At 43.5% G+C, this 72,089-nt stretch overlaps 1 protein-coding gene across 1 annotated transcript; it reads right to left on the bottom strand.

Moving 5' to 3' along the window:
* Positions 1 to 1,202: 1,202 nt before the first annotated feature.
* Positions 1,203 to 42,326, bottom strand: RNF32 (ring finger protein 32). Its single transcript, XM_040984236.1, has 9 exons — positions 42,181 to 42,326; positions 39,592 to 39,674; positions 38,762 to 39,026; positions 33,435 to 33,577; positions 22,340 to 22,372; positions 21,655 to 21,779; positions 21,348 to 21,456; positions 2,090 to 2,257; positions 1,203 to 1,516 (listed from the first exon to the last, which is right to left on the bottom strand). Exons 2-9 carry the CDS (start codon positions 39,604 to 39,606, stop codon positions 1,295 to 1,297), a joined length of 1,080 nt encoding a protein of 359 aa, XP_040840170.1. The 5' UTR covers positions 39,607 to 39,674; positions 42,181 to 42,326; the 3' UTR covers positions 1,203 to 1,294.
* Between the last annotated feature and the right edge of the window lie 29,763 nt (positions 42,327 to 72,089).

Raw genomic sequence — 72,089 nt, forward strand, 5'->3', positions numbered from 1 at the left:
ATTATTCATGCTTTTTATATAAACATAGGGTAAGTCATGAAACATGCACAAGTTGTAAAGAATGAGATAAGGAAATACAAGCAAGCATTTGGATCCTTCCTGAGACCTGCCACAGTGGGTTATTCTGAACCCTCTTCCTCTGGCACCCAGGTGTGCTGCTGCCCCCAATCGTGCCACTTCCTGGGCAGGGCTCCAGCCATCGCTGTGCTTCTGCAGACAGAAGAGCACGCTGAGTAGGGAGCTCTGGGCACAAGGGAGAGCCTCGAGAGTCGGGGAGCTTGAAGGGCCTTGCAGGGCACACCCCTCGTTCCGCTCAGCTGCTGACAGGGATTGGCAGCCTAGAAACAACGTTTTTCTCTGGCGAGCCACTGGTATTGCAGCAGCCAGGGTGACCCATCCCACACATCTCTGGCAGTTATTATGAATGCCCTAGTGCCCGGTGCCGTTGGCGCTGTGTATCTGTGGGGTCACTCCTGCATTAGTTCACCCACCCATAAATCAGAAATAATTTGGTAAAACTTGAATGAATATTAATATGTGTATTGAATATGTACAGACATTTTCTTCTCTAAGCAATAGTGATAGGAAGTATTTGTAGGGCATTGATAGTGTGTGAAGATGGTAAGTAAGCAGTGATGACTTAGAGTAAGAGCTTGTACTTTGTACTATGCCATTTCGCACGAGGGATTGGTGGATTCAGATTTGGGGACCTGCAGGGGTTGGGGTGGTTCCTGGCCCCCAAGTTCCTGGGATACTCGGACAGCATTTCTCATCAAAGAATACTCATGGTTTCTCTGCATGGGTTTTGTATTTCAGGAAATCATTAAAATCCATTTTATGATATTGATTATCACTGAATATTTCATATCTTACGTCCACACATTCAAAAGACACAACTTCAACAGCATCACGCAGAAATTAACTGATTATTTGTATTTGGAATAACAGGATTTAAGATATATTATTTGATTTAAGATATATATTTGAGACTTATTTAGTGTTTCTTAGCTTGCTGGTCAGACACTAGCCTTACTGAGAATTCTAAGTCCCATTATCATTACTTTTGCTATCATTTATTTCAAGTGACTACATTCAACACTTTAACATTTGTGTGCTGTAAAGACAAAAGCTATACAGGCTACCAGTTTTTAAAATACAATTTGATTTCCCATATAGAACTACACAGAGTTTAGTTCATCAGGGAATAAATTACGTTGTAATTTTTCACAGAATTTGCCAAGATAAAGATAAGCTTCCCCCGACTCCCGCCCCTCGGTATTTCCGGGATGAGCAATCAGCATTCTAGTATTTTCTTTTGATAGCAGGAGCGGCAGAGTGGACAGACATGCAAAGGAAAACTGTCTCCCAGGGAGAACTCCTCCAGGGCGAGGAGACACGCGTGGTGGAACAGGTGCGAGCAGGACAGGAGCACCGTCTCCCGGCGGGGCTCGCGGTGGCCGCTGAGTGACAGTGGGGAGAGGCAAATGGAACATTCGAGGCTCTCCCGGCCAAGGGCCTGCATGTAGGACAAAAATTGCCATGGGTTAGGGGAGGTCATTCGTTTCACCAGAAGAGAAAGATCGAAATTGAGACTCCGGTCTTCTACAAAATGGAGTGGTTTTGTTTTGTGTTAAGATACTACGACACCCAGACTCCACGACTCTTATAAGGCATGGGGAATAACGGTAGGCCACCAGTGGTCAGTCAATTTAAAAAAAAAAAATGCTTTCTCAAACAACTCTGAGGATTATCATATACATTTGATGTTATATGTATTCTGCTTTTTAAAATACTCTATTGAACTGATTTTGGCAATTTCCTAACTTGAAGCTTTGAATGTCCAAGCAGGATGGCGAGCCGAGAGCATTTCAATAAGAAGGGACCTTGGCACAGTCACCGCTGAACTACTGAGGAAAGCCCAACTCCCTGACTGGTGTGGAGCCACCAGGGCACCAGCCACCTGCTTCCCCTCGCCTGAACGGATTCTGCAAAACTCACCCTTTGTCTCGCCACCTGCCCTCCGCATCACTCCCTGGGGGCTGAGACGGGCTCCACGATTTGAGCCCATGGAGCCAGGTGCCAAGCCTACCTGCATTTGGATTTTCTCCCAGGCCTCTCCTGTGATCTCCTGGCCGCACTTTTCATCCAGCTGTTGAAGAATGCTTCGGTTCACGGCCAAGCAGTGGTCGACTTCCGAGAAGAGCTCCTCTATGTTGGTGCTGTAGGAGCACAGGACACGGTGGCTGATTTCTGCGAACTGACAACAGAGCCGGCGGGAGGGCGGGGTGAGGCAGCGTTTCGGAATTCTTGGTGGAGGCTCAAGCGAGTCCTGGGTATCCATCTACCCAGTTACTTTCCTCAGGCCCTTATCTTTGAATAATACTTTTTAGAGGAACAGACAAATAGCAACAAATAGAAGCGATCCATTTTAACATTACTGAAAATGTTCGGCACGACTCAGAACCAACTAAAAAGGGTATTTGGTCCAGTGGTTCGGCAGCCACGTGGGCTGTCTACTGACCCCTAAGCAGAGTGCATTCAGATCCTGGCTCTGCCTGGCCGTGCTCCTGATGGTGCCTGCCTTCCTACAAACGCGCCCTGGGCAGGGGTGCCAGTTCAAGCAGTTAGATCCCTGCCAACTGCTCACACGGGAGACCCAGAGTGAGCGTCCAGCCCAGCCCTGGCTGTGGGAGCATTTGGAGGACGAACCAACAGAGAAGAAAGCCCTCCTTCTCTCTCTTTCATATATATAAAACTTTAACGTCATATATACAGATTTTATATAGGGATTCATATATTATAAAATTTAAATTTCATATCTATAAAATTTAAAAACAATATGCAGTCTCATTATGTGATGTCACATTCTAAGGAAGGAATATTTCTTCCTGAAGGAATGACAGGTGATGGAGATTCTGATCTCCTCCTTCTCCTTGAAGACAGGTCGTGAGGCCCTCCTGTGGGGAGGTGGCTTCCTGTGCCCCAAGGGGAGAAGCGTCCTGAGCTCCGAAGACAAGGGATGCTCCAAGGAGCCGCCATGCACAAGGCTGGCAGGGCATCCCATGCCCCACGTGCATTGGTCCCTTGGTCTCCTGGTGTCCCAGTTCTCAGCCTTCATCAGACAGCACGCAAATGCTCCAGCTGAACTGGCCGTCGGGGCCCCATTTCCCCCCGAAGCCTCTCATGTCACAGGACACCTGCGTTAAACGAACGTGTGTGTTTTTCTCTTTTGTAGATCTTTCTTTTGTTCATCTAGTGGACAGGACTCCAGTTGAAGAACTTGAGTAGGGGAAAAGATGCTTTCCTTCGCAACAGTTGACTTGGTTTGGGGGTTTCCCTGTGCACAAAGAATGTATTTGAAACTAAAAGGAGAGAGAAGACAGGAATTGGGACTTTTTTTTTTTTTCACAGCTAACAAATTTTTAATTTTTTTCTCTATTTTTTGTTAAAAAACAGATATGACTGGTTATAATAATATATTAATATCAGCTATGTGGCATTTTTATGTACATGTCACTTTTTTGTGTGTGTTTTTCTTTTCTTTTTTTTTTTTTTTAATTGTTGCTTACATTGTATTATGTAGTACAGTTTTATAGGCGCTGGGGATTCCCTCAGGAATTGGGACTTAACCCAAGTGGCTACATTACACCCTGGCATCGTCTGTCCTAATCTGAGAGGGAGCCTCACTGCACAGGGCCACACTTTTCTGGCTGTGGCCTGACATTTGGAAACTAACGCTGGATCCTACATCTTTGCTTGCCAGCATTCTTTCATTTTGATTGGATTGTTCTTTGTATAAAGTAATGTGTTTTTAATACATACAGGTGAGAAAAATACAACGATTCTCGTAACCAATGATCGAGCTTTCTTGGTTGGCAGGGGATGCTGTCACCTCCTGACGGCGAGGAACGGCGCCTGCTGAGACGGAGCGAAGGGACGGGTTTTCTGCTATAGTGCATGTACCTGTAGTGTGAATTCTGTGTTTAGTCACATGGATCATGACTGTGCAATGTGAACCCACTGTGAGGACACACGGGATTGGTTTTATGCAAGGATTTTTTAGGGAGGGCAGTGATGTGGTGCTGAGGTCTAAGCCACTACTTGAGACACTGGCACCCAGTTTCAGAGCACCCACTTGGGTCTCAGCTGGTCTGCTTCCAACCCAGCTTCCTGTTTCATGTGTCCCCTGGCTGGCCCAGATGGAGCCCCCGGCTCCTGGCTTTCGCCTGACCCAGCCAGCCATTGTGGTATTTTGGGTAGATGACTCAACACATGGAAGACCTCTCTCCCTATCTCTTCCAAAAAAGTAAATAAATCTTAAAATGGGGAAAGTAATGTGCTTCATTTTATTTTTTTCTCCCTAATCTTCCCAAAGTGGTGTATAATTATTTTTGAAGTATTATTTATGCTTTTAGAGACTTACTTATTTAAAAATCAGTGTCTGAGAGAAAAGGGCAGAGAAATAAATGTCCTGTTATTGATCCATTCCCCAAATGAGTACGACAAACCAGGGCTGTGCCTGGCCCAAACCAGGTCTCCCCCATGGCTGCAGGGCCAAATACCCAGCTCATCTGCTGCCCTCCCAGCTGTGCTCATGGGGGACGCCAGCACTGCACTTGTCAGCTTGACCTGCTGATCCCAGTGCTAGCTTTATTTAAAAATGTTTAACAATCCAATTATTTTTGAAGACTTTCCAAGTTGGTAAAACTTAGGAGGTGTTGTGGATCTACACAGTCCACCAGAAATAGAATGGGAACCACTGATTACAAAATTTAAATTTTTTAGTGCTCACATTTATTAAGATACTTTACAGTTCTTTTGCTTTTTGGAAGATTTGTGTAACTTATTTCAAAGCAGAATTACAGACAGTGTGGGAAAGATTGAGATATTTCATTTGCTGGTTCACTCCCCAATGGCCACAGCTGCTGGAGCTGGGCCAGGCTGAAGCCAGGAGCCAGGAACTTCCTCCAGGTCTCCTACCTGGGTGTGCCACCTTTGGCTGCTTTCCCAGGCGCATGAGCAGGGAGTTGGATCACAAGTGGAGTAGCTAGGACTTGAACCGTGCCTTTATGGGATGGCAGCACTGCAGCCACTGCTTACAAAGCACACCACAGCGCCAGCACCCCCTGGACATGCTCCATGTGCCTGGGTACTTCCTCTCACTGCCACCTGTCTCATTTCTGGGTCTCAGAAGCCACGTGGCTCCACACCACTTAAACTGGACCACAGGGCTCTGATAGTGTCTCCTAAGACTTATATTTTAATTTACTTGATCTCTAAGGAGACAACTGAAAGGAGAAGCACTCCCTATAGTTTATAAAAAGAAAAAGACTTCCTGAAAATACATATAGTTACTTTCCAAGGAATACTTTGAAATGTGGGTCTTCTATAAACTGGGTTCTTTTGACACGTGAGAGACTAGTCCGTAAATGCTAACAGCCAAGAGCTTTTTATTCCTCCAAAACTAAGAAAAATATCACACGCTATTTCAGAGCTCCCCAAGAATTTCAAATTATGAGGCAGGTTCTCAAGACAGTTGTAGATAGCCAAGTGCTATCTGCCCTAGGAGATGCACTCGTGGGGACAGATGGCTGCTCTGGACAGGATGCGAGTGCTCCCCTCCAGGTCGGCCCACACCAGTGGCATTCGAGCTATTGAGAACGCAGGCAGTTGGGGACCAGCAGCCTGTGTGGTCCCCAATGAGTCCTGCAGCTCATTGGGAGGTGCATTCAGATTACAGAATTTTTGTGATGAAATTACTTAATCAAACTTTGTTTTAAAAGATTTATTTATTTGGGCCTGGTGTGGCTGAAGTCCTTGGCTTGCATGTGCTAGGATCCTCTATGGATGCTGGTTTGTATCCCGGCTGCTCCACTTCCCTTCTAGATTTCTGCTTGTGGCCTGGGAAGGCAGTCAAGGACCCTATATCACCATGCGAGACCCGGAAAAAGCTCCTGGCTCCTGGCTTTGGATCAGCTCAGCTCGGGCCATTGCAGCTACATGAATATTTATTTATTTTGCTTGGAAATTAGAGTTAGAGAGAGAGGAGGAGACAGAAGGAAGATCTTCAATCTACTGCTTTACTTCTCAAATGGCTGCAATGACTGGAGCTGGGCCAGTCCATAGCTGGAAGCCAGCAGCTTCTTTTGGGTTTCCCATAGAACATAGAGATCCAGCCCCAGTGCAATAGTGTAGCAGCTAAAGTCCTCACCTTGAACGCGCCAAGATCCCATAAGGGTGCCGGTTCTAATCCTGGCAGCCCCGCTTCCCTTCCAGCTCCCTGCCTGTGGCCTGGGAAAGCAGTCAAGGATGGCCCAATGCTTTGGGACCCTGCACCGCATGGGAGACCTGGAGGAGGCGCCCAGCTCCAGCCATTGCAGCTGCTTGGGGAGTGAAACAGCGGAAGAAGATCTTCCTCTCTGTCTCTCCTCCTCTCTGTATATCTGCCTTTCCGATAAAAATAAGTAAACCTAAAAAAAAAAAAAAAAAAAGCACATGGAGACCCAAGGACTTGAGTCTTCCTCCACTGCTTTCCTAGGTAGGGAGCTGGATAGTAAGTGGAGCAGCCAGGACAAGAACTAGTGCTCACAGGAGATGCTAATGCTGCAGGTGGAAGATTAGCATGCTATGCCATTGAGCCATCCTACCTCCTGCCCCCATCAAACTTGCTCAGAGGTAGTTACTTGACACTGCTTTAGGCATTACTCCTGGGGGACAACCTCTCCTCTCCAAGAGGAAGAGGTCTATGTGAGGAAGCTTTCCAAAGTCACTTCAGAGAGAAACAGACCATATTTAAAGTCTCAGCTGTGTTCCATGTTACGTCACTCAGTAGGCTAACTCAAAGAATCCTAACCTTTCCGATGTTATGTGAATAACTGCAACTTGAAGTTAAACTGCTAAAGACGGCATCACACAGGATTTTCCAAGGTCTGTTTCCTTCAGACTGCTTGCACAGGAAGAGTGTATTCGGTTGGAACAACTGGGTTAGGTGACTCCTAAGTGCAACCACTAACGCAAAGTTCCCAAGGTCCCCTGCTAGATGTCACCTGAGTGATGTGTGCCTCCTGTCCACGGCAGTCTCTGTGCAATTCATGTCGTCTTTTTTTAAAATTTCATTACAAAGCAGTTCCTGAAGGTCAGGAGCTGTGTTTTTATTTTACTAAAACCATGTGGTGTTTTCAAATAGTTTTCACCTAGTTTTCATGCTTCTCTTCTAAGTAATGGATATATATATATTTTTAAATCCAGGGCATTTAGTCCAATTTTTATAATTGCTGGCACTCTGTTAAGGATGTACCCACACTGCCCTGTGTTTCCCATTTGTCTTGTTAGGGATAGTCTTTCTGTATTTTATTTCTCCTTTTCACTTAAAATTTTCTATTTCCGTTTTTCCTCTTTCCTACTTTGAAGATAAAAACCAACTTCTATCCTCTTAGGTGTCACCCTAGCAATGTACAAAATCTAAAATTAATTAATACTTTTGTCCTTAGAAACTGTGCAAGAATCTTAGAACATTCTAACTTGATTTGATGTGATTTTGTCACCTATTTTAGCTCTTCTCCTTATAGCCATGAGCATTACTGTTCTTTGGCAATCAGTGTCTCTGAGACTTCCTACATTTTCCCACTCACATGTCTAACAGCCCATCTGGGGCCATTCTCCATCTTCACGTATGGTGTTCTATAGAATTTCCTTTGACAAAGTCATTTTAGGGGCAGCCCCATTGTGACTACCTCAAATTGTGTGTACTTTGCCACTGCTGTTGAATCTAGCTTCATTTAGTCCCTATATTTGCCTTTCAAATATAAATATTTTTTAAAAATTTTAAGATTTATTTATTTTTATTGGAAAAACAGATTTACAGAGAGAAGGAGAGACAGAAAGATCTCCCATCTGCTGGTTCACTCCCCAGTGGCCACAATGGATGGAACTAAGCAATCTGAAGCCAGGAGCCAGGTGCTTCTTCTGAGTCTCCCACGTGGGTGCAGGGTCCCAAGGCTTTGGGCTGTCCTAAATTGCTTTCCCAGGCCATACACAGCCAAGCAGCACTTCCCTCAAATGGACTCCTGTGAGCTGCATGGTGGCTCTTCCCTGGGAATGGGCCTTGCTGGTCAACATCCTCTTTTGATCCCTATTGTGAAAAGGGTTCCCCTGCATGCCTGGCTGCCACTCCCAGCCTGCACACCCTAAAGCCAGGCTCCTGCTGCCTGCACAGCCATTCCAGGGTTCTGGGGCATGCTCTCTCTATGTGGGTCCCTGGTAAGGTTTCCTTCCTTAGCAATCCCTACCTCGTCGCCCCCCTCCCTCATTATTCACCGTCTCCTTTCTCTCCTTGTATTTTTGTTCATGACACATATTATTGCTTGAAACTTCTAATATTTTTCCCAAGGTATTTTATTGTCTCCTTCCTCCACTCCATGAAGGTAGGGTGCCCTCGCAGCCAACAGCAGTCACCGTGGAGTGGCACTCAGCACACATGTACAGAGAAAGAGTGGAGCACTGAGCAAATGCTGGCAGCTCTGGCTGCGGAGTAGAGTTTGTAAGTAGCATCTCCTATCCTTCTGTTACAGTTTTACAAATTGTAAAATTTACAAGTCTCAGCCCAGGGGAGAAGTTTGGATGTACTTTGGTTGTTGCTATTCACAGTTAAATTTATATTTTAATATTCATTTAGTCTGCCTAACAAAATAATATTCCTTTCACACTTAACAACCAGTACTTTCGTCTTTAAAAGAAATTAGAAACACTATTAAATGAGAAAAAAACAACCTTCTTTATAGGTAATGGTGGTTAACGTACTATGCAAATACATTTTATTCTATTTAAATTTTTTTTAAAATTTAATCTACCACTTACAGGTTTTATGTAGTGAAGGCCAAAAAATGTTCAATAGATTCTACAAAGGCTGGTGTTAAAACAGCCTTGAAATTGTTGAGCTGCTATGTGCTGGTCACTCTACCAGCCCAGGCTGGGTGGCAGGGGGTACAGATGAGACACTGTGATCCTTTAACAAGGAAGAAGTAACTGGTGACTCAGCAGAATGTGCTGGAGCAAAAGTTGGAAGACATGTTGGGAGCAAAACAAAGAGGCAGAAGTGGGAGGGCCTCCCTGAAGGTGGTGTGAAGAGGGACTTTGGAGAGCTGAAGGAGAGAGACAGGGCTTTGGGAGGTGTCCCCGGAGCGGCCATGATTAAAACTGCAAAGCACTGGAGCCCATTGCCACTGGCCTTTCCCTTCGGACAACCTGCTACCCCTCTTCTGTGTTATGTCCTAAGAAAACTTTTCACCCAAGACATGCTTGGTCAGTAACTTCCAAGGACGGAGGGCAGGGAGGGCATGAGTGTTATGGCCTAGCCAGTTAGGATGCCAGTTAAGATACCAGTTAGGATGGCTGTACCCGGTAACAGCGAGCCTCCAGTGCCTCCACTCCAGCTTGCTGCAATTGTGAACCCCGCCAGGCAGCAGGGATGACTCCAGTTCATTGGGTTCCTGTCACCCACACATCTGGAAATCTTTCCTGGCTCCCAGATGTGGGCCCCTGGCTCTGGTGAGCACTTAGGCAATGAACCGCTCCATCTCTCAAAAACAAAACCAAACTTCGAATGGAGTTTCATTATGTGTAAGCTACCAAACCTTCCTCTCACTGTTCTTCTCTATGAATCCCTTGGTCTCATCAAATTAGCTTATTCAGTTTTGTGAATAATCGTTCTTTCCGCTTCCTTGCCTTCATTCAGATGAATGACTACTGGAAGTTCTCCCCACGCATCCCTGTATCCCTGCATCTCTGTTCTTCGAGCTCTCACAGTATTCCTCTGGCCTCTCAGTTAGACGTGTATCATTGTGTTATTTCGTCTGTGTGTGTTCCTCATTTCCCGATGGAGTACCTTCGACAGAAAGCCTTTGACTCATTTTTGTTAGGCCCTTCCTTAGTATTCAATAACAATAATGAAAAAAAATTCAACTTTAGCTTTGTAATAGATTAGAAATGAGGACAGATACTCTAAATGTGCATATTCCAAGGAAGTACAGGAGAGATTTCTTTTTCGGGGGGGGGGAGTAAAAAAAAAAAGAAGAATGCTTGTTTAGAATTATTTTGGAGTTATTTCCAGTGTGAAGTTCACTAAGACATAAGCATCAACCTTCAGTCACAAAACTGACATTAGCTTGTTACTAACTATACTGAATGCCTTCAGTGTATATTTATGGCAAATGTGGAAACATGAACTGGCATGACTGTTCTTATTCTTACAGCATCAAGTGTTTGAAAGGATACATTTGTTTGAAAGGCAAGTCAGTGTATATATATTTACCATCTGTTGCAGTTCATTCAACATGAGTGTCCCATGAGTAACAATGACTGAACATTCCCGATATGTCAATTTATTATGAGGTTAGTGTCTCTTTTTCCATGAAAAACTGTCTCACTTTTTAGGTGAGGGATATAATACAACCTGAGTAGTTAAGGGGCCAGTGCCCGCGCCCAGGTAAAAACTATTGTCAACCTAGTTCTAGTTTTTAAAACTAATGATTAATGCTATACAGTCTGCAGAAACAGACAGAAACTTTCCACTTTTAAAAAGAAGGAATATGTTTCTTGAGTCTGCTATTTCAGACACTTGATAAACTAAGTAACTTTAAGAGTTTGGGCTATTGATATGTAAAGCAATTACTGGTCATTTACAAGTAACATACTGGCTAACCATTAAAAAAAAATACTAACAAAAGTACCCAGGTGAACTTTGCCTACCCAAGATGCCTTTGTAAGTGATCCATTTGGATGTCAGCAAATTGCTTACTAATGTGTTGACTTATGGCCACCCTCAAAAGCAAAATGAAAAGCCTGGAATTTACAGCGTATCAATGAATCAGTTGATAAGCTTTTACTGGTTTAATATCCTTCCAGTCCTGCTGCTTGGAGCCACTTCAAGTTAGCAACAGAATGTTTGCCATCTCCGTGTGATAAAGGGAGTCAGAGGACTAAACAAACTTGCAGACCATTATGCTGTTTGGTGAGATGTAAATGAAAAAAAAGGAAGAGAAATCTCGGGGCTGGAGGGTGTGGGAGCGGGCAGCCCCTAAAGTCAACTGCGGCATCTGACAAATCGCTAACCTCACTTTTTAAACAATGGTCGGGACTTTTAGCTGGGGTGGAGATAATATAATGCATTTGAAAAGTTTTAATTGCAGCAATAAAAGACCATACCTCAATTATATGACATATGCTAGCAGAAATTCTAGATAAGGATCAAAGGCATTTAAGGACCAGCCAGCGCATTCTGGACGACACCCTGGCTTTCTGTACACACTGGTGCTTGGGTATTAGCACAACAGCTCTGCTGACCTTTCTGCGCCTCTTTGATCTGAACTGGCCAAAGCGGGAGTGAATGTGCACCAGGACCACTGTATCATCCCCCGATAACTCCAATGCCTTCCCTGACAAAGGCCTCTGGGGCTGGATTTGAGTTTTCGGACACTTACTTATGGGTACAAAACTCAACATTTGACCTTTTTCGTTCTTCCCACAAGGCTGCGGTGTATGGAAAAACAAAAGCCTGTGTTGTTAGCTTGACATCATTTTTCTGTGGTTCAGTTTCGGTAGGAACATGCCAGGGCTTCGCAGTAAGGCATTTATTTGCGAACACACACCTTCTGTGCGGGAAGTAGTCCTACTGTAGAAAGAAACCCCCTGAACTTTACTAACGACTTCGCACTCACCGAATAGATGCCTGAGAAACAAAGACTTCATTAACTCACAAGCAAAAAAGATGAATTCAGAAAAATAAAATGGTTGGAGCTAATCTAATCTAGAAAATTAAACTCATATCCATCTTTGTAAGATCTTGAAACAATGAAACACTTCCTAATTTATTGTGTCTAAAAATATCGAATCGACTATTATAGCACTTTGCTTTTTCTCTTTTATTGACTGGGCCTGTTTTTCCCTGAAGGTAATCCATCTTCCGTCTAAGCCAGTGGTTCCCATGTATGGCAAAGTTTTCACCTATCAGCCAACAAAGGGGGGGAAAAAAAAAGGAAATTCAATGAAGTGAAATGTTTATACAGCTAAATGTCTGCAGTGAAAAGGAATATCCTTTAGGGTGTGGCCAGGGACTTTGTACTTTGCTGGTGTTAAAGCAGGCTTTCTTGTGTGAAGTGATTCAGAAGGCATATGTGTGTTTTGTTGCTTTTGAAAACTCTTACTTTGGGAAAATAAAAAGGCTTTACAAGTCAGCAATGACTATGAAAGTCTTAAACTTCCTCCACAGCTGTGTCACTTTCCAAGCGCCTGAGAGCCACCGGGCCACAGAGCTGGAATGGTTGTTTAGGGAGAAAGGAGAACGGGTTACAATTTCTTCCTTTGGTTTTATTGGATTCTTTTTCTGTTATTTGCAAGGCAGAGAGATTGAAAACAGAGAGACAGAGAGACACAGCTCTTGCGTCAGAGCTGGTCCTCTTCCCAGGGCTGGACTAGGTCAAAACCAGGAAGCTGGGACTCAGTCTGGGTCTCCCATTTGGAAGGCAATAACTAATCACTTGGACTGTCACTGCTGTCCCTCATGGTGCCCGTCGCTAGGAAGCTGGAATGCGGAGTCGAGCCAGGACTTGAACCCAGGGTCTCTGCTATGGCAACGTGAGTGTTGCCAGCAGCATCTTCACTGCCATTCCGAACACCCGCCTTCTTGATATCAGGCAGTGATGTTAACAGTGATTCAGAATTTTAATATTAAAAACAAAAATTAATTTGCACTGATTTGAAACTTACCAATGGTCAGAATGAAGATATGACTTAGAAATGCAACTGCTAGGGTGAGCCTTGGGGCCCAGGTGAAGCTGCCAGGAGGAGCCCTGGAGCCCAGGTGAAGCTGCCAGGAGGAGCCTTGGGGCCCAGGCGAAGCTGCCAGGAGGAGCCTTGGGGCCCAGGTGAAGCTGCCAGGAGGAGCCCTGGAGCCCAGGCGAAGCTGCCAGGGTGAGTTTGGGGCCCACGTGAAGCTGCCAGGAGGAGCCTTGGGGCCCAGGTGAAGCTGCCAGGAGGAGCCCTGGAGCCCAGGTGAAGCTGCCAGGAGGAGCCTTGGGGCCCAGGTGAAGCTGCCAGGAGGAGCCTTGGGGCCCAGGTGAAGCTGCTGCCAGCGTTGCTGGCATGTCACATCAGTCCTGAGTCCAGGACTGCTTCCAATCCAGCTGCCTGCCAGTGCTCGTGGGAAAGCCGTGGAAGACGTCCCAGTGCTGGGCTGCCTGCCGATGGGAGACTCGCAGGGTGCCCTCAGTTTGGCTCTGGCACCGCCCTGCTCCTCAGGGCAGTCTGAGTCAGTGGATGGAAGAGCTCTCCATCCCCAAGTCTCCCCCTCTCCATCATTCTACCTTTCAAATCAATAAATCTTAGTGGCCAGGTGCAATAGCATAGTAGCTAAAGTCCTTGCCATTAATGTGCCGGGATCCCATATGGGCACTAGTTCTAATCCCGGCAGGCCGCTTCCCATCCAGCTCCCTGCTTGTGGCCTGGGAAACCAGTTGAAGATGGGCCAAGGCCTTGGGACCCTGGACCTTACACCCGTGTGGGAGACCTGGAAGAAGCTCCTGGCTCCTGGCTTCGGATTGGCTCAGCTCTGGCTGTTGTGGCACCTTGGGGAGTAAATCAGCAGATGGAAGATCTTCCTTTCTGTAGCTCATCTTCTCTCTTTTCCAATAAAAGTAAATAAACCTCCAAAAAAATATATAAACATAGCTGATGGTTTCACACTGCTGTCAGATTTAAAAACTACTGCTTCACAGATAATTCAGAACTTAAATCCTAAATGGGCACTGTACAGTTTTCTCTGTGAAATGTCTAATATGTGCTAAATTTCTAGCAATTGTGACGCCTGCATTGGAGTACTTGGGCTTGAGTGCCAAGCCTGGTTCCAAGTTCCAGGTTAACGCTAACGCAGAACCCGGGGGCGGGGGGTGCCAGCAGCGATGGTTCGAATGATTGATTCCTGCCCCCAGTGAGGGAGGTGTGGGCCCAATTCCTGGCTCCACGCTTTGGCCCTCAGCCCAGCCCCACCTGTTACAGGTATCTGGGGAATGAGTCAGCTGCGGTTAGAACTATCTGTATGTCAACTAATAAATAATGAAACATTGAAATAGTTCTTTGATTTAAAGTTGCAAACATATTTAAGTTGTGGGGAGGGTGGCGTGTATGGCCACTCACCACACTCTTCATGGACTTTGTGTCGCACCCTTGTCACACAGATGTGTTTTATTTATGTGCATTATTGCATTAGCAAAGACTGACAAAAACATGACAGTTTCAGATCTTCAGGGTTTTGGTTTTTGAAAACAATGCGCTTCTAGTTTCTGATGCATAGTTTTTGTTTTAAAAAGGAAATTTCATTCTACTTCTGCTTTGCTGACTCTAATGATGGGGAATTAAAATGAAGTATTATTTAATGTCTCTTCAGTAAAAACAGATATGGAAATAATTTTCCTGTCACTACTTAAATTTTTTATGTTTGCTACTTTTGTAGAAAGCAATTTTTCATTTTCAGATTTAATGCCACAAGTGGCATGCTTTTAAAAGAATTTCTACATATGCACTCATGCCGCCTTTCAGATATCCTGCTTAATTTATTTTAACCGTGGTGAGATTTCATCTTGCTGTCTTTCTTGATTTTAATTTTTATGTTTTAAAAAAGAAGTATTTATCTGAAAGGTAGAGCAGCAGAGAGAAGGACATTCCATTTGCTGGTTTGCTGGCTTACTGCCCCAGTGGCTGCATCAAGCTGAAGCCAGGAGCAGCCAGAACTTCCGCTGTCACACAGCAGTGACCGGGGGCCGCCTCTTCCAGGCACATGAGCAGGGACGTGGGTCAGAAGCAGAGCAGTCAGAACTGGAAATAGCACTACAACAGAGGTGATGCCAGGCCGCAAATCAGCCCCTCTTACGGGTATTTTAAGAAGAAAACCTAAGGGCCCAGTGGTGTGGCCTAGAGGCTAAAGTCCTTGCCTTGAACATGTTGGGATCCCATAGGGGTGCTGGTTCTAATCCCGGCAGCTCCACTTCCCATCCAGCTCCCTGCTTGTGGCCTGGGAAAACAGTCAAGGATGGCCCAATGCTTTGGGACCCTGCCCCCGCGTGAGAGACCCGGAAGAGGCTCCTGGATCCTGGCTTCGGATCGTCATAGCATCGGCCATTGTGTTCACTTGGGGAGTGAATCATCGTACGGAAGATCTTCCTCTCTGTCTCTCCTCCTCTCTGTATATCTGCCTTTCCAATAAATAAATAAATCGTAAAAAAAAAAAAAGAAGAAAATCTAGTGAGAAATCGGTTGTCTTTAACCAGCTATTGGCTGTAGTGTTGCTTTGCTAAATTGCTGATTTTAGTGGTTGGTTCCACACCTTGAATCTTTCTTGGCATCAGCAAGCGTGCTGTACTAATTTTCCTCTACACGAAACTTTAGTTACTTATCACAAACCACTCGTTTTCTTGTTGTTAACATCAGGGAATGAGGTCGATTCTAAATTTCCAATCTCACTTTAGATGCTAAATTTGCAATGTCACTTAAATGGATTTTGTTGTGATTTTCATTTTGCTCAGTCCATTTCTGTTGCTATCATTCTCCCTATTTTCCACTTTTCCATTTTTCCCCATTCCTACCCATGCTCAATTCTCTAGGGATTAGAAACTACACTCTGTTTCTCTTCTGTCAGAACTTATCTTTATATTTTAAAACTACAGATCGTGTTTTATTGGTGTAGTTTGCTTATATGATTGAAATTAAGAAACACACACACAGGGCCCTGCACGGTGGCGCAGTGGTTAAGGTCCTCGCCTTGCACGCCCGGGATCCCATATGGGTGCTGGTTCTAATCCCGGCAGCCCCGCTTCCCTTCCAGCTCCCTGCCTGTGGCCTGGGAAAGCAGTTGAGGATGGCCCAAGGCTTTGGGACCCTGCACCCGCGTGGGAGACCCGGAAGAGGCTCCTGGCTTCGGATTGGCATAGCATCGGCCCGTTGCGCTCACTTGGGGAGTGAATCAGTAGTCGGAAGATCTTCCTCTCTGTCTCTCCTCTCTGCCATCCGGGTTTCCTACCAGAGCAGCAAGACTCCCAAGCACATAGGCCACAATGTGCTGCCTTGCAGGTGCACTGACAGAAGGCTGGATGGGAGGCAGTCACAAGACTCCAAGATGGGCGCTGGGCTCAGCATCCCAGTTCAAGTGGCCAGAAAGTGCCAGGGTTTTCCCCTTCCTTAGCTTGTCCTTCAAGGGCTTGGGGACTGCCCACCCATGTGGAGGAAAGAGATTTATTTTGCTGAGTCCACTACTTCAAATGCCCATCTTTTTTTTTTTCCCCAGAAATGTGGAATTCAACAGTCCACTCCAACAGATTCCAGTGAGCAGGTTATCATTTGTAATTTACAGATTGAACTTTTTCACGAATATCTCTCAGAGGATAAAGTTGGCTAGGTAGAAAAAAAAATCATCAAGGTGCCAAGTGCCATAATGGTCAATGACTAAGAAGCAGACTTCATCATAGAGGACGACCCTGGAATTGCACCGGGGTAGGCAGCCAGAAGCTGTGACAATAACATATGCCTACTGCTGATATACTGTGTTATATTAGATTCATTCCTTATGAATTTAACAGGAGGGGTGCATATTTCACACAGGATAAGTGAGCAAAAGCATGGTATAAGGAAACTTCAGGGATGAATCGGGGACCTAGCAGAGAGACCTGAAAATTCTTGAATTCTACAGACGATTAAAACTTGAAAGCAAAAACAATCATTCAGTTTAATTATACAGCAAGTGTGAAGTACAACCTTAATGCGATCTCAATTTGTTTATCTATCTTGCCTCTCCCCACTCTGTATGTGACCAGTGAACAAGGCAAGGCTGTCTCTAGAGGATGAGAACATTACTTCTACTTAAGGTGTATTTATTTATATGCAAAGGGGACACTGACAAATACTGTCCAAGAGTGACTTACATTAATGCGGTAAGTCCTGTATTTTGGAAATGGAATAGAGTAAAACAATTGATTGATGTCGTAAGGGTAGGTGTTGTTTCGTGCAGAATTTATTTCTGATAGGAGCATGCATCCCCTGGGTTATTGTACAGAGTGTATTTCTTCTTGGGAATTGAGGAAGACTGAAAGTCACTGTCCTGAAGAAGTTGCAGAGTTTAGTTTCAATATTTCTCTCCCCTGCCCTGCCTGCCTTCCCCTCCCAAAATCTGGTTTGCTTATCAGTTTATCCTTGGATAGTCAGCATAAGTGATTAGCTAACCAAAATGTTGGGGGCCCACCTTTAAAAGCTCCAGAGGAAAAACCAGATGTGTGTAATACATGCTCAAACGTAATTTATTCTTTTCCCTTTTCTACCTTTTGGATGGTATTCAATATACAACAGAGGTTTAGAGAAGACCAAACAAGCTGGACAAATACTTGGAAACTAGACCTTGAAAATAGTTATATTTTTACTTTAGACAAGGGCACAGATAATATTAATGAGCAACAAGAAGGGTGCGTTAGAGTGCTTGGAACAGGTACAGGGCAGGTAAGAGATGAAAATGTAAAGCAATGGAGTATCCTGAACAGCAATACAGCAGAATGGGTGGACTGGGCAGAGAAGAAATAATAAAAGACTTGTGGGAACTCAGAAATAAGGGACAGGAAGAGCTATCAATGTGACAACCCTTCTCATAAAAGAGCTTGTGGGAGATACTGGCTTCACAAATAAGGACTGAGGCCTCACGCATCCTTTTGGGGCCACCGGGCTTGCCATCTCAGGGAGCCCGTGCAAGCAGGAGGCCATCCCTTGAAGTGGTGCTGGGTGAGGATGAGGAGAAAACGCTCCATTCACCTGCCAGCTGGGTTTGGTTTTCCTTATCTCTCCTTAAGAAACTGAAAATATGTTTACTTAGTAGGGAGGACTTATTTGCAAAGGTTAAAAAGCACTAAGAAGAATGATTCTAGGGTTAAACGTTGGCGGGTAAATATACAGTCAATATTCTTTCCCTGAAAAACACTGAGCAGTGAGGCCGACCTGTTGGTGGCCACCCCGGCACAGGTTGGCCCCGCAGCACCACAGAGCCATCTTCGCTTCAGGTCAGGGACTTCAAAGATGCTTACTCTGAAAGACATTCTGTCTTCTGAAAATAACCCTATCCACAGCCGGTCTTCGATATTTTATAGACTAGCAAATGGAAACTCATCTCGTTGTGTATCACCAAATCACGCACAGTGGTGCAGCCAGCACAATCAATCGAGTCATGTGACTGCCTCAGTGAAGGCCATGTTAGTTACGTATTCAAAGTTATCATAAGATAATAAAACTGTAACAAACATCTTAAGTATATAAGGCAAAAATCATTGTCAAATTTATTTAAATTTTGTGGAAAAGCAACGAATGATTTTTACTGAAGAGCCATTATATTATTACATGTGAGCAATTACTTAGAATGATTTTGAGACTGACTGTGAGACTCCTGAATTTGATACAAAGCATGAAAAGAATATAAAAGGCTGAAAGACTATTCTGGAAGACAGTCATTTATAGAATTTAAAATGAACAACGCTGGAGACTGATGGAAGGTCAGAGACAGTATTCAGAACATGAAGAACTGGCCAGAGACACATGCCTCCTGCGGGGAGTGGGCAGCAGGACTGCACGTGAAGTTGGGCCTGTTGTTTTGACTGCTGGACCAGGATCATCAGAGCCCACTGGGGTAAGTCTGCATATTGCTTTACTTCTGTTCTTTCTTTCTTTCTTTCTTTCTTTCTTTCTTTCTTTCTTTCTTTCTTTCTTTCTTTCTTTCTTTCTTTCTTTCTTTCTTTCTTTCTTTCTTTCTTCCTTCCTTTCTTCCTTTCTTCCTTTCTTCCTTTCTTCCTTCCTTCCTTCCTTCCTTCCTTCCTTCCTTTCTTTCTTTCTTTCTTTCTTTCTTTTTTTTTTTAACTGAGAGATCAAGGAAAGAGAGAAAGAGAATCTTATATCTTCTGATTCACTCCCCAGATGGCTGGTGGCCAGGTTGAAGCCAGAAACCAGGAGCTTCATACACGTCTGTCATGTGGGAGCAGGGGCCCAAGGGCCTTGGCCATCTTCTGCTGTTTTCTCAGGTGTCTTAGCAGGGGCTGGATGGGAAGTGGAGCAACTGGGATTCAAACCAGAACCCATTTGGGATGCCAGTGCTGCGGGTGGCAGCTTAACTTGCTATGCCACAGCACCAGCCCCAACATACTGCTTTTTAAACAGCAAGAAGAATGGTAACATGTCAAGAAGAGGGAAGATGGCACATTCTTTATATGCAGTAAATGACTGAGACTTTGCTACTTCCCCTGTCAACTGTCGATGTGTGGCATGGACTCAGGCAGGACTGAAAGGTGGCAGACTGTTGACAGGACTCTCATAAACAAATGGGAGGAGGGGGTCATTAACTAGCACCCTTAGCACTTTCCCTAACTCCTTTGCTACCGAGTCATGTTATGGGGTAACACCAATGATGTGGATACTGTAATTTTTCACATATAAAAATGTAGCATTGGGCCTGGCGGCTTGGCCTAGCAGCTAAAGTCCTCGCCTTGAATGCTCTGGGATCCCATATGGGCACCGGTTCTAATCCCGGAAGCCCAGCTTCCCATCCAGCTCCCTGCTTGTGGCCTGAGAAAGCAGTCAATGACGATGGCCCGAGGCCTTGGGACCCTACACCTGCGTGGGAGACCCGGAAGAAGTTCCTGGATCCTGGCTTTGGATTGGCATAGCATCGGCCGTTGCGCTCACTTGGGGAGTGAATCATTGGATGGAAGATCTTCCTCTCTGTCTCTCCTCATCTCTGTATATCTGCCTTTCCAATAAATAAATAAATCTTTAAAAAAATGTAGCATTGTTTACTTTCTTCATGGTTTCATTCTTCCAAGGTTGAAGCATCTCATTGCTCCACACTGGCCTTGGCATCTCAAGTCACAGTACTGAATATTTGCCAGCCACGGGTTCAATTTCCCTCTCTTCAAGATATACAGTATTTTAAGATCATTTGCTCACATACTGATATTGCATTTAAGGTTTTCCTACTCTGGAGGGCAAATTAAATACATTTTACTTGATTAAACCTGTGACAGTGACACCACGTAAGCCAATGTCTTGGTTTTCTTTTGTTGATACTTATCTACACAAAGAAATCATACTGCCTGATAGTTGAGTCTAAAGCCATTTACTTTTAGGATTCCTAAATGTCATTCTGGGACATTTGAAAGAAGCTTCCTTGTCCCAGGTCAGTAGAAGGATCATGAAATTAAGCTAAGTGCATGAGGGCACCCAGAAAGAATAGCACTTTTAGTTTGGCAAGGTCGGACTGGGAGCCTCGGATAAACTCCTGAAGCGCATTGCTGTGGTAAAAATGGAATGACGCCACCCAAAGGACAGGACTGTGGCCAGTTAGCTTCGCAAGCTGACGGCAGTAACAATCGGGGAGCAAGACGGGGATGACCTCACTTGGGGAAGAGCACGTTTCTATGACTCAGTATTCCAAAGGGGAGTACCAGTTAGACAAATGAAGTTGAGAAAAAGATCTACACGGATGTGTACATGCGACTCCCCTCCCCGCCCCCCCATTACTATAGAGCAGCGCGTTGACCAGGAGTTTTGTCTTTGCGATCTGAAGCTAAGGCGTGTCAGGACATGACAGTGCTTCCTCACGGGTGCAGCCATTCCTTTGGGGAACGCCGCAAGGTAGAAATGGTTCGTTTCTTAATGTTGCTGTGATTTGCCCAAAGCTACAAAGCTGCAGCGCGGAGGTATCGGCTGCTCGCACATCTGGCTGGCTCCTTCCACTCTGCCATGCTTTCCCTTTTTGTATGGATTACAAGGAATAGAAAATGGCTAAGATCCCAAAGTAAGCAGGTAAAAAGTGGTTTAGAAGAGGGTAGAAAAGAGAGTTCTCTGCTGTTATAATGTGGCACTGGGGAAGCTTAATTGTAACGTCTCCTTCCATTTTCATTAAAGCCGGAAGAAAGGAAAGCTGGCATCTTCACTTACTCTCAGTTCAGAGGACATGAAAACTTACCTCATTTAACTGAAAAGATTAAACAAGCATCACTAAAAGGCCAAGGAAAAGGTGCTTTGAGTATTGCCTATTGTACTTTTTCAAATGTTAAGATTCAACTAGAAAAACTAGATTCAACTACTTAAAGGTATTTACCATCTATGTTGCAGCCAATTAGAGAGGAATAGGACTATTCAGGGATTGTTCCAAGGACTTCACAAAGCCCCCAAATTGAGGTAAGAATCAGTGTTTTACTACCTGTGACACTTAATGGCTCCAAATGACTCATCTGCACATAGAGACCACACCTGGACAATGGATGAGTTACGCCTACCTTTTCTTCAAAGAATTTTTTCCTCAACTTGGCATCCGTGGGAGGTACCGTTTTCCTTAGATTTCTGTACCATTTTCGTACAACGTATCCCCTCCAGTAGGCTTGGACCCTAAAACACAGATGTTTGAAGATAGCTATAATTCCTCAGAAGTGACCATCAGTCATGGGCCCTGGGAGATGATGGTGACGAAGGAATACAGATCTCTCCCTCTTGTAAATCTGAGTTACTGCAGTCTGATCTTGAAGCATCGGCCTTCACACCCCTTGGGCGCTGGGGCTCCAGTGACTGGGTGGAGCGCCCTCTTACCTCGTGGCACACTTGACTTTGAAGAGCCGGGCTCCGTCGTGTATCACTCTCGTTTGATATTGATTCTTTCTACAGAGAGGACACATTTTCTTATTTGTGAACTTTTCGAAAGCCTGAAGGCATGCCTGAGGAATAAAACATTTCACTTCAAAAATTCTAAGCCATTATTTATAAACAACATTTCTACCTCTGATGTAAACACAGTGTTCTTTTTATTCTCTTGCAATTACGAGACTCGGTCCAATTTAGAGCATGAGGCAAAGACGTCTCATCAGATATTAACACCTTCCTCATGAGACCTGTTCCAAAAATGACTTTTTACAAGAATCTACCTGCAGAAAGATCAAAAACTTCTGAAACAAAACTAACGTATAAGTAACTCATGCCGGTGTAGCACACTCCCAGGCAGATACATCACATGAATTCGCCTCTCACTCACTGGGAGGCGCGTTAGCAACAACTGTCTGTTCTACAAACAGTTGTGGTTCTTTTGTCACGTCAAATTCATGATTTTCCAAATAGGATGAATTGTGTCGTAGCCTAAAGTCATGTTTTCAGCCCTGAATGGTGATTATGGACAAAATAAATGGCTCTTTTGGGGAAGGCTTTACAATGAGTGAGGCTTCTCCGGGCTACGAAAATGATGCAGGGCCCACAGGGCTGTGGGGGTGGAGCCGTGACTTACCCTGTGAAACACATGGGAACATGAAAGCAGCACCTGTCCACGAGACAAAAAAGACGTTTGAAGTTCAATAAAAGAGAAGGGGCATCAACGCATTAATTCAAAAGGAAAAGGTCTGAATGCTCAAAAGGCAGGCTGGATTACTTCTTTGAAAAAAAATTTTAAAAACAGATCAGTAACTTTGATATTTACATTTGGTGTTCAGGTCTAGCATAGCACAAGTCCCTCGTCCAAACAAGAACACTAGAATGAAGAGCAATCTGTAACATCAAATAAGCACATGACGTTTGACATTAGCTATTAAAATGAGTGTATGCTGAAAAGTAACCCAAGTACAGGGGCAGACACGTAACCCAGAGGTTAACTCATCAGTTAAGATTTCCGTATGCCATATCTGAGAACCTGGTCTTGATACCCAGCTGCAGCTTCTGACCCAGGGGCCTGATGGTACAGACCTCGGGACGTGACAGCTCACGTCACTGGGTCCCTGTCCCCCAGATGGGAAACCTGGGTTGAGTTCCTGGCTTCATGTTGGCAGTAACAGGCATTGGGGGAGTGTACTAGTGGCCTGCCTGCCCCTCCCTCAAATGAATAAATAAAAAATACAATTAAATAAAACCAATTGCAAAATAGATCTGTTTTTCCAGGAGAACCTAAAAGTGAACGCAAACTGGATCAGGTTGAATTGAGAAGGAACTAATATATGCTAAGTAAAAATCTTTGGAGACTATGCTCGACTGATTTATTCCTCCTTTTTTTCTTGTATTAGTGATTCAATTTTGAACTGTATGGAACTTTTTTCTTTTCATCATGGCCTTTCTGAGATGCAATTCTGGTAGTCCTGATGGTCAAGAAGTCGTAGAAGGGCTGGTGTAGGGCAGGGAGTTGAGCTGCTGCTTGCAATGCTGGCATCCCGCCTGGGTGTGGTCTGAGACCTGGCCATTTCCCTTCCAATCCAGCTGCCTGCTAACACACTTGGGAAAGCAGTGGAAATGGCCCAAACACTTGGGCCCCTGCCACCCACAAGGGGAACCCAGATGGAACTCCAGACTCATGACTTTGGCCTGGCTCATCCCTGGCTCTTGTAGCCATCAGGAGAAGAGAACCGCTGGATGGAGATCTGTGTCTGTCTGCAACTCTGCATTTCGAAGAAACCCTGAAAAAAATTTAGGGAGCTTTTTGCCTTTTCCATGCAAGGAAAGTGTTCTCACAAGAAAGTCTCACCTAAATTCCCAGCGGCTTTTCTGGGGAAGGCCGAGTGACGTGAACCACCGCCATAGGTGTGGTTATGACAAGGCAGCCCTCGCAGACCCCCCTCCCCTAGGGGAGAGGAAAGGAAGCTTGGGCAATTGAGGACACGGGATGGTCAAACATTGGCGAGGGCAGTTTTGTTGCGTAATTATTGAGTAAGAGTTCGATGTCAGCCAGACCAATTGATCTGGGAATAAGCCTCTTCTTTGGTTTTGTGTGTTTTCCTGAACAGGCAGGGGGATGGAGATTCTGAGCTGCCATCTGTTTGTGTATTCCTCAGATGCCTGCAGTGGCCGTGACTGTGGACAAGCTGAGGCCCGGAGCCAGGGACTGAACCCGGGTCTTCCATGTGTACAGCAGTGACTTGACTGCCTAACTCCTCACTTCCATGTGTGTAGTGGTGTCTTTACCACAACTGATGCCTCCCCCCTACCAAACCCCCTCATGGCATCTGAATCAGTAGGAGGCTGGAGTCAGGATGTGGGGCCAGGAATTGAACCTACACACTTGGATGTATGATGTACATGCCAAACAGCCATCCTAAACTTTCTAGTTTTTAAAACGATCATGCTGCCTGCCTTCACTTAGTCTATACCTTTCTTCTTAAATGAAAATAGAGGAAGAAATATTGGGATAGATACAACTCAGAAAATTGAACAACTTGTGCTGGAAATTTCTACCATCAGTAAGTCTACATGGATAAGCTCAGTCATTTGAATTTTCCTTTTTATTCTTTCCACTTATTTTTTTCTTAAACCTATTTGTTCGTGTCTGGGACCTCCACATGGCTTCAGTGGAGGCCCGGCTCTCTCCTGGCGACCGCCGCACCCCCTGTATTTTGTTGGAGAATGTTTGGCTGAGCTGCGTAGGTGGTCAGTGGATGGCGTCACGATAACAATGTCAAGGTCAGGTTGTTCTGTGTGCTGAGGCAGCGGAGGAAGTGCAGTGGGCTCCAGTAAACATGTAGTGTGCCTACCTAATGTTAGTTGGTAACACAGCACCCCTCTCAAGATCTCCCAACATTGGGACTGTCCCCTTCGTTACTGATTTCTCAGTAACCCATTACATACGTGTTCAAAATATGTTCCTGTAAACACTGAAACTCCTCAGCTGTTCCCTGTCTCAGCAGGTTTAATACTTCCTCGTCACAAGATCCTGTTTTGTTTTCATAAAAGTACACATTCCTGATGTCTGATCGCTCACATCACTGCTGGGAATTAAAACCTGGATGAGAACCAGACCATGGGGTCTCCTGTCTGGACAGCAGCATGCCCCCTGGTTTCCCCACACTGAAAGCTCCGAGCTTGCTTTTTCTTCTTTTTCTTTTTCAAGATTTATTTTATTTTTAGGGGAAAGGCAGATATACAGAGAAAGGAGAGACAGAGATAAAGAACTTCTATCTGCTGGTTCACTCCTCAGGTGGCCATAACGGCCGGAGCTGAGAAAATCTTCAGCCAGGAGCCAGGGGGTTCTTCCAGGTCTCCCCTGCAGGTGGAAGACTTTGGGTCTTCCTGTACTGTTTTCTCAGGCCACAAGCAAGGAGTTAAATGGAAAGTGGAGCAGCTGGGATGCAAACCGGCGCCCGTATGTGATCCTGGCATTTGCAAGGTGAGGCATTTAGCCACTAGACTACTGCACCGGGAACCTTGAGTGTGCTTCTTTATTTCATGTGTCACCGTTTCTCTTGTGGGTCTACCTCACAGCCTGCCAAGTTGGATACAGCCTATTTGAATGGCAGAGTGACAGAAGTAGAGGTTCTTCCGTCTGCTGGATCATTCCTCAAATGTCCATGTTCGCAAGGGCTTGGCCCTAGTTGCTTTTACTAACACTTGCAATACTACATTGAGTAAGAGTGGTGAAGGTATGTCCTGGCTGGATTTAAGATCTCACAGAAAATTGCTTCAGCTTTTTCCCACTCCGGACAATACTGGCTGTTTGTGGGTCACATCCAGCTCTTACAGTTTTAAGCTATGTTCCTTTTAGAACTTATTTGTTTAAGGATTATTAGCATGAAGAGATGTTGACATTTTCAAAAGCCTTCTTTTTTCTTTTTCATGATCCAATTCCATAGGTTCAGGGATTCTCTTTTCTACCTTCCCCGACCTCTTCTCCCCACTGTTTCCCCTAGATTGTAATAATTTTGCAGTCCTTCAACAAAAGTCCCAGGTTCATCGTTATTCTATTTCAGCGTATCATGACGCTGTAGGTATGAACAATGGCAGAGAGTCCAGCATCCTACTGTCAAGATGTGGTTAATGCTTCCATTGGGAGTCCATCTTTTATTCAGGAATACATTCTGAGATTTTTTTCTTTGCTTCGCTCATTCCGTTATTGAGGCTTCCCGTTGATTTTCCAATTTGCTGCACGGTGTTTTTCATTTCTAACAATGTGGCTTGATTTTGTTGCAATGTTGCTGTTTCCTGTGTAACATATTCCTTAAACTCCTTGAGCTTCTGTAGATGTTTTGCACTGTTTTTCATGAGCTTTATAGCAATTTAAAAAACATCCTTTCTCTCCCAGTTCCCCAGTGTCTTCCTCAGTTAACTCTTTTTCTCCTTGGCAGGCGAGACATCCGCAACTTTATTGTTTGTGCCTCTGTCTCTGCTTTTGCTCTTGCTCACTGCAGCTCTGAATAGGGGACTCTTCTCCTTGGGACTGGTTTTCAAATGCTTTCGTTTCACCTGTTCTTGTGAGCGTATGTTTTTTGTTCTTCATCCTGTTGGTGTGATATATATTTAATTTTCAAATGTTGAGTCCCTTCTACACGCCTGGTGTAAATCCTACTTACTCAGGATGTATGGCTTTCTCATGTGGACCTATGTTCATCAAGGATATTTGTAAGTCATTTTCTTTTAGTGTGTTGTATCTTTGGTTTTGGTATTAGAATGACGACAGTTTTGTAAAGAGCTTGGCAGAGTTCCATCCTTTTCAATATTTTAGAATAGTTTGAAAAAGATCTATTTCCAATTTATATTTTTTCCCAGCATTAGTAGTAAGTCATCATGTCCCAAACCTTTCTTTGATGACTTTGAATTGCTGCTTTAATCCCATTGCTTGTTACAGGCCTGTTTTGATTTCCTATAGCTTCTTGATTTAATTTTGGCAGGGTATATGCATCCAGGAATTTATTCATTTCTCTGTGGCTTTCCAATTTGTTAGCATACAGTCATGCATTTCTGTAGTATTGGTTGTGATGTCTCTCTCTTCACTTCTTATTTACCTTTTTGCCCCCCCCTTTTTATTTTTAAAATTTATTTATTTATTGGAAAGGCAGACATACAGAGAGGAGGAGGAGAGACAGAGGCAAAGATCTTCCGTACGATGATTCACTCCTCAAGTGAGCACAATGGCCGATGCTATGCCAATCCGAAGCCAGGATCCAGGAACTTCTTCCAGGTCTCCCACATGGGTGCAGGGTCCCAAAGCATTGGGCCATCCTGGACTGCTCTCCCCGGCCACAAGCAGGGAGCTGGATGGGAAGTGGAGCTGCTGGGATTAGAACCGGTGCCCATATGGGATCCCAGGTGTTTAAGGCGAGGACTTTAGCCTCTAGGCCACGCCGCTGGGCCTTTGCCCCCTTTTCTGTGTTATTCTGGCTATAGGTTCGTCTTTTGTTTCTGTTTTCAAAAAAGCATGTTTTCAATTTGTTGATCTTGTCTAAGGCCTTGAAGTGCATCATTGGATTGTGTTTTTTATGATACATTTTTTTGAAAAAATAACTCCTTGCTTTGAAATTACCTCCTTATACTGCTTTTGCACAGGTCTTGATGTGTTTTCATTTTTATATGTTTCAAGGAAGAGGCCTGTTCTGTGGTGCAGTGGGTTAAGCCACCATCTGCAATGCGGACACCGCATGAGTTCTAGTTTGAGTCTCGGACTCTCCACTTCAGTCAGACTCCCAGCAGCAGAAGATGGCCCATGTACTTGGGCGCTTGTCACCTGCAGGAGAGATCCAGATGGAGATGCAGGCTCATGGTTTCAGTCTGGTCCGGTCCTAGCCACGGTGGCTGAATTGTTAGGTCCAGATGCTCAATAGCACAGGTCAATTCTTATGCCTCTTTGTTGATCATTCTAAAAGTATGTGTCTTGCTTTCATTTATTTACATAACGTGAACAAATTTCACATATTTCACAATATTTTTAGTAGCACAGTAATAATCCCCCTTCTCTCGTCCTCCACCAACTCTATTCCTTCCTTTTGTTTTTTTTCACCCCTGTAAATCTTGACCATGGCATACTCTGAGTTCACTTCTCAATTCCATCCGTAACACTTCTGAATTCAGCATCTAGAGGAGCAAGACTGACACTTGAAGAACTGGCTGTCGTGCACAGCTTTTGTCTGTTCGCCTGAGGAGCAGAAGGAAGTTTTCGTCCAGCTTCTAGTAGTTGAAATCAGTTAATGTTGTCCTGACGATGTGTCCACTGATGACAGTGGGGTCCTGCAGTGCCCCCCACCCCCAATGATTTTGGTTTGCCTCTATCTCTCCCTTTAGGTGTAATAACACTTGCTGTGTATAGCTCAATATTCTTTTGCTGATTCATTGTCCAGATGAGCCAGGCTGCAGTCTGGAGGGATCCATCTCGGTCTTTCACATCGATGGCAGGAGCCCAAACACTTGGGTCGTCTTCCACTGTGTTTCCTGTACCAGTAGCATGGAGATGGCTTGGAGGCAGAGCACTCAGGACATGAGGCAGTGGCCACGTGGGATACCAGCATTGACTTTACTTGTGATGCCACAACATTTGATCCTCCTCTGTAGTTTTTGACTTAAAGTGCGTTTTTATTTGAAATGAGTATAGCTACTCTTACTCATTTTTTGTTTCCATTGACATGGTATATCTTTTTCCGACCACCACTCTCAGTGTATGTACCTCTTTACCTGTGAAATTACTTTTTTGTAGGAAACATATAGCTGCTCCCTTGTCCCTTTAAATTCATTCAGCTAACCTGTAGGCTTTTGACCAGGGAATAATTCATTACACCCTATGTTAATACTGATAGATAAGAACTAAATTCTGTCATCTTTTTTGATTGGTTACTGATTTTATCTGCCCTGTTACTCAATGTATTGCTTCTAATGCTGGACTCCTTTCAGGATTTCTTGAAAGGTTGGCCTTGGTGGTGAACTACATTTTTATTTCTCTGGGAAATAATTTATTTCCCCATCACTTCTAAGGGACAGCCTCAATGGACACATTATTAGGGCTATTGCTGAAATGTCTGTTGTTAGTCTAGTTGGTTCTCCTTTATTTATAACTTGGCATTTTCCTCTTTCTTTAGGATCCTTTGTCTTTAACTTTTTTTTTAAAGATTTATTTTTATTATTTATTTATTGGAAAGGCAGTTATACAGAGAGGAGAGACAGAGAGGAAGATCTTCCGTCCGATGATTCACTCCCCAAGTGAGCGCAACGGCCGATGCTGTGCCCATCCGAAGCCAGGAGCCTCTTCCGGGTCTCCCATGTGGGTGCAGGGTCCCAAAGTCTTTAACTTTTAACAATTTGACTATAATATGTCTTGGAGATCTTTCTTTTGTTGAGTCTTTGGACTTTCAGCTTCCTATATCTGCATGTTTATTATTCCTTTCAAGATTTGGGGGGTTTTCAACTATTATTTCACTCAATAGGGTCTCAGTGTCTTTTGCTTTATGTTTTCCTTCAGGTATCCTTATACTATCAATATTTATTTGTTTATTGATCTCACATATATTGAGTAGGCCTTCTTTAGTCTTTTAAATTCTTTTCTATTTCTTCTTGCCTAACTTATTTCAAAGGTTTTTCCTCCAGATCACAAGTCCTTTCTCTTCCTTGGATAATTCTGCTATTGAAATTCTCAGTTGTGCTTTTATTTGATCAACTGAATCCCTGAGCTCCAAAATTTTTCTTTTTAAAAATGATTTCTCCGGCCCGGTGCGGTGGCCTAGCAGCTCAAGTCCTTGCCTTGAACGTGCTGAGATCCCATATGGGCATCGGTTCTAATCCCGGCAGCTCCACTTCCCATCCAGCTCCCTGCTTGTGGCCTGGGAAAACAGTCGAGGAAGGGCCAAAACCTTGGGACCCTGCACCTGCGTGGGAGACCCAGAGGAAGTTCCTGGTTCCTGGTTTTGGATTGGCACAGTACTGGCCGTTGCGGCCACTTGGGGAGTGAATCACTGCAAGGAAGATCTTCCTCTCTGCCTCTCCTCCTCTCTGTATATATTAGATTTTGCAATAAAACTAAATAAATATTTTTTTATTAAAGATTTATTTTTATTATTTTTTTATTGGAAAGGTGGATATACAGAGAGGAGAGACAGAGAGGAAGATCTTCCGTCCAATGATTCACTCCCCAAGTGAGCGCAACGGCCGATGCTATGCCCATCCGAAGCCAGGAGCCTCCTCTGGGTCTCCCACATAGGCGCAGGGTCCCAAAGCCTTGGGCCATCCTCAACTGCTTTCCTGGGCCACAGGCAGGGAGCTGGAAGGGAAGCGGGGCTGCCGGGATAGAACCAGCGCCCATATGGGATCCCGGGCGTGCAAGGCGAGGACCTTAATCACTTGCGCCACCGCGCAGGGCCCGATATATATTTTTTTTTTAAAATGATTTCTCTCTGTATTGGGTGTCTCATTCATGTTATCTATTACTTTCTTATCTGTATTCACTTACATTTCATTGCATTTTTAGGATCACTATTTTGAAGTGTTTTTTTTTTTTAATCATTTCATGGATTTCCTTAAAACTGGGATTTATTTGTGGAGAAGTACTGTGTTCTTTTGGAGGTGTCATCACATCTTTTTGCATCTTCGTGACTGCTGTTTCCTTGCTGATGTCTCAAATCCTTTAGCAGGAGACAGCGTTCCCACCATTTATTCTCATAGTGATTTTTCATATATCAAATTATTCACTGTTTCTTATGGTGAAAAATATATGCTTGGAATCAGCCATCTATCCTCAATTTAGATAATCCCAGATTTGCTGGCAACATCCCCTCAGCTACGAGCTGAATGCAGGTCTTCTTTTCTCAGTAGGGCTTGACTTTTGCACATTAATGTCACAGAGCTTCTTCCCAATTTGATTCTGTGCTTGGTCACATTCACAATAAGACATAAGTTTGTTTTTTCCTTTATTTTTTTCATGGCAGTCTCAGTGGTCAGGGAGACTTTGATGATAACAGGGAAGTCAAGTTTGTATCTCCAGGGTATGTTTTTCAAGGAGATTTTGGCCACTGCCAGAGGCATATGGCCTACCACAGCATGGGGAAAAGGTGGACCTGTGTATGTGTCTGACATTTTTTAGCACCACATTCTTGGCCTTCAAGCTTCTGCTTTTGTTTTGGAGAAGCAGGACCTTTCTAACTCAGCTTCAGTGCTGTCATTATTAAAAAAATTATTCATGCTTCAGCCTGGCATGATAGCCTAGTGGCTAAAGTCCTCACCTTATATGTGCCAGGATCCCACAGGGGCGCTGGTTCTATTCTTGTTGGCCCCGTTTCCCATCCAGCTCCTTGCTTGCAGCCTGGGAACGCAGGCGAGGGCGGCCCAAAGCCTGGGACCCGGCACCTGATGGGAGACCCAGGAGAGGCTCTGGGATCCTAGCTTCAGATCGGCTCAACTCCGGCCATTGTGGCTGCTTGGGGAGTGAATCAGTGGGTTTAAGATCTTCTCTCTGGGCCTGGCAGCTTGGCCTAGCGGCTAAAGTCCTTGCCTTGAACGCCCCACTTCCCATCCAGCTCCCTGTTTGTGGCCTGGGAAAGCAGTCGAGGGCGGCCAAAGGCCTTGGACCCTGCACCTGTGTGGGAGGCCTGGAAGAAGCTCCCGGCTCCTGGCTTTGGATTGGCATTGCATTGGCCATTGCACTCACTTGGGGAGTGAGTCGTCGGAAGGAAGATCTTTTTCTCTGTCTCTCCTCCTCTCTGTATATCTGACTTTACGATAAATAAATAAATCTTAAAAAAAAAAGATCTTCTTCTCTCTTTCCTCCTCTCTGTATATCTGACTTTCCAATAAAAGTAAAAATAAACCTTTAAAAAATTGTTCATTCTCTATCATCTTTTGAATTATTTTAGTAACAGATATTTGATATTCTATATTAACAAATATTATGCCTATGTATATTTAAAATATACTTTCAACTGTTGCTAAACATTTGTTACTGGCAAGCATTCTGTGATACAACAAAATGAAGTGATTTGGTGGTGGTATTTACACGAAAAATAGTCTAGAAATTAAAAATAAACTCCAGTTCAATTATACCATACATTCTGAGCAAGCTGATCATGGAACATTTGAACTGTTAATTTCCTCATGCATTAACTAGAGGAAGGCCTAGCTCCGAGACCACTGAGAGAACCTGAAGACCCTCCCCAAATCATGAAGTCTTGGGAAAAGGTGACTGTTTTTGTCTAGGGAAAAACCCAAACACAGAAACAAAACAACAGAAATATAAAATGAATAGAATTATGTCTGTTTTCATAGGCAAGTAAAAATAATAAAATTTGGCAAGCAATTTATTAAAAAAAAAAACAAAATGGGAGAAATGTTGAGATGGATTTACTTTGACAACCTACTACTGAAAATATCAATTCTAAGTTTTCAGTCTTCATATAAAATACTCACATATTAATATTATAATTGAGAAAAATGTGGCTGATGCCAGCAAGTTTCCTTATGGCTTCATCGACTCTTGCTAAAGCACTGAACTGTACTAGCTGGTTGGTTTTGTGAAGTAAGGGCCAAAACCTTTCCCAAATACCCACGTTCACATGCCTGAGTTTACGTCTTGATAATCTGGCTCAATTCAAATTAGTAAAGACTAAGTCATCAATGATGGTGAGCCTCAAGATGATGACACCTGCTGAAACAAATGAAGTGTGCAAGTCCATGCGCCGGCGCAGCGAGTGAAGGCTGTGCCTCCACAGTTGGTTTGAAGGGCATTTGCCTTGTTGCTCAGCAAGCCTCCAAGTGCCCATCAGCTAGGAAGCACAATGCCACACAGTGTGGGAAATCAATGGAGAGTCACTTCTAGCATGAAAACATCTCTGAAAATCTAAGTGCTCATAATCACCAAAGATGATGACTTAGGAGCAGTTGATCTATGATTGGAAGCAAAGCTGTTCTAGGTTATGATTCAGTATTACACCATCGTGACCCTGTCTGTAAAGGTTCATGAATAGGGTCCGGCGTGATGGCGCAGTGGTTAAGGTCCCGGCAGCCCCATTTCCCAACCAGCTCCCTGCCTGTGGCCTGGGAAAGCAGCTGAGGACGGCCCAAAGCTTTGGGAACCTGCACCTGCTTCGCAGGCCCAGAAGAGGGTCCTGGCTTCAGACTGGCGCAGCACCAGCCGTTGTGGAGGCCGTAGCGGCCGCCTGGGGAGTGAATCATTGGACGGAAGATCTTCCTCTCTGTCTCTCCTCTCTGTATATCTGCCTTTCCAATAAAAATAAAATAAATCTTTAAAAAAAAAGTTCATGAATAAAGATGAGAAGATCTTACTTTTGTGAAGATTCTCCCACAAATTCTTCAAAGATGCTCAACATCGCTTTTTCTTTTTACGACTCAGATAACAAAACAACTTCAACAATCCTTGGCTTTCACCTTCCTGCTTCTCCGTATCCTCCGTCAGTTGTTCCTGCTCGCTGTTTAGCTAGGCAGGACCAGTCCTCAAGTACTTGACAATGAGTATCACTCCACAGACAAACAGAAGTGTCTGCGAGAGTGTTCCACTTTTCCCATGCACACGGGCAAGGAAACCCGAGCAGAGGGTCACACTGGGGGATGAAACTGGCCAGAGGGAAGCCTGGAATCTCAAGCTCTCATCACCCCATCCCAGCCCTGCCCCCAAGGGTCTTAAACATCCTTCACTCTCACACCTGAGGATGAAGTTCAAATTCTTCTTTACATATAGGACACGGCTGCACGGAATCCCCCTGTAGGATGGATCGCTGTTTCACTTTGTCCCATTCCTCTGATGAGAGTGGCAATGGGGGAGGCTCCACGAGGCCCAGCTTCTGTGCTACGAGTAAGATAGGACAGAAAATGACTCAGAATTGTAAACTCTGGCTCTCATCTACATTTTTGATAGATTTATTTGCAAACAAATAAATCAGCAATACACTGATAACACAGGCTAATTTCACAATACTTAGACGCTGTTGTCTTGTGGAGACATAGATGTCACTAATGATAATATCTTGTATTTTGAATAGTGGTTTATGTTTTGATTTTTAAGGAATTTCTGTACCTTATTTCATTTTCGCAATAATTCCAGAAGGCAAGCAGGACTGACACCCAAGTTTACAGAAGAAAAATAAGAATGTTAATTTTTCTCCTGTATTATCCAAGTTCTCATTTTTCTCACCTACTTTGACTCTCCCCCTTCAGTTCTTCCTTCTTCCAACATATCCCACTTTTGCTACTCCTGGTCTTTTAAAAAATGCATATAAGCCATAGGCTTCCCATGCTTAAACATTCTTAGAATATAAAATAAGTAACAATAAATTTCTCAAGCAGGCATCTCTGCTAGGTTCTGAAAAGTAACTGCAATGCATTGGGCAAAATGTTGATATAAATGTTATTGGCTTGTACCACAGCCCTAAACTCATACAGTAGTTGCAAACACATAAGGATAAAATGCTCCAAGAAATATCAGAAAATCGAAATGGAATATTACATGTAGTGAAGAGTAAACAGCGTTTGGTTCAATCTCATTAGTAACTATTTGCATTATAAAGCTTTTTTGCATTAAGAGCTTGTAAAAAGACTCATGTATCCTCTTTACAACATTATTTTCAAAACTGAGTTCTTCCTACTGTTTAATTTAAATTGTACTTGATAAAGTTTTAAGATTGACTATGATAAAGCTGTTCGGCAATGCGTCATAGAGTCTGACACAATCAAGCTAAGATCTTCACTATAAATTATTGCATGTCATCATTCCAAACCTCAGCATGACTTGTGTCAGGCTACAAAGATAGCTAGCACTGTTGGGAGAACTCTAGAGAAAAAGCGTATTTAAGGTACCCAGGGGCAACACTGTGAGTTTTTCCATCTTTTATATCATCCCACTTACACTGGGCACACAATGTCCCCAACCAAACCTATTTTCCCCACCCATCATCATTGAAACAAGTCTTTATTTCTTTAGGTTTGAAATGACCTCAGACTTACAACGGGTTGTAAAAACAGCATAATGAATCCTCATGCCCTGGGCATCAAATTCTAACATTTTACATAATCTCACTACATTTTTCAAAACCAGAAAATTAACATTGACACATCCGCTGCCCGTTTTCCCCATTTGTGGTTTTGCTTTCTGTGGATTCAGTCACATGTGCTCCACCATTGCCTAAAAATGTTAAGAAGGAAATTTTAGGAATAAGCGATTCACAGTTTTAAAGTGAAGACGTGCTGAGCAGGGTGATGAAATTTTGCCCCATTCCACTCCAGCCTGCCGTGGGCATGAACTGCCTTTGTCCACTAGATCATCACTACAGAGACTACCAGCCCCCCTTTAGTAAGGAAGCAGCCATGTCATGGCTATCAGATCACATGTCACAGGATTACACTGCTGGTGTTTAGGTAACCTGTTTTTTTAACTAACAGTGCCTGCAAAGCATAAGAATAGTTACGCTGGCAATCTTGATTTTATCAGGCAAAAAAAAAAAAATTATGTTGAATGTGTGAACATCTATAAAATCTACCTTATGAAGTAGGAAAAAGAAATTGTGCTGGTTTTACAATTTTACCTCAATTTATAGACTTATAGTATGTAAGTGCTTAATTAAGATGGAAAAAGCGCTGTATTTATGGTTGGAAGAAATGAACAGCCTATTCCAACTGCAACAATATGTTGCACTAGAAAGTACTAAATCTGTGTGAAGGGATCCCCTGAAATGACTGACACTAAGCATGTACTGCAAACAAAGGTGGTTGCACTTTGATAAAAAAAAAAAATAAGTCTAGTGTGGGATCGGTGCGGAAGCCTAGTAGCTAAAATCCTCGCCTTGCAACCCCTGGGATTCCATAAGAGCACCAGTTTATCCTGGCTGCTCCACTTCCCACCCAGCTCCCTGCTTGTGGCCTGGGAAAACAGTTGAGGAAGGGCCAAAACCTTGGGACTCTGCACCCACATGTGAGACCCGTAAGAAGCTCTTGGATCCTGGTTTCAGACTGGCTCAGCTCTGGCTGTTGCGGCTCCTTGGGGAATGAACCATTGGACGGAAGATCTTCCTCTCTGTCTCTCCTCCTCTCTGTATATCTGACTTGGCAATAAAAATAAATAAATCTTTTTTTAAAAAAAATTCTGAAGTAAAAAAGTACAAAAATTACTGGAGATGCTGCACCGGCCAATGAAGACTGTTCAATGGTTAAGGAGAAAGCATTCTTTCTAAAGCAATTCTTCGATTATGATGAAATGAGACTCTCCGGCAGGATTCTGAATAGCACACATGTTCATGAAAAGCATCAGGGCTTAAAACAAGTCAGGACAGATGCGCTCCAGCACTATGTAGCACAGAGTCAGGTGTAGCATACAGAAAGAAAACATATTTTTCAAAATAAAATTATCTGCCCATGTTTCTGCAACACAATCAGAAAGCAGGAGGAACAGTTGCCACATTCACAGAATGGCTCTACCACTGCTTCAAACACAGACGAAAACAATTCTTGCAACACAGAGGGTTGGAATTTAATTTCCTGTTGATTTTAAGTAATGTGTCTGGTCTTTCTGAATCTCTTGCTATGAAAATGAAAAAGGTGCCCATTTTGTCTCCTATATACAACCATCCTGCTTCGGTTCCTTGACCAGGGAATTATTTAATTTGTTAAAGCCACACACATCCCTTTATTGTATTTGAAGAGCATGTTAGTACAGACCCCAATTTGGACATAATGCTGCCCTGTAGATCACTCACAACAGAATTATTCATCAAAGTGCAGTGGGGAATTAAAACTAGAAACTGTACATGCTTGCCGGAGGAACTCGTGGGATGTACCTTTGAATGATTTTCAAGGTTTTCTGGGGATTCATGGAAAAATTAGCAACTCTATACACACATCTAGACGACTTGGTAGGGAAAGCTCTGCCCACCGGGCTTGGAGAAAAAGTGGAAGACTGTATTAAAGGCTACCAGGCAGTACTAAGTAAGGAGGAAGTCTGCTTCCACATCTACATGGCGAAGAAGAAACTGAAGCAGAAGCAGCGATGTGGAAATTGTGTTGCAAACTGCAGAAGAGTTTTGAAAGTACACTGAAGAACAAAATCACGGAAAGGATCCCTGGATGGAATGCAGATTGAAATTACCCGGGTAATCACAGATCACAATTTTCACAGCAACTCTTAGATGAGTTAAAAAAAAAAAAAAACAAGTCCGAATTACAGTGTCCTGCCAAAACGTTTTGGCCAAAGGCCCCCCCCTTTTTTTTTTTCAAGATTTATTTATATCTTAGTGGACAGTTGGACATATAGAGAGGAGGAGAGACAGAGAGAAAGCTCTTTTGTTCATGGATTCACTCCCCAAATGGCCACAATGGCTGGAGCTGAGCTGATGCGAGGCCAGGAGCCAGGAACTTCTGGGTCTTCCATATGGGTGCAGGGTCCCAAGGCTTTGGATCATTCCCCACTGCTTTCCCAGACCACAAGCAGGGAGCTGGATGGGAAGTGGAGCAGCCAGGATACAAACTGGTGCTCATATGGGATCCTGGGGGTTGCAAGGTGAGGATTTTACCGCCGGGCCTGGCAAAAAGCCTTTTAACCATGCACGATCCCCCACTCTCAACATTGCCTGTTCTTGACAGGCAACCATGGACATCATGGTTTAGCCATCCAAGATCAGCTAAAGCAGGTGGTCCTCTTTGATGTCTCATCGGAAGATCAACAGCAGCTCAACACGGTCACAAGCCTATCACACTCACTTCACCTCATTTCACAGGAAGCTGCTGTTCCTATTATGACATTCAGGTCACTTTCTTCATAATATACTGAGATTATTTTATCTTGTTAGTTATCAGTGTTAATCTTGTTCTTGCCTAATTTACACATACATGGGGAGAGATGGTAGAACAGAGACAGGATTTGGTACTGGCTATTGGTACACTTACTGGTACACACTAAGGGGCTCTCTATCATAGTTTACATTCCTTACTCAGATTTGTATCCTTTTTTCTGAACTAGGATTTCATCCGGGACTGCGAGTTACATTGAACTGTCACGTTCTCTTGGTCTCATTGGCTGGGACAGTTTCTAGGTCTCATCTGTCTTGAGCTGATACTTCTGAAGGGATCATGTAGAATGTCTCTCAAGTTCTGTGTCACTGAAGCTTGCTCATGATCCAAATTAGGTATGTGTTTTTGGCAAGAACGAGTACAGCAGCGTTTGTCTTCTCATTGCTCAGGCAGCTGTGTAAACCTTCTGCTATCTTAATGCTAATGGGTGCTGGCCGAGGTGGAGACTTCACCTAAGGATGCACCTGTGAGGTGGGGCCAGTGGGAGGTCTTTGGGTCTGGGGAGTGTACCCTAGGAGGGTGTTTTTCCTGAGATGTGTTGATGAGTCCCACCCCACTGTTTGAGAGTGCTTCAGCATCCAGCACAGCCAGGCTTGATCTGACAGCTGGACAGTCATTTCCGAACTGTGAGCGGAAATGCACGCCTTCTTTGCCAGAGAAGCTCCTCTCATGTATTCCAGCTAACCTAGGAAGAGCAAGCTAGAGTAGCGATGCACATGAGGTTATTCCTTCCTAAATCAGAAGGCAGTTGATGCTGCCGTGTGTCTTTGCTCAATCATTCTCCTTGGTGAAGGCATTTGCCAAATCTTAGCCACTGTCGAGCTGCCCTTTCTCCTTTGGAAACGAGCATCCACGTGTGGGAGGACACCATGAGAGTGTCTGGATATTCTGTGCCTCAGCATAATGTTCCTGCTACTTCCAGCTTCTGCTGGTCGGAATGATTCCTCTCCCCGCCCCCACTGTAATTATTTCCTTGTATGTGTGCGGATTAATGGATCTTTCTTTCACCCTACTACTTTTACTTACTCTATTTATCATGATCATCTTCATTTTCTGACTCAAATTAACTCTTAGGATTTTTAAATACCTTCGTGTATAAGCAAATGATTTCTATGCTGTACCAAAATTAGACTACAAATGTCGGCAGGGTCATTAGCTCTAAGAAGCTAAGATTCGGATAAACAGATTAGCTTACCTAAAGTTAACGGTGGTGGTTTGGGATCAAGGACATATTCTTTTTCTGGATCCTCCACTCTGGGGCTCTGTATAGATCTCTTAAGTCCAGTATCTATTGTTGCTTTTGTATCTTTTTTGAGAGGTTTGGATTTGTTCTCTTTCTTTTGTATTTTTGTCTTAGAATAATCAGCTATCGAAAGATTTTGAATCTGAAGATCATGTAAAATGTGATCTTGCAAAGCAACTGCGGTAACTGCTAGGTTATCTTTTTTAGGTGAACGACTCTAAAAAGTAGGACAAGAAGGGTTATTCATAGGAACATGATATATCTAGGAAAAAAAAATGAGGCTTTAATGCTTACCGCTGACGGCGTATTAAATCTACTGTTCTGTGACAGCACAACTCAGTATTCATGCTGACAATGTGGGAAAATCGTTGTTAAAATTATTAAAGACTTGATTGTAATATGAATACATTTAATATGACCTGTACATCAGGACATGAGTGAACCCATTCTGTTTCACAATCGACCCCAGACAACCAGCAAACAAAGCCTTGCATTTAAGCATACCCGTGTACGTGAAAAGACAATGTGTCTCCTGCAGTGAATTAAGGCTGCTGCACAGAGGAGACGCAGTTGCGCTCAGTACTACAGTAGAATCGTTTTCGATTCATCTACCTGTCCACTGTGTCCACACCACACAGGGGCTCTCCCACTCCTGCCAACAAGAGCTCGTTGAAGGTTTGCAAACCTTTTATTCTTTTCTAATATTGTCAAATGGCAGAATTAAAAAGTAGATTTCGTTAGTAAAGCAGAGGAAACCACATTGTTAGCAAAGGGTGATGTACCTTTTTCTTAAACATGTTGAATCTGGACAAGTTGCTTGAATGTAACTAATCCTTTTATCACATCATCTCACATCGTTGCCATTCTGTGAAAACAATCAACAGAAAGTCGAAGGGAAACTGCACAGCTTTTTAACAAAACACGAACAGTCTAACTGATAATGAGGTATTAGGGATGACTATGCTGTAGCAGTGAATGATGCATTCTCCTTCTGGAAGAAGGGGAGCCATTCAGACCAGTTAGGGCTTGAGTCGGTCTTGTCCTTGTGCAGCTCATGACTGACTTGGAAGAAGCACAGCCACAGCCATGAGAGCAATCCACTGACACATATACATAACGAAAACGAAACTTCCAGCTGAAATCACACCTGGACAGGATGAGCGATGTGAAGACCTCCTAAAGAGGTAACATTTTAAACAGGATCCAAATGATAAAGGGAAATGCATACGGTATACCACAGGTATAAGGAAAACAAAAGCACAGTGTCTATTGTTTAGGGGAGAAAAGGCACAGCGACGCTATTGGATACAAGAGGCGTACTGGCTAACTTCAAGGTAGCAGCAGGTATATGGAGCAAAACATGAACTCAGCTTCCAGTCTTGCCACTGACTGAAATCAGTGATCTGACTGGCAAGATATGTAACACGCTGGAGTTCTGGTTTCCTTCTCCGGAAAGCAAGCACCACGAGCCTGCTTCTGCAGAGTATGCAAGCATTAACTGCAGCAACTTGATGAAGTATCCACAACGGTCTTTACACACAGGAGTCACCACTGCACACGGCTGTTCTTGCCCTCATTCCCTTCAAAGCTGGGAGCAGAATTTCAAATTGGCTCTTCTGCTTTTTCAGACAAGTATGTATTTTATGGAAAAGTCCAAAATGCACTGAAAAGGAGATATATGCCATTCAAGTAATCCAGGAAATAGTATTGAAAGACTATTAGAAAGGAATTAATCCCAATAGATTTCTAAGGGCCAATGCTAGTATTTAATTAGTCCAATAGAAAAAAAATCAACTTCGGGGCTTGAGTTGTGGCATGCATGTTAAGCTGAGGCTTACAGCATTCCTGTACGGGCATCTGCCTGTGTCCCTGCTGCTCTGCTTCTGATCTGGTTTGCTGCTAACGTGCCTGGGAAGTGCCTGGGCCCCTGCAACCGTGGGGGCGTTCTGGAGGCAGCTCCTACTTTCTGTTTTCCACCTGGTCCAGTTCTGGGATAGCAACCATTTTGGGGAGTAAAGCAGCAGATGGGAGACCACTGTCCCCCAACCTCCTCCTGGCTGGTAACTTTGCCTCTCAAATCAATAAAATAAATATTAAAACAGAATTAACTTAGGTAAGAATGCATATAGAGACAGATAAGATTCCGGAAACAAGATTCTGAGAGAGCTCAGGCTTCCAAATAAAAAGAGTAGTCACTGGTCAAATCCTTTAGAAGCTAGATGAATATTTTTACTTCTTTGTTCCATTTCAGTCCTGGCTTCAAGGAATACATGAGAGAGGTTCACTACGTACAAGTTATTTCCAATTCTGATAGGTCACTACTAGCCATTTCTGCTTTCACTCTGTGTGCGGCTTGGCAGAAGGCACAGCTTGCATTTACTAAAACATGTTTAATAATCACATCTAATTATGTGCAGTCTACAATTTTGCCTCATTTATACCCTACAAGCAATGTGATTGATACCAAGGTAAGAACTTTTCAAAATTGTACCACTTTGAAGCTTTACAATGTCGTTAAATTTTAGAATTTAAAACTTAAAAAGATAATGATAACTCTTCCTCTGCATATCTGACTTTCCAACAAGATAAATAAATCTAAAAACCAAAAACTCTTCAAGTATCTAGTCTAACATCTTATAAATGAGAAACATACAGAAAATTGCAGCGTTGCAAAGTTCCTCCTGATCCAGTCCCCCAAACAGGAGCAGCCTGTCTTTGTAAATCTTAGTAACTCGGAATTAGTCAAGAGATGAAGCTTGGTAGAAAAAAAAAATACCACTGTAATGTCACAGTAATTGGTTACGAATTTGTCTAAGTGACCAAAAATGAATGAAAAAACATAGCACACCCACACAATTTCACAAAAATATAAACGTACGTAGGGTTGTGCCACATCCACCTGTTGAATTCCTTGCTTAGACATTTCTTAACAATGACATCCCACTTCTGAGAGCCAAAAACGCTCACAGATTACATTACACTGGGCAAATTCTAGTTTCAAACTTAAACCACCTTTGCAGTTGGTGCCCCCTTTTTTGTATGAGTGGCATTCGATTGTAGAAATCACGGCATTCTAATAATTATTCCGCTACGTTTGCAAAAACATGTTTTCAAAACTCCCACGGAGACTAAGCACAAGAGCAATATATTCCTAAAGCAATCTCTCATTAACACTGCAAATGCACTCTACGCGGAACATCAGGTTCTGGACTTGGACAAAAAGCTAATGTACTGTCAGCATGACACAGGGACTGGACAGGATCATTCAGAGATGACCAAGTGACAAGTGGCTCCTCCTTTCCCAGGGCGAAGCTGAGCAGTGGGCGCTCACAAGGCCAACTTTCCTCAGCTCTGCCCACTTCCCTTCCCACCTTGCCCAGGACAATTCCTGCCTTGTCGCTCCCGTCGCCCAGTCTTCTTCGCTCAAATCCTCTCTGGTGCCACCAGGATACTCAGCACACCGACTCCCTGAGCTCTACGCTCCCCGTTACCCTAGCAACCCACCGACTCCGCTCTCAGGGTGGCCGGCTACTCCCCAGCGCGCATGCTCCCTGCCCAGCACGCCGCGCCAGGCCGGCAGAAGGCAGCGGTCCTCCCTCAGGGCGCATGCTCGCCAGCTCCACCCGCGTCCCGCCGGGAGCGCGACGCTGCGCCAGGACCACACTGCGCATGCTCGCCCCGGGCCCCGCCCTTGTCGGCGCTCCGGGCGCGCGCCGAGGTGAAGGCGCGGCCGTCGGCGTTTGTGGTGAGGTACGCGTGGACAGGCGCGCTCGGTCTCGAAGGCCGCCTCTAGTTTGCGCCTCACTTCTGTGCTGTGTGGTGTATGGTTTCCAGCGACTTTCAGAAATACAATTAAGCCTTATTCGTTCAGATACCCTTCTGCCTCCGCCGCAGCCATTTCCCATCCTCTAGTTGGGTCCCGAGTGCTGCCCTCGGACTCATTAATGCACTGTTGATTTTTGACACCCGACCCCCGACTTCCTTGTGAGGTGTTTTCTTAATGCCCGTCAGTGTGCTTTTTTTTTTTTTTCTGGATCTTCGACATAGGGTGTGTTTATGTCTTGCATAGCTCTCCTCACCTACTCGCGCTTTCTCTCCTGAGTGAGATTTCTGAAATCACGGGCTTTGTAGCCGAGTTTGTCTACGAACACCCGTTAATTGCGTCAGTTATGCAGTCTCTTGTTCTTATTAATTTGCTTCTTCTCATGGGTTGTATTTTTTTCCTTTTTTCCCCTGGTAATTTTTTTTTTCTTGTCAATCGAGTGTTTCTGGGCACTGGCTTTCTTCGTATTTCTTTTAAGTAATTTTGAGTTTCGAGTATGTCGCCTTTAAATTATTTGGAAACAGGTTCCTGGGCTAGCTGTTTAAGGCAGTATGGTTCCCAGTGGGTAGCTTATATCTCAGTTTACAATGTTAAGATTTCTCCACAGTGGCTGCTAGGAGCCCAGGATGTCCCCGTGGCTTAGTACCCAGCTTTGCATGGTTTGGGCAAATGATCAGAAGGCTCTCATTCTAGAGCTGTGAATCTCTGAGTTGCTTTTGGCTTAAAGTCCTTTTTTCTTTTGTATCGTCTTGCTATTTTTTAAAAAATAATTTGTTTGGAAGAGTGAGAGGAAGAATGAAAATTAACATCTTCAACCTGCTCCATCAGTCCCCAAATGGCTACATCTGGGGGCTGGGCCAGGCAGAAGCCAGGAGCTGCAAGCTTCTTTTGCATCTCCCGTATGGTGGTCCAGGCCCAGGCACTTGGACCATCTTTTGTTATATTTCCTAGGGCGTTTTCAGGGAGCTGGGTCAGAAGGGACTGAAACTAGTGCTCATGTGGAATACTGCTATTACATACTTACTGGCTACTATTTCATATATTTTAATTTTTATTGGCTCTTTTAATTGTTCAAAATAAGAACTTCAGTCTAGTCTCTCACACTCTATTGCAGCCAAAAAGTAGAAGTCAGTAGCTTTTTTTCTTCTTCTTTTAAAAAAATGACTATGCTTTGTTATATTAGCCTTTAAAACATCTTTTTGAAAGGACTACAGAAAGAAGGAGGGAGAGGCAGAAGAGAGAGGGAGAGTTCTTCCATCTGTTAGTTCATTCATCAGATGGTGAGAATGGCCAAAGTTGGTATGGGTGGAAGAGGAGCCAGGTTCCCAACATGGGTTGCAAGAGCCCAAACACTTGGGCCACCCGCCATTGCTTTTCCCGTGCCATTAACATGAAACTAAGCCATGATACTAGTCTTGAAATAATATGCTTTTTGAGGATTTATTTAGTTTATTTGAATGTTAGAGAGAGGGGGAGAGATAGAGCTAGAGAGGAAGAATGAGAAAGGGAGAAAAATTTCCATTCTCCAGTTCACTTGTCAAATGGCTGCAACAATGGGCGTGGTCAGGCAGAAGCCAGAAGCCAGGAAGTCCATCTTGGTCTCCCCCATGGGTACAAGTGGCCCAACACTTGGACGTTTTCTACTGCTTTTCTGAGCACATTAACCAGAGCTAGATCGGTAGCAGAGCAGCTGGGACTGGTGCCAGGATGAGGGCTGAAGGCTGTGGCTTAATTAGCTGTGCTACAGAGCTGGCCCCGGCGCATCAGTCTTACGTTGTACTTTCATTGAAATAAAATTAGGCTAGAAATTTGAAGGCAACGTGAACGTGCAAACATGCAAATAGCCATTGTTTCTTTAGCTTCCTTGAAAGCAGGGTCTGAAGAAGTTGCCAACCAGGTTATGCCAGAAACTGATCATTAAGGATCTAAAAATTGACTTGAATTTCGAGTAAACGGTACATCTACCAGAAAGCACTTTCAGACTCTAATTGAAACAAGAGTGTGCTGTGTTCCACTGATTTACTGCCCAAATGCCTGCAGTGAGTGACCAGAGCTGGGCCAGGGCCAAAGTTGTGATCCAGGAATGTCGGTCACACGTACAGAGTAGTTAGCAGCTCCCAAGTTGACTAAAAATAGGCTAGCATTTAGTTGATCAAAAATAGGCTAGCATTTTATGAGACAAATTAGTCCAATAATGAAATTAAATTACTAACCCTTTGCATATAGTGCAAACTGTCCCAACAAGTATTATGACCTCAAATTATGTTTCAGTTGATGATGGATTTTGAAGACAAGTAAAGATGTTTTTTCAGTCTTAAGATCCTTTCGTTCTTCAACTTTGGTTGTTGTGTAACTTGTGATAAATCTGGATTTAGATAGACAGAGTTGAGTTCAAATGTAGACTCAGGATATACTTCAAAAATGGTCATGGAAGATGAAGTAAAAGATACATTCAGCAGAATGATGGACTTCTGACTGTTCATAAAGGACCGCCCATTGCATAGTAGGGGAGAAACCAATAGGGTGAGGGGGGGATTTGGAGAGGGTCATGGGAAATTTCAGAGCCCAGGGAACTATCACAAAACAGTAGAAAAAAAAGATGCATTCACTTTGGTGCAAAAAATTTTGAAGCCCATGCACACGAGGAGTCTTAAAAAAGTTCTTGGGAATTGTGTATTAAGAAAAAGAAGCATGAATTTCACATTTCTGTAGCAAAATAAATGTAGTGTTTAACCCCTAAGCTTTTCGAAGTACTCTTACACTTTCTAGGTATGTGAAAAACAGCTGACTTTATCTGCCTCAGCTATGAATTCCTTATCTTAACTGGGACATCTGTTTTTTTTTTTTTTCCCTACATTCAGCATCCATGAGCCATTCTCCAGCAGTAGTCCTGGGGATCGTTTGTCCAAGATTGGAACATATGACCAGCTTAAGCCATCAGAAAATCCAGTCCATTGGCTGCATGACTTACACGTAAGAGGATGACCTAGCTAGGCAAATCGGTATGTTTGTGAGTGCTCTTGGAAAATTCCTTTATTCCTTCCTACTGAAGTGAGTGTAGAAACAAGAAAAGACTTGAAACTGCAGCTGGGTGGGCCATCTCTTAATCACAAGGCTAGAACCTGGAGCTGTGTGGGCCATGTGAACCTTAGAAGGAGCACTGTACAGGAAATAGCGGTGCTGAGATGCGGACAGAGTCCTGGTGATGGAGCTAGCTCTGCTGTCGGTCTGCTCACTCACTGACTTCAGCCAGTCTGGCTCTGCTTGCCTTTGACTTGCAGTAGAAACACTTTGCATGATAAACAAACGTACTGTTACTACCTTAAGGATGTAGTAAGATTAAAACATGAGATTCTGTGTGAACTGTTGGGTTCATGCCTGCTCTGTATTAAGGTTTTTTCTTTCTTGAACTTCATAAGGTTCTAAGGATAATTATGCATTCAAAATTTGTTGTCCTCCAAGGGGCATGGGGCAGAATGGGTTGGGTGCATCACTGAGTGCTAAGTTAGGTAGGAAGATCAAGTTCTGATGTTTCGTTGTGCAGGAGGGTGATTGTAAGTAGTGCAAAGTTATGTGCATTTCTCTAAACAAACCAGAAGGACTGTGAGTGCTTCACCACAAAGAAGTGCTAGATGCGCTTCCTTGCTGGCCTGTATACAGTGCATAGCTGTGCTGGAAAGAAAGTCACGTGGTACCCCAGAACTAAGAAGACTTTGAAAATTTAAAAATAATGTAAGTTTTCCATCTGTGATGTTTTCCTTCCAAAATTTTAAAAATCTATCATTCATTATTAGATACCCAGATTTTTTCCTATAAGCTTTTGCTTTAAAATTTAACCACTGAAATGTAACTTTTGGAAGTTACTATTCTGTAATTCTTGATGAAAACAGAGCTAACATGATTAATGTTTGAAGATCTATGAGGAGGACATTATTCATCCTTCCTTAAAACAGTGGGTTCTATTGGCTTCTTAGGTAGTCATCATGCAGCATTTTTGGTAAGGTAATTTAATATATAAAGCTCGTCTCCCTGGCTTCCAAACCTGTATTGTCAGTAATATTAGACTTACGGATTAAAAGCTTTCGATGGACCTAAGCAACAACACATGTACAAAGTATATTCACATCTTCTGAAAACTCCTACTGAATACATTTTCTGTGGTTCTTTTTAAATTTCAAAACTATTAATTGCATGAATCACATGTTCACCAGTGAGAGCTATATCCCACCAGTGGAGTTTCCGTTCCTCCACCAGGCCCCCTCCCGGACCCAGATCTCAACTGTACCTGTGGGTGTTAGCCCCTTATCCCACATAATGTGCTCCTCTGTCCTGGCCTTAATATGAGCTGGTGGATGTTGTAGCCTAGTACACTCCACACACTATTCTTGGGTGTGCCTGTGGGTGTTGCAGCCTGGACCAGCCCAGCCTGTTCCCAATCCCCATACTCATGAGCTCTTAAGCAAACCCGAAGAAGTTGCAGTTCCTCAGGGGTACGCCCACATATCCCCCACAGAATGGCTCTTTCATGTGTTGGTTAGTGTCATGGCCCAGCTCATCTGTTCTCTGTTCTGACTTTCACTGGCAGATACTGTGATCTAGCCTTGCCAGGCAGGCCTATGGCCCTAGCTTTTGTTTGAGCTGTAAGTGGTTGTTGGTGGTGATCCACGCTATTTAGCGCAGGCCAGGTCTCCCACCTGAGCAAGTTGCATTCGTTTGACCCAGAAAGGGTCCTCCAGCTTCCCCCCTTTAAATTGCTCATTTCTAGCTCCCCTGCTTACCTGCAAGTACAATGGCCTTGTCAGTTGAAGTCCCTTAAAGTCACTCTTCACCTGCAACATACCCCCTCAGCGGTCTTCCCTCACACATATCTCCTTATCCCCTCCTTTGAGCAACCCACAGCCCCCACGCACAGGAGTCTCCAGCCCAGCCTTCTGAAGCCCAGGCTTCTGGCTGGTGCTGTGCTGACCTGAGCTCTGCCTGCCCACTAGGGTCCCAAGCTCCTGGCACATATGTTGGCCTACAGGCCCATTTGAAGTTCCCCAAACCTGATTTCCAAAACACCAGGCCAGTATGCTGACCTAGGAATGAATCTTTGCTCCCCTCTTCCCACACGGTTTGGGACCAAGCACTTGTGGAAATCCCCAGGCTTGCTCCACCTGCCTGGACCTGAGTCCCCAGGTCCCTGCATGTCCCTACCGGCACCAGCCCCTGCAAACCCTGAAAGTGAGAAAAGGTGCTCAGGCGGTGCGCTACTGAGAGCAGCTGGAGTGTCTTTATGTGCATTTTTGTCTATGTCCATTCCTGTGTCAGCATAACCAAGTTAGGGGAATTGTTGGCCATTTCTTTAAATTCATTTGTTTGTGTATTCATCAAATTAGTATTTTTTCAAACCTATTTTATGAAAGCACACTGCCAAGAACCATAGCGACAAAAGAACTAGACCAGTTACGAGATGTGATATTGAGATCATCATTTAAAAGGAAAAAGAAAGCTGAATGCCAAGAAGTAAAACTGGAGCAGAAAGCATTAACTTCCATCTAAGAAGAGTGAGCGGACACTGCTGAATGGGACTTGAGACTGAGCTGCAGGTGTTCAGCTAGTGCAGGGAAAATGTGTGGTCAGAACCTGATTGTAGGACTACTATTCTGTTGGCCTGGACACCTGCCTGGACATGGCCTCATGGAGGGTGGGGCGGCAGCAGACTGCAGGTGTGCTCCTGTGATCCTGGGAGCCAGGGTGCGTGAAGGTAGTGATGGAAACATGTGCTCTGCTGAGCCAGTGTACTCCTAGGTTGCCTCAAGTGATCAAAGTACGAATAAAACCGGTTTCAGTGGGAAAAGAGCTCGAGGTTTCCAATAATAAAATTATGCTTTTTTTTTGGTAGGGATTTCAGTAGTAATCTTTTTTTCTTCTTTAAAAAAGATATATTTATTTTTGTTTGAAAAGCATACCTCACAGAATAAAGAAAAGGCAGAGAAAGGAGTCTTCTGTCTCTTGGTTCACTCCTCAAATGGTTGCAACGGCCAGAGCTGAGCTGAGCTAGATCCTGGAGCTTCTTCCAGTCTTCTGTTGCCATTCTAGACCACAAGCAGGGAGCTGGGCTGAAAGTGGAGCAGCTGTGACATGAACTGTCATTGATATGGGCTGGTGGCACTAATAGGTAGAGGATTAACTTGCTATGCTGCCAGCCTGAGTGCATAACATGTTTTTTCTTAATTTTTATTTATTTGAAAGGCAGAGTCATGTAGAAGAAGGTAGAGACAGAGAGTGTCCATCTGCAGTTCACTCTCCAAATGGCCACCAAGACCAGGGCTGGGCACCGCCAGAGCCAGGAGTGAAGAACTCCATTGAGGTGGCATGGACCCAAGCCCTTGGGCCATTGCGATCTGCTTCTGCTGCTTTTCCAGGCAGGTCATAGGGAGTTGGATCAGAAGTGAATCAGCCAGGACATGAACTGGTGCTCATGTTGGTACCTGTATGGCAGGCGGTGGCTTTACCCTGTGAGCCACAATACTGAAACCTCTGAAACAACTAGCTCGAAGCCAGCGTGATGTAGCACTTTTGCTTCTAGCCAACAATGAAAACCTCTGTTATCACCGGTATAGGGCTTTTTGTATATTTTTTTCCTTCTTGATTGCTCATTGTTACGGCAAATGAAGGAAGGGCCCTCAGTTATGATTCCATGGTTTACGGCCTCCCTATTTAGGTCCTGTGATTATAAATTGTTGTCCAAATTGTATAAATTGTGTTTCTTTATTGTGCTTCTGGATTGTTAAATTACTGGATATGAGAGTGAATGAAAGTCTGGACTGTTGACAGTTTAGTTTAATTTTGGACTTTTTAGTGACTGGCAGGATATCTGAAGCCAAAAGTACTTTTTTAGTAAGCAAAAATTTAGTTCTGTTGGGTCAAAAATAGTTTTTGTCCCTTAAGAATTGCTGTATCCGTAGCATACAACACAATATACAGTCCAGAGTAGCACTTGAAAGACACTTCCTAAACACATAATCTTCCATGATGGAAATAAATTAAATTACTTTGTAAAGGACAAAAATCAAGTTATTTTTATTTGATTCAGGAAAAAAATCTGAAGTAAAGGATCATTGGAACAATTATTAAACCATTAACATAATGTTTATTAGAATAAAATGTCAAAATTGAATTTTATTAGTAAAAAGATTTAGATTACAGTTCAGTGTTGGTCACTAATTGCCTGTGTGTGGTCTTGGGTAGGTTATTTCTTTGGTCCCTCAGTTCCGTCATTTCCAAGTGAAGAGTGATAATATCTCCTTATAGGAATATTTTGGTAGGGATTAAATTGGCTCTCACCCCAGCATTTAGCCAGTGCCTAATAGGTGTCAAGAGGTAGTAGTCTTTGTGTTATAGATAATGTAAAATACAATCCAGAGAACAGATAATGCTTCAATTACAACTGTTATTCAATTCCATGTCTTATTGATGGCCACCTTGTGGTAAAAGCTTACACTGACTGGTGAGAAATAGGTGACTGTAGTGTTGTTGAATGATGCAAAAGCCTTGTTTGATATAGAGTAATTGGACATAGATATGCCACAAATTGTTTTTCAACTAAGAAAATAGAGGGAAATTAACATGCTTTTTTGAATGTGTACTAGTCAATTTAAACTTTGAAATAGGTTTCAGAACACTACGTATTGAAGCCACAGTTCTTTGAACAATGGAAATCTCAGGGCTTGTGGTATGAGACTTACTTATGTCTTTTCTTTATTGTCTAACTCATAGTCCTTTGAGAATGTAGTGAAGTTCTATCATTTCAGACATCAGAATTAGCATTGAAAGCATGGGATTCTTTATCCAGATTGATGAAAGTAATTTATTGTTTGCTGTGTCAAACACAGCATGCTATTTGTCACATTGTGGTTTGTGTATCTTTCTAGAAGCTTTCAACTTTGATCTGAGTCAAAGTACACTCAGTAGCACAGATGACAGAGCTGAAAAAAAAAAAAAACACCCAATGATGTGCATAGTCACTCACAGAGACTCTAAACCAACAAGTGCAGAGACAGGAGGCAAAACCCACGGTACTTGTAAAGAGGCTTGTACGTTCTTGTGAGAGCGCAGACCTCTGCCTTTCTTGGGAGACAAAGGTGTGGGAGAATTTATTAGTTAAAGATTGGGTTCACTGTGTGCAGTCAAAAGGCGCCTCATGGAGGCTGGATTCTGGTCCTTGCCTGCATCTCTAGGTAAACATTCGCATTTGAAAGAGCGCGCAGAGCTGGGCTCCGTGCACATAAAGGCGGCTTTCTTCAACTGTCATCAGAGTGGATTTTAGAACGTGCTTTTAATACATACAAGGTTGATGTTTGCCTTTTAAAAAATGCTATTTGAGATAGCTTTTTATTTAACTTTCACCTTGGCGTGCCTTTTACCTGCTTCAGGACAGCATTAAGGAAATTCACCTTGTTGTGAGACCAGACAGATTTAGAAAAATGTTGCACAATTTGACCTTTTAAAAGTCATAGCTTTTATTAAAAAAAATCCTTGTTCAAACATCACAAAAACAGAATGAAAAACAAAGGCATGTAATCTTAATCTGAACATTTGGGCTCAAATTTTTTTAAAATTGAGTTTGGGTTGATTATATTGTGAGATAAATTCTTTCAGGGTTGCTCTTATCCTTCTATTTCCTTTCTGCTTTTTTGGCAAACACCGGCTCAGATCATTAGAAAGGCAAAATAAAGAGGCTGGGGTTGTAGACCACTGGTGTATACTTAAATCTCTACTCTTCTATCTTATGATTCTCAAAATGACTGTGTCTCTACTGCCCAGTATGTATTTGTGAGCTAATTATTTGTAAGAGCTTAAAGCTTGTACATTAAAATCATTATTATTAATAGCTGCAACAGAATACACAGTCTGGATGTAAAAATAATTTGTTAAAATATTTCCTCCTTGTCATTCCTTTTTGTTTCATGTTTTGCGGTCATTTGTTTCTGTCAGTTTATATACTTGGCATATTTCTAATGTCAAGTGTATTAAGCTGACAAGGATACCTGCCATTACAAATGTATGGTTCTAAGAATCTTTACAGAGCAAACAGTCATGTAACTACCGCCAAATTGTTGCCTGTTCTGTAATGTTATAACTATGAATAACATGCAGCCTTTTGAGTCTGGCCTTCTTTCCACCTTGGGATAATGCATTGGAGAATCATTTACACTGCAGCATGTATCCATCAGGCCTTTTAACCGCTGAGATCTATTCCATTGGTTGAATATTCCCCATTTTATTTGTCCATTCACTGGTTGGTGGACAATTGCATTTCTAGTTTTTGACAACCTTTAAGTGCTGGTGTTTATGTGTGTTTCTGTGTGAACAAGTAGCAGATGTTGGTATTTTTCATGGGTAATTGTTGGGTCATTTGGTTAAATATTCTTAACATGTTCCTGCTGGTGTTTCCCAGAGTTCAGTTTTAAGAGTTTTGATTGCCTCGCATCCTCAATAGCAGATTGTGCTGCCAAGTCTGCAGGATCCTAACCCCAGTTATTCCAATAGTGTATATGATGCTGTGTCATCATGCTTTAGATTTAACTAGTGGAATATGGTGTTGACCATCTTTTCAGTTGCTTCTCTGGTGAAGTGATTATTCAAGTATTTTGTCCATTTTTAAGCATTGAGTTGTTTGAAGTTACCGTATTTGTCTTTTGTTGGGTAAGTGGCTTGCAAATATTTTTTACTAGTCTGTTGCCTTTTTATTTTCTTGCATGATTTTGATATCTTCCATGATTTTTTTTGGCAGAGCCTGAATTGCTGATTTTGATTAAGTCAAATTAATCAACTTTTGTTTACATTGTCTGTCTTTGGTGTCATATCCAAGAAATCTTTAATGGGGCTGTTGTGCTGTACTGGATTAAGCTGCTGCCTGTGAAACCAGAGACTGGGGTTTGGTTCAGGACCTGGCTGCTCGACTTCTAATCCAGCAACCTGCTCATGCCACACCAGGCCACGGCTGACTAGACCAGATGATACCAAAGCAGACAGAGTTAGACCAGAACAGACCAGACCAGACAAGAACAGACTAGACCAGGGGCGACCAGGCCAGAGCCGACCAGACTAGACCAGGGTAGACAAGACCGGAACAGACCAGAACAGACGAGTTGAGACCAGACCAGACCAAAACAGAGCAGTCGAGACCAGACCAGGCAGACAAGACGTGACCAGACCAGACCAGAGCAGAGGAGACCAGAACAGACCAGACCAGTTGAGACCAGACTAGACCGGACCAGGGCCGACGAGTCCAGAACAGACCATACCAGACCAGACCATGGCAGATGAGAGCCGACCACAGCTGACGAGACCAGACCGGACCCAACCAGGGCATTTGAGACCAGACCAGACCAGACCAGACCAGACCAGGCCAGGGCAGATGAGACGAGACCAATCCAGACCAGATAGACCTGTAACTGTTAAATCATTCTTAAATAGGATGGTGGTAATCCTCCAACTTTGATGTTCTGTTTCACAATTTTTTCGCTTCTTGTATCCCTGGATTTCCATATCAATTTTGAAATCAGCTTGACTGTTTCACAAATGTTCTGTTAGGATTTTGATTGAAATTGCATTGAATCTCATGGAAGTTTTAGTTTTTGTTGTGTCAAATTTTGGAGCTACCATAAATGATGTTGTTTCAAAACTTCTTCTTTTGATATGGGATGTGGGCATCCCAACTGGCAGTTTCGCCAACAGGCCAAGCACCTGTCCCTCTGGTTAATTTTTTTTTATTGTTATTAGCATTGTATTATGTGATATAGTTTTATAGGCACTTTGTTTTTTTTAATAGCTGAGTAGTATTCCATCGAGTAGATGAACCAAAGCTTTCTTATCCAATCTTCTGCTGATGGGCATTTCGGTTGCTTCCATGTTTTTGCAATTACTGATTGTGCTGCTATGAACATAGGGATGCATGTTGGTTTGTCGTGAAACAGGTGTTTTGGATATATTCCTAGGAGTGCTATTGCTGGGTCTTATGGTATGCAGATTTTGAGTTGTTTGAGTGTTCTCCAGACTGATTTCCATAAAGGCTGTACCAACCTGCAGCCCCACCAGCAGTGGAGTAGGGTTCCTCTGGTTAATTTTGGAATGTTGATGTAACCTTGCATTGTTGGCATAAACCCTTCCTCATAATGGTGTATTCTTCCTCTTTGTGTTGTTAGATTCAGTTTTGTTGGTATTTTGATTTTTTTTTTTTCATCTGTGGTCTTGAGATATATTCGTGTGTAGTTTCCTTCAACTGTATTTCTCTGATTTTGGTGCCAAGATGTGAACAGTGTGGAGTTCCTTTTTATATTTTATATTTAAGGTCTTTATGAAATGCCTCCATACAGGTTTTCTCATTTTATTTTTATATGTATACCTATTTACATATGGTGCTTGTTGCTATTTGAATGGTATTTAAGAAAATTTTTGTTCCTAATTATTATTGCTCCAGAAGTGTGGGCTGCTAGGGTTGTTGGGTAAGCTACTCTGGTAAAGTGATTGTTAGTAATTTATAATTTGTCTAAATATCATTTTCCTGTTTTTTGGAGAGTTACGCCATCTATAAATAATGAAATTCTCTCCTCAGTTCTCATTTTTAATTTTATTTCTTACTGTGCAAGCTGTACCTTCTACTCAGTGTTTACTGTAAGAGAGAGTAGGTGTTGTTTTGTTTCTGATAGTGAATGGAATGCCTTCTCATCTAAATAAGGGTTCATGTAAATTTTGGTTGATATTCCTTAATCAAGGTAAACATTTCCCATCTGTTGGTATTTTGTTAAGTGGTTAGTGATCTGTTATTTTGAAGATTTGATGAAAGTCACTTACAAAACTATCTGGGTATATAAGACTTCTTTTTTTTTTTAGTGGGAAAACCTATTGATTTAACTTATCAGTTATGAAATATCTTTTTGAATTTCATGCTATTTTTTATGCTAATTTTTAGATTACATGGGCTTTCATGCTATTGGTTGAGTTAGTTTGTATGTTGCCGAGATTTTTTCAATTTGTTTTAAGTTTTCAAAATTTATAGATATAAACTTGCTTATAACATTATCTTTACCATTCCTGAAGTGTCTGTGGTGATGTTTTTCTTAATTATTAGTACTGGTGTTTTTTAGATTCTAAGTATCAATTTTTCAACTTCATTAATCATTTCAAAGAGCAGACTTTTGTTCTCTGACCTTCTTTGTTGAATAATTTTATTTCACTGATTTCTAGTCTTTATTGTTTCATCTGCTTTCTTTAGGTTTTTTTACGTTATTCTCCCTTTTAGAAATTGAGGTTTAACCAATTATTTTCAATTTTATTTTTAAACATATATACTTGAACCTGTTTTTGTTTTTGGTTAATCATTGATTTAACCAAATTCTGAAAGTTTGAATGTAATATTTGTGATTCATTACTAACTCTACTTCTCTGTTGCTGAAACCTCTATACATGATTTTTTTCCCTGTTATTTTGCGAGCAGTGTGGAAGGCTGAGGGTAGAATTGTGGAAAGTACAGCTTATATGCAAATGAGTACTGTGCAGATGGTGTCAACACAGTGGCCCACTGTCCCTGTTGGGATTGAGAGATGTAGCAAGGTGAGATATTCCACTCCATGTTCCTTCTTGGTGCTTATAACCTGTTTGCAGTTGTTATAGATTTGCCAGTCAGTCAGCTTTTTAAAAGTATAAACTCTATAAAGATGAAATCAGTTCACTTGGCAAATATTTATTGCATGTATGTGTTTGACAGGCACTTGGTTAGTTTCCTGAAATTAAAAAAAAATGAATAAAATGTGTTCCCCATTCCATGAGAATTTTAAATTTTCAGAAAGTAGATGAGGAAAATATATGTGCAGAACATTTTTGTTAAGGTCGGTAAGGATTATGATAACCATCTGAAATGTGGTGTAGGAGAATCCCACTGAATTACAGTGCACATTTTGGGAGACTGACTCAGGAAAGGTTTGCCAGGGTGTGTGCTGAGCTGAACTTTGACCTACGTTGGGCACCACAGCATATGACACATCCTGGAAGATGTTACTCCAGCCTGCAACATGAGACCACATACCTACTGCTGTAACTGAATATCAAAAGGCTGTTCTAATTTTTTGTTGGACCACCTGCTTCAGGTGTTGGGGGAAACAATGAGATGGATTTCACTAACGTGAGCTAGTTGTCACACTTTTTATTTGTTGTGAGATAAGTTTCCTTGTTAGAAGCAAGTTATGTAAGATATATGATGATGAAAAATATATTTTAATGCTCTCTGGTTTTCTGGATGATCATTTTGGCAAATCACTATGAGAAGGAAAAGCAAATTCATATCCAGGATGCCTGTTTATCCTGATAAAGGTGACTCAACCTTTCCCATGGCAGAGATGCCAGCCACCTGCCATCACGAAGCCAGTGGCTCTCCCTGGGGTCAGCATCAGGTTGAGGACTCATTTTTGACTTTGAAGTTGGCAGTTTTAACACCAAGCAGCTGCTGAGGCCACCTCAGGCTGCGTGAGCTCATGGTGCTAAGTCCACCTGTCACCTGTATTCTTGCTGCTCTCTAAGCTCTATTCAAGAGTTCATTCCAGTAGGCCCTGGCTGGGTAAAGAGAGCAGTTGAGATTCAGAGAACTTACATTCTAGTCCTTCGCTGATGGTGTTAACCTTTGGTCATCATTCACATGGAACAAATATACATTCACACACTGTCTATTGAAACATTCTACCTATGTATTTCTTGGTAATTTTCCAACTGTTTTGATTCCAAGTACCTGGCCATCCATCCACCATTATAGCTGCCACTTAAGCCATCTAAGGCCATATTTCCCTTTGGTCAGAATACATAATCAGGTGTTTTGCTTGGAGCTCTGCCCAGTGGGAGACTTTCTCCTAACTGCCATCCTTCAGAGTTACCTGTATAGTGCCCCAGTTGACCAGTATGTTGTGCACAACTGTCTGTAAACCACTCCTGAACTATTTTATTCTTCAAACTGGTGATAGAACAGGCTTCCTGAGGACACAGGTGCAAGCTGAGAGAGGGTGTGGTATAGCAGAGAGAACACTATGGGAATCAGAACTACAAGTTCATGTCACTTGTGCCCTTTAAGGTCTCTTTAATTTTGATATAGTATTTGTTACTCCAGCTTGATGGAGAGCTGCCGACTTTGTGGGTCAGACAACATCCAGTTCATGATGAAGAAAAGAGAGTGGAAACTGAGCAAATGTTGAATTAAAGGAGCCAAAGGTTTTTTCATACAACTAAATCAGATATGTAAGGATCCTGTTGATAAATTAAAGGTACTGTCTAAAGTGAGCAGTAAACTATGTCTCATATCACCAAAATCAGTATATTTGACCTTGGACTATCTCTGTATTCCATGATTTTCTTTACCAAGTAAAACCTTAGTCCACTTGTGCTTATGTAGCATAATGCCTGAGACTAGCCGACTTACAGGTGACATAAATTTATTCTTTTATGATTCTGGAAGCTAGAAGTCCAATATCAAGGTACTGACATTTGGTGTGAGCTGTTGTGCTGCAGGTGTCCTCACACGGTGAGAAGCAGAAAGGTAAGAGGAAACCAACCCCCTTTCCATCACGCCTCTTACAAGGGTGCCTAATCCCGTTCATGAAGGAGAAACACTCACTAAAGTCCCACCTGTTCTATCTGTATTTAATACTTCATCATGTTGACAGTTCTTGAATTTTGGCGAGAACATGTGCAATGCATACCATGTTTTGCTAAGCGCTTTTGATTGTTGGCAGTGTAGCTCACATTAGGCAGAACTGTGATCTTGTTATTGCCTTAATTTGTAGATTAAGTTTGATTTAAGGAGATGCATGTAGATACTAAGTTGACAAGGGCTGACTTGGATGATTGATTATGAATGTCAGCTTACTTGGATTGGGGATATCCAGATACCTGATGGGGTCTTAATTATCCTCAATGTTTTTAGGCACTAAGCCTGTTCCTCTTGTGTTGAAGAGAGACATGGGTGGCATTTGTTCTAGCCTAGAGTGACTGGGCTACCACAGGTGAATCTGCAGGTGTTTCCAGGAGAGAAGGTTGGATAAGTGGGTGGACAGAGTTGGGGAGATCTGCTTTTGAGGTGGTAGGCTCTATCTAATGCACTGGAGCTCCAGATGGAACAAAAAGGTATGCAAAGGGTGAATTCTTGTTTTCTCCTATGAAGCTGGGACACACTTCTCTTGTCCTTGGACACCAGTGGCCCCTAGGTTATAAGGCCCTTGGCCTTGGACTGAGAGTTACATCACCGACTTTCCTGGTCCTGACACCACAGGCTTGGACTGAACCATGCTTTGCATTCCCTGGGTCTCCTGCTTGAAGACAGCCTATTGTACAACCTTTAGTCTCATCATTGAGTGATTCAGTTCTTCTAATAAATGCCCTCTTCTGTTCCCTGATGGTTCTGTCCCTGGAGAAACCTGACTAAAGCACTAAGTATTCCAAGTGCAGAAAATCTCTATTTCCTTCTTTAAATTCTACACACAAAATTCCATCAGATAATCTATCTGCAAAACCAGAACTCAACATGGCACTCTGCCACATGAAAGACTTTATGATTCCCAGTATGTTTCTTTAACTAATACTATTGACACTGTGTGTTTACCAAGTGGCAGGTAAGATTCCAGGCAGCAGGTTTCATGTCCCCTTTCTATGGTGATTACTAAATGATTAACTTAGTATATGGTGAAGCAGAGACTTCCCCCAAAGATGAACTAAGCAGATAATCATGCCAGTGTTCCACGTTGGGTGAGTTAAGGAGCTGAGATAAACTGAGATAGAATAATAATCATTGAGACTGGGCTTTCTGCTTCTGCCTTATTCAACATCTAATCAACGAGTGTGACGGAGAACTAAGCAGCTGTAGGATGGGCATTTGGTATAGCAGTTAAATTGCTGCTTGGGTTGCCCATATCCCATATATTCTGATAGAGCTTCTTGTTTATGTGTGATATTAAGGCAGCAGGTGAAGCAGGCGATGGATGAGGCGCTTGCACCCCGCCACCTGTTGTGGGAGACCTGAATTGATTTCTCGGCTCCTGGATTGTTTTGGGTATTTGGAGAGTAAAATAGCAGATGGATGATCACACACACACACTCACTCCCTTTCACGCACATGCACAGTCTATCTCTTTTTCACATAAATAAAAATTAGATTTAGAAAAGAGTACTCATTGCATTTGTTGATGATGCAAAGCTGGGAGGAAGAACTAATTCACTGAGTTATAGGATGGAGACATGTCACAGTTGCCTAGGTTAATGCTGACCACACCCGGAAATCCCCACAGCCTCTGAGTCAGTCTTCGGGGAGAAGGGCCTTGACACTACATTTGGGCAGCTTTGTAGTTCTGTATGCTTCCTAACTTTTTTATGCCATTCTTCTCTCATCCTCATTCTCAGATATAATCCTTAGACTTGGAAGCATCGGCATCAACGAGGACCCTGTTATAAATGCAGCTTCTCAGGCCCCCTTTCAGCTCACTCAGAACGTCAGCAAGGGGTACCAAGGGACCTATTCTTTAACAAACTCTTGGGCAACTCGAACATACCTCTTTTTCCCTGAAGGTAGTGATCATATTTTGAGACTTTGTGCTGCCTCCTCTGTGAAGGGTTCTTTGCATTGTTCACTCCCTGTCCACCTACTTGTCTTATCACTTAGACCAGTGATTGTATGTGTTTATAGCTTGGTTGGACTGTTCGCTAAGGACAGGGGTTGTTTTCCTAATCATCTTTATAGTCTGGAGCGCGAAATAGTACCTGAAACATAGCTAATACTTCAACTAAACCAATCTTTGTTTTGTTAGTCTACAAAAAAGGGAAGTCCTGGATCCAGCATGTGGAAGTGCTTAGACTGCAGCCAGTTCTGACTTGGGGCTTACTGCCCTCTTGCCCTCACTTGCTGCTGGCACCTCCACATTCCTTGGCAATGACTTTTCTTCCTGGATTCAGAAATGGGAAGCGGGGCCAACTTGCTGACAAATAAGGAGCGCAGCTATAACCTGCAGGCGTAAGTTCAGGGACTAGATCTTTGAGTGTGCAGTGTGTTCACATTCAGTGTTCAAGTCACTAAAGCAGCAAAGGTTTGAGGAGGAATCCCAAGACATAGCTATAGGTATTTAGGATACAGGATTCAATAAATATTTTTGTGCTTTTTTTTCTTTGACTTGTCTTCTGTAAGCCATGGGCCTCAAATAGGGAGTAAGTTATAATTTTGTTCTTTCATAATAAGCATCAGGCTACTGAAAGCTTGACTGTGGCATCCTTTTTCCTGGGGGACATGGGTTGGTGCTATGCCTTCTCCTTTGAACACTGTGGCTCATTCCCGTAACTATTGGCCCTGTGCTGTTTAACCCTAGTGCTTCTGTTAAGATTGGTCAATTTAACAGTGCAAGTCTATGTAAGATTGGAGAGGATACCAGAAATAAATACATATTTACTGAGTGCCTACTCTATACCAGATGCTGTTTTAGGTAATTTTGTGTGAATTATCTTACTTAATTACCATTCTATCTATAGAGGGTAAAGTTTTTTTTTTTTTTATTTATTTAATGTCAAAAGGACCTCTCAGGTCTGATTTAGGTCAGAGAGGCAATAGCTGTTGGCAGGAGTTATTAAATATTGATTTAGAACTCACTGCTTCCTTTCTATTTATAGTGCTTATCCCATGTTCTAGGCTTGTTGTAAGAGAAACCAGAAATAAAACATTCAATTCTAACTTGTTAGCACTTACGTCTTTCTGCAACAATTTTTAATAAATTGGTTTTTTAGATGTATTTATTTTTACTAGAAAGTTAGATATTACAGAGAGGAAGATCTTCTGTCCTCTGATTCACCCTCCAAGTGGCCACAACAGCCAGAACTGAGCCAGTCTGAACCCAGGAGCCAGGAGCCTCTTCCAAGACTCCCACATGGGTGCAGTGTCCCAAGGCTTTGGGCCGTCCTCGACTGCTTTCCCCGGCCACAAGCAGGGAGCTGGATGGGAAGCAGAGTCCATCTGGGATCCCAGCACTAGGATTTTAGCCACTAGGCTATCACACTGGACCCAATAAATTGTTTTTAAGAATGTCTTCATTTCCTTGTGGCAGGAGAGACCTAGGGGGTGGTCATTCAGCCAAAGTTCCGGTGAAAGCAGGCCTCAGCAGCATGGTAGCTGCGGAGGGTAACCAAGCAAGGTTGGGTCCAATGCTTGGGATTCGGGTCATGGGCACTGTCACTACATGGTTTGTGAGTCCTGAGCTTTTGGGAGGCCACAGAGATTTCTTCCCCCACGGTGAGTATGCCAAGAGGGAATTTCAGGAATGGGAATCGGCCCCTGGCCCTGCTCTGCTGCCACCATCTTGTGGCAGGAGGAACCTGGGGGGTTGGTGTTTGGCCATGGGGCTCAGGTGAAAGCAGCCCACAGCAGCGTGGCGGCTGCAGAGGATACCTGAGCCAGGCTGGACCCAGTGCTTGGGACTTGGGCCACACCGTGAGTGTCCTGAGCTTTTGGGCGGCCAGTGCGCCAACTGGTGCGAGGCTCCGCCTGCTGGCCGTTTTTGGGGGTATGTAATTGCTGTATAGAGACATCCATGGATAAGACCCATGTGAATGTAGGTGAAAGAGGAATCCTCTGTGATGCCCAGTGACAGGGTCATTGAACTTGCTGGCAAGCATGGGGACTGAGACCTGGTGGTTTAGAGGGGAGAGTTCATATGATCTGTATGGGTCAGACTGATTCACGAGCCCACTGGAAGTCCTGAGATGGGCTGCTAGCATAGAATGGCATTGACTGCCACATGCCAGTCCACACGAAAGCTATGGCTGAGGGCCTGTCTGACAGGACTAGATCCGAGTACCTGACTGAATAACAGAACAGGTGACGGGTCACATGAGGAAGGGTTATGACACCAACCAGCACACGAGAGAACCAGGTTCAGGGGTAGATTCTGCAGGGGGATAGATAGGCCAAACCCTGTGGAAATACAAGTCTCGCTGGTTAGCTTAAGAATTGGTGTGGTGCATGCAGCTCCCTGCTTGTGGTCTGGGAAAACAGTCGAGGATGGCCCAAAGCCTTGGACCCTGCATCAGTATGGGAGACCTGGAGGAAGTTCCTGGCTCCTGGTTCCGGATCAGCTCAGCATCAGCCGTTGTGCTCACTTGGGGAGTGAATCATCAGATGGAACATCTTCCTCTCTGTCTGTCCTCCTCTTTCTGTATATCTGACTTTGTAATAAAAATAAATAAATCTTAAAAAAAAAAAGAGTTGGGGTGGTGATGGGCTAAGCTAGGAATGACCAGGGAACTCACTGACACTCACGGTGCTGGGGTTGGAAACAGGCTGGGCAGATCTAGGCTGCAGCATCTGCACATGCATCCTACCATAGTATGTAAGGTGGGCCAGGCTGCAATATCCTCTAGCTCATACAAAGGCCAAGGTAGAGTGGCAGGCTATGCCAGGCAAGGACCTAGCACCTGCTGGAGCATATGAGCTCTGGGTCAGGGAGTGGGCTGAGTGGGGGAACTTGGGGAACCTATTGGGGGTCACATCTCCCACTGGTGAGCACATGTTTCAGGCCTGGGTATTGGGCAGTCTGAGCAAGGTAACCCTAACTTTTGACTAATGTGTGGGTTGGTTTGGAAGAGGGGTTACCAGGCAGGGCCAAGCCAAACTTACCTCACTGGCAAGGGCAGAAACCAGGCTGGAGCACAGGTCAAGCTCAGCTAGGCTGTCACACCTACCAGGTTGCATGAGACTGGAAGGAGAGCAAATGGAACAGCGCCAGGTTCCAGCACCCGCCAGCAAGTGGTAGGACTTGGGGTAGGCCGGGTCAGGCTAGGCTACAGCATCCAAAGGCAAAGGTCATGACAGGTGAGAGACTAGGCCAAGCTGGGTCAGAGCAACCACTGCCACATACAAGGTCTATAACTGGGGACACACCTAGTTGAGGAAATAAGGGGACGCCCTGGCTGGGTTGTGGTTCCCACTGGTAAGCACAGGGCTGCAATGGGAGCTACGATCTAGTCTGGATGTGTCTGCAGTGTACCTTGGCACAAGTATGGACTGGGGCTGAGTGCACTGGACTGATCTAGACCCAAGCACTCACTGGTGCTCCTGTGGACCAGGGTGGATGTAGGATGGGCTAGGCTAAGTTTTTGCTCCTGATGAGCTGGGTGTGAACTGTGTCTGCGTGTGGACCAGGCTAGACTGGGCTATAACACCCAACAATAATAACTGGAATGGGTTGAAGGCCAGTCAGGAAAGGCCGTTGTTCCTGCTAGGGCAGGAGGTGGACTGAATAGGGCTGGCCCATGCACTTACCCGTGTGTGCGAGATCTGGCATTGGGAGAGGTTTAGATGGAGGAGCCTGGGAAACTCCTTTGTTGGGACATAGTCCCTGCAGGTGGGTGCAAGAACCATGATAGGAGCAGCCCAGATCAGGCCAAGGATTGGCACCCAGCAGCATACATTTGGCGCAGTAGGGTGCAAACCAGGCGGGGCCAGTTTACATCACCCACTGGCAAAACTGAGCACCAGAATGGAGTGTGGTTCAGGCTGGGTCCATTTGAGCAGCCTGACCTACATAAAGGCTTGGACTACGTACTGGATGAGCTGGGATAGGCTTTAGCCCTGACCAACCTGAGCTGGAATTGGGCCAGGCCAGGCCAGGCCAGGCCAGGCCAGTCTAGTCTAGAGTACCTACTGGCAAAAGCTGAGGTTGGGGCCTGGCGCGATGGCACAGTGGTTAAGGTCCTCGCCTTGTATACGCCCGGGATCCCATATGGGCGCCAGTTCTAATCCCGGCAGCCCCACTTCCCATCCAGCTCTCTGCCTGTGGCCCGGGAAAGCAGTCTAGGATGCCCCAAAGCTTTGGGACCCTGCACCCATGTGGGAGACCCAGAGGAGGCTCCTGGCTTTGGATTGGCATAGCATTGGCCTGTTACGCGCACTTGGGGAGTGAATCATCGGTCGGAAGATCTTCCTCTCTGTCTCTCCTCCTCTCTGTATATCTGCCTTTCCAATAAAAAATAAAATAAATCTTAAAAAAAAAAAGAGCTGAGGTTGGCAGGCCATGCCAGATGGGCTGTGGCACCCAACCAGTGCACGCAAGACACGTGGGGGAGTGGGGAAGGGACAAAGCCAGTAGGGGGAATGTGGAGGGCTCCCCTGCTGAATCACCACTCTCCCTGGAGAGCATGAGTTGGGATAGGGGCAGACCAGATCAAGCAGGGCTACAACTCCTATGGACCTCGTGTGAGCTGGACCAGGGAAAAGCCAGGCCAGGTTGACTGTTCATGCTGGTGCAAGCATAGTTCAGAGTGGGTGTGGGTTGGGCCCTGCCACAGAATCAGCTAGCAGATGCTGGCACAGGGGGCTAATTTTGTCAAGCCAAACTGCAGAATCATCTGGATAGTGCATCATCTGGGAATGGGAGTGGACTCAGGAGGGAAACAATGGATACCTCCCTCGTGGAATGCTACTCTGGTGAGCATGAGAACCAGGTCTGGGGCAGGCATGGCTAGACAGAACGTGGCACCTGTTGGCAGGTGTATGGCATGGATAGTGGTGCTGGTTGTGTTGAACTAGACCTCAATGCCCATTGACATATATAAGAGCTGAATGGGATGTGGGACAGATTAGAACAGTCTGCCATATATACTGGCCAGCATGGAGAACAGGTCAGGAGGCAGGCCTGGTGAGGGTTTTTGGGATCCGCTCCAACTAGGCTGCAAATCCCATTGGTTTACATGGCCAGGTGTGTGGTCGGTAGGATTGGGATGAGCTCCAACACCCATTGGTTTGTGTGGAAGACAGGGCTGGAAACAGAACTGACCCAGCAATTGCAGCCACCAGCAATGCATAAGCTGATTGGGGTGACAGACTGTGTCGGACCCTGTACTGGCAAGCACACACAAGAATCAGATCTCTGATCAATTCAGATGAGGATTCTCTGGGCATCCCCCTAATCGAATTGCTGGACTCAGAACCCCAACCATGAGGAGAAGTACAGATTCAGTGGTCTGACTGTGGAGTGTGTGTGTCAAAGCTAAGCCTCCTCCGTGGCTTAGATGGAACAGTGGACAGCATATTACAGGTGCACATGGAGAATATCGTAGTACATTGGAGCCTGCAGAGGACACCTGATACCACAGCAGAGGACAGAATTGATCAACTACCCCAGCCAAGTGTTGGCAGTGGAAATCTGGGCAAGTGGAGACGCTAAGGTGGACTATGTTAGCCAATGGATTCTGAAGAGATTTCTTCATGCTTGAATGGCGAGACTGGCAACAATCCAGAACTGTTGAATTATCAAAACCACCTGTGCAATGCCCTCAGAGCATGTCCCACATTGGGGACCCTGGGATGGGTGGGAGGGTGGGTGTGTCTTCGTTCTTTGTCTCTCCCCTTCCCCCAGATACAGGAAGGAAAAAATAGTATGTGGGAACAATGGTCTTACCCAGTTTCTTGCAGCTCTTGACGCTTTGTCCCCTAGACAATTATGTAAAGATCATCAACATAAAAAATATATATAAAAGAAAGAACGTCTTCATCTGAGAAGTATAAACACACGCTGACACAGAAGGAGTAAAGAAGCAAACAGAGCAGCTCATCTTCCTCAGCTGCTGTGACAGTGTGGGCTTGGGAGTTGGTAGTTCATTCCAGGCCTTCTGCATGGAAGCAGGGATCCAGTCACTTGAACGTCGTCTGCTGCCTCCCAGGATGAACATTAGCACAAAACTGAAATCAGAAGCAGAACGCATGCTGGAACCCAGGCATTGTATGATATGGGATGTTGGTATGCCAGGCAGCTTCTTAACAGGCCAGAGATTTACCCCAGGAAATTAGGCTTTTAATGATTTTTAGGACTAATAATGAACTTTGTTTTGAATCTAGTGGTGTGAGATTCTTGAATTCTCAACACCCCCATTATGCCAAGAAAAATTGCTAATTAATGTTCTGTTTATTTATGTCTTAAGTAAACCCAGCATTTTCCAGATATACTCTGTTTTTCTTAACTAGTAGGAAAAAAATTACTAGTAAACATCACATTCTCAGAGCTGTGTGACCATGCTGCTATAGAGTCCTAAATATTGAGCTTGACTCAATGTCTCGGTCTAGAGTTCAGTTCCACACAATGGACAGTGCCTGAATGGGCAGTTGGGGATACACGTCAGCTTCCTTACTTGCTTACACATGAGGGTAGGTAGGCTTTGGCTAGGTGATTCTTAAGTCTAGAGTTATGGATGAGAAGACTTCAAAAAAATTAATGGAAAAGCAAATTAAATTATGTTTATTCTGATGTAAATTTTTTTTAGAAATCTGCATAGTTCTTTCATAGCACGTGTAGACTGGCAAGATGTTAGAGAGCACCATGCGTGGAATTTTTCTATCTTCTAATCGCTCCTAATTTTGAACTACAGGAGAGACAAAAAAGTCAGGAAATATTCATTAAATGCTTACTCTTATATCATAGTCACTGTATGAGGAACACACAGAATAAAAATGTCCTCAGGAATTGTAGACTTAGAGATGATATGGATCTAACTGATTGTTTGGTCTATCATCCTTGTCTTGTGGAAGAGTAAATTGAGATGAAATTATGTTAATTGTACAAGCTTATAGCATTGTTTATTGCCAGAATTAAGAAAGCACATCTTCTGTTGTAATAGTATGATTCTCCAGCAGCTCCAAGGAGCTTATTATAGTTTAGAAATCTTTATTAATAACCACAAAACAATTAGAATAATTAAATGTGTGTAAATCTGATAACCAGAGCAGAAAGGTCAGGATGAGCTGGAGGTATCTTCATGGAAGAATTTCCATAGGTGGACCTGAGTGTGAAGAGGGAAGGAATATCACCATCAGAGACAAGCATTATGTGGTCAGAAGGAAGGGAAAAGATGGGGTTTGATCACATTGTACAAAATTAGCAAGGATCAGCAGCGTGGGAAGTTACAATGGGGCTGTGTTGGACAGCCCACAAGCTAGGCAAAGGCATTGGCCTTGTTGCCCTCATTTTCTGTGCAAAGATAATGTGGAAATTATGAAGTGCCAATTTTGTACAAATGTATTTCTTTTGGTATTACTCACCCCCCAATTTTAAACTTATTTGTCTTTCGAGTAAATTTGGGGCTTTCTGAAGGTGGGGATTGTGTCTTTAAGATCATCACACATCCAGTGCCTGGCATGGGCTAATTACCCAAGGAGTTACTTAAGGAGTGAGCAGATTTTAAGTGTTGGGCCTTTGGGTAGAAAATGAACTGGTAAAATAGTGTGTGGATCTATCTGTCAGGCTTTATAGGGTTGTACTGAGTGTGGCGGGGTGTTCAGGGTCAGGACAAGGAGCAGCAAAGGCAGGAAAAGGGGCAGGCACTGTCACATAGGGCAGTTAGCAAAATGCCTGGCCAGGAGTATCAGCATGACCCTGTCTCTGGGAAGTGCTGGAAGAAAGAGTCTAGAGAACATGCTATTAGACCATGATGATTTTTCTGAAGTTCACTTCTGGTCTCATGTAGATTGGAGACCAGGGCTTCTAGGGGGTCTCCTAACCCATCCTGATGCTCACCTCTGTGTTGTCCAAGTCTCCCCTGCCTCCCCAACTCTTTATTTTGTTCCCTGTGCTTGTAATGCTGGCCTCAGCCCTACTACTTTGGGCAGCCATCGACAGTGTGTTTTTCTCTACCTTCCCAGGCTTGTCTCACATGCATGCCTGAATCTGTGTGCGTCTCTGGCCTTGCCTTTGGTTTCTGCTTGATGTCTCACCTGCAGCCTGCTCTGGCCACTCTGCACATGGCACCAGCTACTTAGTGTTTTCTTTTTTTTTTTTTTCCCAATACCATGCGCCAGCTGAAATGCCAGAATTTTTTTTTTTTCCTGTCTGTCTCTGTCTTGTTAAAATATGTATTCCAAAGAGGCAGAGATGCTCTTGTTTTGTTTCTCTGTTTTGTCTTCAGTACTGGAAGTAGTGCCTAGCACACATCATGAACTCAGTGTGACTTTGTTGAATGAAAGGATGAGCAAAAATTTTTTGCTCCTTTCTATTCCAAATCCATTCTTTTTCTGCCCTCTAAAGAATTGCTATGTCTGACCTTGAGAGAATGGATATCAGGACCAGGGAGCACGGACAGCTGGTTTGCGGGCCTAGGTGGGGAGCACTGGCGCTGTTCCAGGACATGGGAGGCTGCAGAGCTTCTACCCCGAACCTGAGTGTGGGTGAATGATAAGCTCATACCATCATAGGGACCTGTCATTATTTTGGGACATCTTGTAGGTCATTGTATAGATGTGTTGTGGTTTATAGCATGTTAAAGGAGAGCCACCAGACAGTTTGAGCAGGAGTGACATGATCTGACTGGGATTAGAAAGACACCGAGATGCCTACCCTCTTGGACCTCGCATGCAGGGAGGTGGGCCAGGGAACCATTGGTGCCCTTCCTGTGTGGGAGTGGAGATGCGAGGTCGTGGGATCTCTCTGGTGTGAGGAACCTATGTGATCTTGTGGGCATGGGGTGTGAGACAGAAGAAGTGGGTGGAAGGGGGCAGGAAGAGGTGAGCAAACACAAAGGTGAGTTTGTGCAAGAGAAACTAAACTTCCTTCCTTAATGGAGACAAATAAGATAATTAATTATCTAATTATATAATTACATAGATCAGGATAATTTCTCTTCTTTAGTAAATGGTTTCTAGTCAATAGTGGATAAAAACAATGACAGCTAAATTGTGTGTTGTTAGATGTTGGTTTTTTATCGTTTTGTAAAAACATAGGACGAGGCGCTTGGTGTTGTGGTGCAATGGGTTAAGACATTGTTTGCAACACCAGCATCCCATATTAGAGTGCTGGTCTGGGTCCAGGCTAGACTACTTCTGATGCAACTTCTTGCTAATGTGCCTGGGGAGACAGTGGAAGATGGATTAGGTGTTTGGATCCTTGCTATCCATGTGAAACAGTGGGTTGGAGCTCCTGGCTCCTGGCTCTGGCCTGGCCCAGGTCAGGCTGTTGTGTCCATTGGAGTTGAACCCAAGATGGTTGCTGTCACTCTGCCCCCTCCTTATCCTCCTTCCTGTTCCCTGTTTCCCTCCCCTTCCCTCTCCCTTCTCCTTTCACTCTTGTTTTCCCTCTTACTCTATCACTTTATTTTTTAAGTATATAAATACATTTTTTAAAGAAATGCAGATTGCCTTTAAAAATGAAATGGTGGATGTCTAACATAAGAACCAGACCTGGAACTCCCTGAAGGGAGTGGCACAAGTGAGTGCAAACAAAGAGTCGTGTACAAACCACAATAAGTAAAATCGAACTGTATCCTCACATCTGGATATGATAATCTCCATTACACAGTTATTATTCATCACCTTAAATAAAAGCCACAAAACAAAATCAACACCAGGAATAAAAGAAAGAAATTGACAATACCATGACGTTAAATAACATGCTACTGAATGATTGATGTGTCACTGAGGAAATGAAAAAGAAAATCAAGATCCTTCTTGAAGAAAATGATGCTATTGTATTATCTTTGAGTCAGTGAAGAATTTAACAAGGAAGAAAGTGTTTTGAAGAGATGAAACTAATAAAACACATCAAAATCCATGAGACACATTTTTTTTTCTGGTGATCTTTGTTGGTGATATATGTCTGCTGTAGGCAACAAATAGATGGGCTTTGTTTTTTTATGCAGTTTACTAATCTATGACATTTTATTGATGCGTTTAATCCATTAGCATGCAGGGCTAATATAAAGAGATGGCAATTTGGTCCTGTCATTTTAGCAATGAGTTAATTGATTCAGTCTTCTGCTGTTATCTTACTGGGATGTTCTTCACATTTGCCTTTGGTTTTGGTGGGTGCTATTTCTTTTCTCTGTCAAGAGAACACCTTTAAATATCAGTCATAGGGAAGGTCTGGAGGAGGCATATTCTTCAACTTTTTTTTTACTATGAAAGAATTTTATTTCATTTTCAAAGACAAAGGAAAGTTTTGCTGGGTATATTATCCTTGGCCGACATATAGGAGAGGCATTCAGCAATCTTAGCTAACTATTCACATTGAACTGGTCATTTTTTGTATTATAATGATCTGATTCAAGCTTTGAATTGATATAAGCATTGAAGAGAAGGGGGATTGATGTTGGGGTAGAGGTAGAGAATAGAGAAACCATGGCATTTTCCTAATCTATAATAATGTATTACAAAGTCGCACAGGAAAAAAAAAAAGCTTCATTTGCAGCTCAATTTGCTAGATCCAACACTGGGATTGGACACTAAAGGACAAGAGCGCAATTAGATGGTGCTTTGCTTCTTTATAAAGAGAGCTCCTTCAAGAATCTCACAAAAGTTGCTGGTAGTGATGTGGGGCAAGATTTGGGTGTCCTTGGGTGTGGGAGAGCACTCTGAATCTCTGCCTCACCCATGTGAGAGGCCATAGGCACACGGCACACCGTGTCCCTTGGGAGGAACCCTGATGGGAGTTCTGGCTAACCAAGACCCCAGCCTGGCCTGCTCACTGGGCATGCAGCAAGAGCTCTGTTTCTTTAACGAACTGTGCTAGGACTTCCTTGGCAGACAACTCTAGGAAGTTAAATGTAACATTCATCCTGTTTTTTTTTAGCAGGTAGGAAGTTTGTGCTAAGAGAGAGATTTCTGTGCTTCATGACCTATCACTTGATTGGAGGATCCAGAGAGAAAAACATACCTATTAGCTAGTTACAGTGTTGCTGTGTGGAATTACTGTAGGGATCGCCCTTCTTCCTGCCCCCTATTCCTATTCTATATAAGTTTGTGACTTCTTTCAAATAAGCAGACATCCCTCACCACCAGTTTGTCTCTGGAGTTCCTGCTGCAGAACACTGACACCTCACCCCTTGGTGGTCCTGGGGCCTGCTGGACAGAAGCCTCCCGAGACCTGGGTCTGTTGACCAAAGGCCATTTTACCATCTCCTGCTCTCCTCAGGCTTCCTACAGTTAAGAAAAAAAATTCTTGCTGTTTGAATATGATCATTCAGGAGCCAACCCTCTGATACTGATGTAAAACAGAGTTACCAATTACTTTGCTCTTTGCATGGAAACATTGAGATTGAATCAACTTTTCAATGACACTGTTTTACAGATCGTGACAGACACCAGAAAGGAAGCTAGAATTTATGTGCTTCAACTCATCTAGGACAATGTGAGTAAGTTATTGTGAAATACAGAATCTCTTATGCCTCTTGAATGAATTACGTGCAGAAGTTTGGGTGCTTTAGGTATAGCATTTTGCAATTAGCATGTCAATTCATCTGTGCTGCCTTAACAAAAATTCTGCACACTTGATCGTTTATAACAAACAGAAGTCTCTTTTTCCTGGAAGGTGTTGGAATTTGGTGTCTGGTGACAGCTCAGTCTCTGCTTCCAAGATGGTGCCTTGTTGCTGCATCCTCTGGAGGGAGGGACACTTCCACTCACGTGGTGGAAGAACAGAAGAGAGCAAACCCTTGATTAAGTGTCCTAGCTTATCCACAAGGGCCCTGCTTTCAGGGCTCCATCACCTTACATTACTGTCACATGATAACTTTGTCTCAGAATGTGAATTTTGGGTGACATCTTTAGGTCTAGAGGAGCCAGCTGCAATATACATGTCAATTTCTGAGGTAGAAGAATTATCCTGCTTCTGCACCATTCTGTCTACAGATGAGGGCAGCTATGGGTTCCATGTGAAAATACAGGATTCCCTGTTAAATTTTGTGACGAGTCTTATAATTTTGATTTGCCAAGTATAGAAATGCTAAATGCAATTAAGTGGAAACTGCAAACTGATAATTATGTATTTTTTATAAAGTTGAAAGAGGGAAACTCATTGAAGGCAGAATCCTTAATCCTGAGGAAAATTGTAAAAAACTTTTGTAACAAAGCGTAACAGATGATTGCATAACAGAGGTCCTTGGGGGATTCAGTGACAGGCATGGTTCCCAGAGGTGAGCTCAGGACATGAGAAGCAGCATGTGGTTCTGAAGAGAACAAGAGCATTGTTGGATGAGGTTCGCTGTAGAGAATATTTTAGTCAAATAAATAAAACCAACTCAAATCTACTGGGCAGCACTTCCTATATTTATATGCATAAAAATATAGAAACTTATTTACCATGTCCCTTAGACTTCAGCCTTTCATAAATGCTGACTTAACATGAAAGTTTTTATGGGTTATGCCACCATAAGAGATTATTATTTTTAAAAAGTTTCTAGAAAATTGAGTTACAGATAAATTGAGCACAAAAATTTTTGAAATTTATGCATATGGGAAATCTTCAGAAAACTCATGGACAATGCATATAATGAAAACACTGTTCATGATTTCAATTTTTAATACCAAAATAAGCTTTCTTTTAAAAATTCCATTTTCCATGAATTTACCCCTGTATTTCTGTCAGGAAATCATAGTGATATTTTTACTCCCTTGATTGAAACATGGAAATATATGCATTA

This window comes from Ochotona curzoniae, unplaced genomic scaffold (genome assembly GCF_017591425.1).
Source record: "Ochotona curzoniae isolate NIBS_2020 unplaced genomic scaffold, NIBS_Ocur_1.0 contig_4105, whole genome shotgun sequence".
Taxonomy (NCBI): domain Eukaryota; kingdom Metazoa; phylum Chordata; class Mammalia; order Lagomorpha; family Ochotonidae; genus Ochotona; species Ochotona curzoniae.

What these genes read in the sequence shown, in the direction of transcription:
- RNF32 (XM_040984236.1), bottom strand. An exon ending in GTTCCCATGTGTTTCACAGG is followed by an intron (nt 21,780 to 22,339) that starts GTAAGTCACGGC and finishes TTTATTCCTCAG; the next exon opens with GCATGCCTTCAGGCTTTCGA. An exon ending in GGGAGAAAATCCAAATGCAG is followed by an intron (nt 1,517 to 2,089) that starts GTAGGCTTGGCA and finishes TCCTACATGCAG; the next exon opens with GCCCTTGGCCGGGAGAGCCT.